Source organism: Mercurialis annua, linkage group LG5 (genome assembly GCF_937616625.2).
Source record: "Mercurialis annua linkage group LG5, ddMerAnnu1.2, whole genome shotgun sequence".
Taxonomy (NCBI): Eukaryota; Viridiplantae; Streptophyta; class Magnoliopsida; order Malpighiales; family Euphorbiaceae; genus Mercurialis; species Mercurialis annua.
In genome coordinates, this window is record NC_065574.1 from 18,895,317 (window position 1) to 18,967,405 (window position 72,089).

The 72,089-nt window shown below is 36.1% G+C and overlaps 4 protein-coding genes, 1 long non-coding RNA gene and 1 other non-coding gene across 8 annotated transcripts; 4 read left to right on the forward strand and 2 right to left on the reverse strand.

Annotated features, from left to right (window-relative positions):
* The first annotated feature begins 6,962 nt into the window (after positions 1 to 6,962).
* LOC126685218 (small nucleolar RNA R71) lies at positions 6,963 to 7,069 on the forward strand. Its single transcript, XR_007643329.1, has one exon. It is a non-coding gene; the product is annotated as a small nucleolar RNA R71 (small nucleolar RNA).
* Positions 7,070 to 12,101: 5,032 nt separating this feature from the next.
* Positions 12,102 to 13,379, forward strand: LOC126681646 (uncharacterized). The gene has a single exon (XM_050377192.1). The coding sequence runs from the start codon at positions 12,102 to 12,104 to the stop codon at positions 13,377 to 13,379; it is 1,278 nt and encodes a 425-aa protein (XP_050233149.1).
* An 8,583-nt stretch (positions 13,380 to 21,962) lies between these two features.
* LOC126680580 (uncharacterized) lies at positions 21,963 to 25,430 on the forward strand. Of its 2 annotated transcripts, XR_007641235.2 has the most exons (3): positions 22,065 to 22,431; positions 22,688 to 23,888; positions 24,850 to 25,430. It is a non-coding gene; the product is annotated as an uncharacterized LOC126680580 (long non-coding RNA). The 2 variants fall into 2 exon arrangements; XR_007641234.2 differs by having other exon boundaries at positions 21,963 to 23,888.
* Positions 25,431 to 48,162: 22,732 nt separating this feature from the next.
* Positions 48,163 to 49,962, forward strand: LOC126683047 (probable E3 ubiquitin-protein ligase RHC1A). The gene is made up of 2 exons (XM_050378865.2): positions 48,163 to 48,275; positions 48,687 to 49,962. The coding sequence occupies exon 2, from the start codon at positions 48,784 to 48,786 to the stop codon at positions 49,702 to 49,704; it is 921 nt and encodes a 306-aa protein (XP_050234822.1). The 5' UTR covers positions 48,163 to 48,275; positions 48,687 to 48,783; the 3' UTR covers positions 49,705 to 49,962.
* Positions 49,963 to 51,694: 1,732 nt separating this feature from the next.
* Positions 51,695 to 53,928, reverse strand: LOC126680097 (phosphatidylinositol 4-kinase gamma 1). 2 transcript variants are annotated; one of them, XM_050375145.1, is made up of 4 exons: positions 53,812 to 53,928; positions 53,694 to 53,736; positions 53,568 to 53,608; positions 51,695 to 53,369 (listed from the first exon to the last, which is right to left on the reverse strand). In XM_050375145.1, exon 4 carries the CDS (start codon positions 53,274 to 53,276, stop codon positions 51,891 to 51,893), a length of 1,386 nt encoding a protein of 461 aa, XP_050231102.1. In that variant the 5' UTR covers positions 53,277 to 53,369; positions 53,568 to 53,608; positions 53,694 to 53,736; positions 53,812 to 53,928; the 3' UTR covers positions 51,695 to 51,890. The 2 variants fall into 2 exon arrangements, with proteins under 2 accessions (XP_050231102.1, XP_050231101.1); XM_050375144.1 differs by having other exon boundaries at positions 51,695 to 53,372.
* A 5,102-nt stretch (positions 53,929 to 59,030) lies between these two features.
* LOC126681647 (uncharacterized) lies at positions 59,031 to 60,613 on the reverse strand. The gene is made up of 3 exons (XM_050377193.1): positions 59,989 to 60,613; positions 59,255 to 59,809; positions 59,031 to 59,143 (listed from the first exon to the last, which is right to left on the reverse strand). The coding sequence occupies exons 1-3, from the start codon at positions 60,611 to 60,613 to the stop codon at positions 59,031 to 59,033; spliced, it is 1,293 nt and encodes a 430-aa protein (XP_050233150.1).
* Between the last annotated feature and the right edge of the window lie 11,476 nt (positions 60,614 to 72,089).

Below are 72,089 nucleotides of genomic sequence, written 5' to 3' on the forward strand. Positions count from 1 at the left end.
ATCCTCCATAAATTGAGTTTGCGTCGCCATGAATTGGCGTTGTTCTTCATAGAACCCCATTGGTGGACCGTGACCCATTTGTGCATCCGCCGGAACCCCTTCGCCTTGGTTGCTTGATTCGACCGGTTCTTTCCCCGCTCTTCTCGATCTCGGAGGTGGTTGTGGTGGCTCCGGTGGTGCCTCTCCCGGATATTCCGCTTCTTCCCCAAATTCCGCTTTGTAAGCCGCCACAACTCCATGCTCCTTTATCCATTTCTTTCTTTGATAGTAAGGCAACATGTTATCTTCCTTTGCATAACCGGCTTTCTCCATGTGATCGGAGTCGAGCTTCCTAGCCGGAATCGGAGTGAAGTTCGCAAAGGCTTCATCGGAAACACCCAACATTAAAGCAATCCGAGTTACCAACCATCCAAAACCAAGTTTGGTATCATCATTCGGTACATCCCTCAAATTCATGATCAACCGACACGCCATATTCAACTTGTAGGCCTCCACTTCCGGATGCATAATCGAATTCATCATAAGAACTTCGGTTTCTCCGATCTTGTTGTACTCATGCCTTCCGCCGAAAGTGTGCCCCACCCATTTCAAAATAATCACAAGGATGGAATCCTTCACATCGACCATTTTGGCCGTTTTGGCCTTGTAGCCCTCCATTCCCGACGCTTCCAACCAAACATCTTCATAGCTAAATTCCTTGGGATTGTCTTTGAGTCCCGTAATTGGTAACCCAAACTCCGCTTGTAGCATCTCCATTGTCAACACATGCTCCACACCTAGGAGCCGAAAATGGAGTGTCAAATTGACTTCACCTTGAGCTCGAAGCGTGGTGAAGAATTCCCATGTTAACTCTTCGTATCCGGTGGTTGTGCATTCCGACAATTTATACAATCCAAGAATTTCAAAATATTGTTTAACCCGAGTGCGTACCCCTAACACAAGCATGGAATGCCAATCAAGGATGAACGGAATGGCAAAAACCCGCTCCTTGATTTTCTTGAATCGCTCTCCTTCCTCCACCGAATGGATTTGGAATGGAGTATCATATTGTCTTGTGAGGGCCGCCGGAGTGGTAGTACTGACAACTCTTGACCCGGAGGCGGTTGTCTTCTTCCTTGAACGGATTGGTTGATGGCGTGGTGGTGGTGGTGGTTCAAGTTCCTTGGTGGGGAGTTTAGCGGAGCTCTTTTTCGACGTTCCGGATTTTCCCATGTTGATTTGTTGCACAAAGGGTGTTTGAATATGTTTTTACTTTGATTTTTGGTGGTGGTTTGAGTGGTGTTCTTATGGTGGCCGGATTTCTCAAGAGAGGAAGAATGGTGGATATGGTTTTTTTTTTTTTTTGCTAAAAGAGGAAGGCTTTTTAAAGAAGATGGAGAGGTGGGTGTGTATTTATGGCAAAGTCATTTGTTTGAAATGGATGTGTGGGATTTTGACAACTCAGCAATCCATGTACTTTGTGCTTCTTGTGAATGGTCGAGATCATGCCACCTCAGCAATCCATGTGCTTCTCTTTTGTGTCTCTTGGAAATTGCAAACTTTGACTGAAGTCAGAGGGCTTCTCGATCGAGACCTACCTGGGAAAGAAGTCTCGATCGAGACCCTATTTTTGGCATGCTCTCGGCTTCTCAAGGGAAGTAAGGTCTCGATCGAGAAGCCTAATCCCATGAGCTTCTCGATCGAGACCAGGGCAAAATCTGGGCCATGGTTTCTCAATTCAATCCTACACACCACAACGAAAAACAAATACCCCGGCATTATCTGGAATACAAAACGATAACTGACGAAGAAATTAACAAAACAAAATTAAATTTAATTTAAACAAGGGAAATGAATAAACACAAATAAAACTAACCTCTCGGGAATGCCTCCCGAGTGCGCTTTTTAAGGTCGAAAGCTTGACCGTCAAACAATGAACTCAAGTAGGAGTAGTGAAAGATATCTCATCTTCCACTCGGTTCGTTAAGGGCCCGAGATACGGCTTACACCGGTGCCCGTTAACTTTGAAGGTCTCGCCTTTAGAGTTCTCCAATTCGACCGCTCCATGACTCGCCACATGCTTGATTTTGAATGGACCACTCCATCGGGATTTGAGCTTACCCGGAAATAACCTCAACCGTGAATTGTAAAGCAGCACAAAGGATCCCGCTTCCAATATCTTAGGAGCGATATGGGCGTCATGCCACTTCTTCGTTCTCTCCTTATATAGCTTTGTGTTCTCATAAGCCATAAACCGTATCTCATCTAATTCGTTGAGTTGAAGCAATCGTTTCTCCCCCGCCGCTTTAAAATCGAAGTTCAACTTCTTTATAGCCCAATATGCTCTATGCTCAAGTTCCAAGGGAAGATGGCACGCCTTCCCATAGACAATACGAAACGGAGACATCCCAAGTGGAGTTTTGTAGGCCGTTCTATAAGCCCACAATGCATCATCCAATTTCAATGACCAATCTTTTCGGGATCCATTCACCGTCTTCTCGAGATTTCTTTTCAATTCACGGTTCGAAACCTCAACTTGGCCACTAGTTTGGGGATGGTAAGGAGTAGCAACTCGATGGTGCACATTATACTTCCTCATAAGAGCTCCGAATTGCCGGTTGCAAAAATGTGAGCCACCGTCACTAATAATCACTCTAGGAGTCCCGAAACGGTTCACTAACCCCTTTAAGAAGTTCACTACCACCTTAGCATCGTTAGTGGGTAAAGCCTCCGCTTCCACCCATTTCGAAACATAATCGACACATACCAAGATGTATTGGTTCTTGAATGAAAGCGGAAAGGGCCCCATAAAGTCGATTCCCCACACATCGAATATCTCCACTTCTTGAATCGACGTCAAGGGCATCTCATCACGTTTGGAGATGTTGCCTACTCGTTGGCAACGATCACAATGGTCAACAAACTCTTTGGCATCACGAAATAAAGTTGGCCAAAAGAACCCGCTTTCAAGCACTCTAGCGGCGGTTCTTGCCGAACCATAATGTCCGGTCTCATGACATGAACTCAAAATGGGCATCATTTCTCCCAAAGCCACACATCGTCTCAACATCCCGTCCCCACAAATTTTAAACAAGTAGGGTTCATTCCATAAATACCTCTTAACATCGGATAAAAACTTCTTCCGTTGATGCGATGTCAAGTCCGGAGGCATGACTTCCGATGAGAGATAATTGGCGAAATCGGCATACCACGGCGTTTCTACTTCCCGAATCATCATAAGTGTTTCATCCGGAAACCGCTCATTAATCTTCATACCGATAGGAATCGGCTCCGGGTTTTCAAATCTTGATAAGTGGTCCGCTACCACGTTCTCCGTGCCCTTTTTATCCCGGATTTCGATGTCAAACTCTTGCATCAAAAGTATCCAGCGAATAAGTCTTGGCTTGGCGTCTTGCTTAGTAAAAAGGTATCTCAAAGCGGCATGGTCGGTGTAAATGATGGACTTTGATCCGAGCAAGTATTGCCGAAATTTATCCAAGGCAAACACTACCGCTAACATCTCTTTTTCGGTAGTAGTGTAGTTGAGTTGTGCCCCCGCCATCGTCCGGCTAGCGTAGTAAATCACATGCACCCGCTTGTCCTTTCTTTGCCCCAACACACAACCCAATGCTTGGTCACTAGCATCACACATTAGCTCAAAAGGCAAACTCCAATCCGGAGATGAAATAATGGGGGCGGTCACAAGTGCCGACTTTAGCTTCTCAAAAGCATCTTGACAATCCCTTGTGAAGTCAAACGACGCATCTTTTACTAGCAAACTTGTCAAAGGTCGAGCAATCGACGAAAAATCTTTAATGAAGCGCCGGTAAAAACCCGCGTGGCCCAAAAATGCCCGAACTCCTTTGACCGTAGTCGGAGCGACTAATTTTTCAATAACCGCTGTTTTTGCCCTATCCACTTCAATTCCCGCCTCCGATATCCTATGCCCGAGTACAATGCCTTCATCCACCATGAAGTGGCACTTTTCCCAATTTAGCACTAAATTTGTCTCCACACATCGTGCTAAAACCCGCCTTAGATTCGCTAAACAACCATCGAACGAATCACCAAACACGGAGAAGTCATCCATGAACACCTCCATAATATCTTCAATCATATCGTTGAAGATTGAGGTCATACATCTTTGAAATGTGGCGGGTGCGTTGCATAGTCCGAAGGGCATTCGCCGGTATGCAAAGGTACCGTAGGGGCATGTGAAGGTCGTCTTCTCTTGATCTTCCGGGAGGATTAAGATTTGATTGTAACCCGAGTACCCATCAAGGAAACAATAAAACTTGTGTCCCGCTACCCTTTCCAACATTTGATCGATAAATGGTAGCGGAAAATGATCTTTTCGGGTTACCTCATTGAGCTTCCGATAATCGATGCATACACGCCAACCGGTTACCGTCCTTGTGGAGATTTGCTCTCCTTTTTCACTTTCCACCATCGTCATACCGCCCTTTTTAGGAACACATTGAATGGGACTAACCCACTCACTATCCGAAATTGGGTAGATTATTCCGGCGTCGAGGAGCTTGACGATCTCTTTGTGCACTACCTCCTTCATATTCGGATTCAATCTTCGTTGCCTTTGAGCCGACTTCTTTGACTCGTCTTCGAGATTAATCTTATGCATCACAATTTGAGGACTTATTCCTCGAATGTCGGAGATTTGCCAACCCATTGCTAACATGTGCTCTTTCACCACTTGCACAACCTTCCTTTCTTGATCCTTAGAGAGCTTGTTCGAGATGATTATCGGCAAGGTCTCGTTCTCCCCAATAAAAGTATACCGGAGGTGCGGCGGTAGCGGCTTCATTTCAACTTTCGGGGGCAACTCCGAGGATGGTGGAGTCACACCATTCTTTTTGTTCAAATTTTCCGGCTTAGGTTCCTCTTCCTCGGTGTATTCATCATCCACAACCCCGGAATGAAACGTGACACTAGCAACACTTGGAAGTTCTGCTTTCATAATCTCAGAGGAGGTCTTGATCGAGACACAGGAGTCTCTATCGAGACCAGGCATAATTTTGCCTTGTCTCGATAGAGAAGCCTCAGTCTCGATCGAGACCAGTGGTCCTCTGAGATACCGAGAGCAGCTCTTTTTTGGGTCTTGATCGAGAAGCATAGATGGTGGGGCTTCTCGATCGAGACCTGCCTCTGAATACCCAAAATCATCGAATTTCCTTGTAACTCCCCGGTTTAATGAATCCATATTTTCCTTCAACTGATCCTCAACAATTTCATCAACCAAATCAATCCTCATGCAATCTTCCTCCTCGATAGCATTCCGCATCACTCTCTTCATATCAAACTCCACACTTTCCTCATCAATTCTTAAGGTGAGCTTGCCGGCATGAACATCGATGAGAGCACGCCCGGTGTTCATGAAAGGGCGACCAAGGATCATAGGGCACTCTTTATCTACCGCATAGTCTAGGATCACAAAATCCACCGGAAAGATGAATTTGTCCACTTTGACGAGTACGTCTTCCACTATCCCATACGGCTTCTTGAGAGAGTGATCGGCAAGTTGCAATACCATCGAGGTGTGTTTTACCGGTTGATCACCAAACAAGGACCTAAAAAGAAACAATGGCATCAAATTAATACTTGCCCCAAGATCACACAAACAATTTATAGCATTCATATTTCCTATGGTACAAGGTATAGAAAAACTCCCTGGATCCTTAAGCTTTGTTGGTAGGTTGCTTTGGATTATAGAACTACAATTTTCCGTGAGCGGTATTGTCCCACCTTGCTCCCAACTACGCTTGTTCATAATTATGTCTTTCAAGAATTTTGCATATTGGGGCATCTCCCTTAGTGCGTCCGCCAAGCTTAGATTAATTTGCAACTTCTTGAAAATCTCAAGGAACTTATGAAACTTTTCGTTCCCTTGAGCTTTCCTTAACCGGCTTGGAAACGGAACCGGTGGTACAAACGGTGGCGGCGGCGGTGGCCTCACATAAGGCTCTTCCACCTCGATAACCACCTCCTCACATTCCTTTGGCAACTCTTGACTTGAACTTGCTATGTCAATCACAACTTGAGGCTCATCCTCCTCAACAACTTGTCTCTTTCCATTGGCTTTCTCAAGGTTTCTCCCGCTTCGGAGCTCTACCGCCTTAACATGCTCTCTAGGGTTGTTCTCCGTAGTAGACGGCAATCCCCCTTGTTGTCTACCTTGAAGCGAAATCGCCATTTGAGAAATTTGAGTTTCCAAATGATGGATAGTAGAAGCTTGATTCTTCTCCCTTTGCTCCATTTTCTCTAGCTTCTCTAGCACCTTGGAAAGCACATTTCCCTCATCCGTATTCTTTTGTGGTTGGAATCCGGGAGGGTGTTGAGGTCTACCACCATAGTTGTTTCCTTGCCCTTGATGGTTAGGATAAGGGCCTTGATAAGGACCTTGTTGTTGGGGCCTATTTCCTCCTTGGAAACTAGGACCCGCTTGTTGATTTGCTTGCACATTGCCTTGGCCCTCTTGATTCCTCCATCCGAAGTTAGGATGGTTTCTCCACCCCGGATTATAGGTGTTCGAGTAAGGATCATTCCCTTGGCGTTGACCTCCCACATAATTCACTTGTTCGCTCCAAGTTTGACCCGTGGCATAGCACTCATTACTTCCATGATTGAAATCTCCACAATGCTCACAACCTACTTGAACATATGCAACCGGAGCATTCCGTGGACCCACTTGCTTCTTCAAAACATCAACTTGACTTTGTAAAGAGGCATTCATGGCTTTCATTGCTTCAAACTCCTTGGATTGGTCAAGTGTCATTAATGCCTTTTGAGCCGGTGGTCTTCTCCTTTCCGAGGACCAAGTGCTACTCACCATAGCCAATTTTTCAATCAACTCATTAGCCTCATCAAGCGTCTTTTGCATCAAAGATCCTCCCGCGGCCGAATCAATAGTAGATCTTGTGATCTCACCCAAACCATTATAGAATATTTGAAGCACATGTTCCCTTACAAGCCGATGATGAGGTACGTGCCTTTGGAGATCCTTGAACCTCTCCCAAGTTTCATAGAGAGATTCCCCCTCATATTGGTAATAATCAATGATGTCCTTTGTCAACTTCGCGGTTCTCCCCATCGGAAAGTACTTGTGAAGGAAAGCTTGAGCAAGATCCCGCCAATTGTGGATTGATGCATTAGGTAGTGATCGAAGCCACAAGCTAGCCTTGTCTCTTAGTGAGAACGGAAACATCCGAAGCTTGATTTGATCGGAGGTGACATTATGGAGCTTGAATGTGTCCAACACTCCCAAGAACTTGGCTATGTGTTCATTCGGATCTTCACTTGGTAACCCATAGAATTGGCACCGATTCTCTAGGAGTTGAATCGTGCTAGGCTTGATCTCAAAAGTAGCCGCGGTGACCGGTCTTGCAAAACACCCATAGGTAGCATTATCCACATCCGGGAGGAAGAAATCCCCCAAAGTTTGTCTTTGTGCTTGATGGCCTTGAACTTGAGGGTGATTGTCCCCTTGTTGCTCTTGCCGATTCCTCTCAACGAGTGGAGGAGGTGGATGTTGCCTCACTCCATCATTTTGAGGGTGATAATGCTCCTCCTCATAGTTATCATCCCCATGTTCCATGATAACGGGTATACGATTTTCCCTTCTCACACTTCTTTCAAATCTCCCGAGGTTGTCTTGAAACGGTTCTAGCGGAAGATTGGCCCTTCGTGTATTGTGCATACACTATAGTTGATCTCCTACACAAACAACAACAAGCAAACCACGCGTAAATCCGGAAAGAAGCAAAAACAATCAAAAGTGATAAAAACAGAAAATAAAGCTAACTCGACCGAACAATAACTAATTTCAATCAATCAATAAACACTCGTCACTCCCCGGCAACGGCGCCAAAAACTTGTTGAGAAAAAACCCCAACTTGTAATAGAGTGGACCTAAGTCCGAGTTATCGATCCCACAAGGAGTGAATTCAAGAGTGATTATCGATGAGAATGAACTTAGTTGCGATTCAATTCGTTTAGCAAGAGAATAAGTGTTTTTCTTAATGAACCAAACAACCAACTACTAAAAACTTATGCTAATCTAGGAATTAACAAATTACTAATTTAAAGAAACGAGTGAACACTATAATAATTAACGAAATTCAAGTGATAAAGAGGTTTGGGAGCTAATAATCCTCCTAGGTCATGTAATCAAGGGTATCGGGCTTAGGGTTCTAAACGAGGACCGAGTGTTCTAGACCGCAACTCCCGCTCTCTCGAGCCTCAAAGAGCTACAAAACCGCGACTAAACGAGCTTAACCTACTCTCGTAGCACTAAACGCAAATAGAGGCAATTAACAAATAATTCACAACTCATAGGCCACCTAATTACTAACCCACTCTCATGGTGTTACTAATTAAGTCTCTAATTAATCAAATCCAACTAATAAACCCTCTCTCAAGGTGAGAATTAATTTAAGAACAATACTTAGGTAGCTAATCTAAGCAAGCTTTAGGCTCCTTAATTAGAACAATCAACACAACCCCAAAACCCTAACCCAATCATACACAACTAAGATTCAAATTAACCCCCAAACATGGGGTTTAGCCAACCATGGTGAAGATAACAAGAATTACTAATTTATCAACAAACATTAAACATCTATTGCTATTCATAATGAGTAAAAGACAATTACCTTAAGTAGAGCTTGTGTGTAAATAAGAGTATTCACTAGATAATGAAGCTTGAAATAATAATAAGACTTGTAGTAGAAGAAAAATCATAAAGAAAACTAAAATCTGGAAAATTACTTCTCAAGAACAATAAGAACAATTGTAGATCTCTACAAAAGGAAATAAAAAGTACTATATTAGGATTGAGGCTAAAAGTGTAGCATGTTTTACCCTAAAAACATAAAAGGCCTTATATAGCCAAGCCAAAAGAGGCTAAATGACAAATCCACTAGTACAAAGGTTTGGCCAAAAGGGGAAAATGGGCCCACTAGCACACTGACCCAAAAAGATTTTACTCCAGGTTTCCTTCATGTCTCGATCGAGAAGCCTTTGTAAGGATGCTTCTCGATCGAGACCCTATTTTTAGGTAGCTCTCGGCTTCTATTGGAGACCCTGGTCTCGATCGAGAAGCTTAGAACAGGAGCCTTCTCGATCGAGACCTGCCTAAAAGGTGGCTTCTCGATTTGAAAACCTTTGTCTCGATAGAGACCTTGGTAAACCTTGGGTCTCTTTCCATCTTGCGTCCTAGCTTCCGTCTTCTAGATTTCTTTGATACTTCGCCCTTTATTGATCAAAAACCTTCATAATCGCTCCGATTACCTGAAATTGCACATACACGTAATAAGGCATACAATTGCTTTAAAAACGCATATAAAACGTTCGAAGCGATGCTAAAAAGACTCGAACCGATAGGAGTATTCCACTCCTATCAGGAACCAGGCACAGGTTGAGGGCCATTTGTGCCCTAAACCATCAATGATCTAGCAGCACCAGCAGGAACAGGACTGGAAACAACATTGTTTTCAGTCCCAACTTCATGAACCATGGGCATATGCGAAGAACAAGAAAACACAGTTAGTATCTAAAATGAAAGACAATTATACAACATTTGAAACTTAAAAAAAATACAAACTACACATAATTAAGCTTACCGTTGAATTTGTTTCCATTAAGAGGATGCAGATCAACAAGAAATGGATCAAATTTCAGAGATAGAGAGCTTTTGGGTCCAACAGAAACAAAGGGATCAATTTTTGCTTCTACGAGAAAGCATTCAATCAGACAATGGATTTCCAATTCCTCTAGACAAAACGAGATAAACGCTTCCATCACTTGTCTTCTCAAAAAATCAGAAAAGAAATATGAATCAGAAACAATCAAGTAGAGAAATCATCGAATAATTAATTATACAGACACTCACTTTTTTAAATCTGAAGTCAAATGAATTGTTGCTCAAAGTTAGATCCATGAGAAACAGATCCAGGACCAAACATAAATGAAACAAAAAGAACAAATTAGTCACAACCCAGAAGAGATCACATGCATGAACAATTTAGTCACAACCCAAAGAATGAAACACTCATCGATTAGTCTGGTGTTCATAAAAGAAAGGAATCGCCAGTCAAAAATTAGATCCATGTTGCGTAAGCACAAAATATGTCAAGAAGAATTAAACAGAAATAACAAGAAGCATGAACTTAACCCAAATAGAAATCAAAAAATGGTAAAACACTCACCGATGATGTTATACACCTAACCTTATTTTTTTATTAACTGAGTGTTAATAAAAAATGGATGCATGTTCCTTTAAGGGAGATAAAAGGTTGAATGATATGAAATATAACATCAATCAAGAAACAAACATGGTGGAATCTGTCTGAATTAAACCTCAAAACAATAGTTTAATCGTAGTTTAAAGGAGAAACCATTGTTTTCTTTGTCAAGAAGGAGAAACAATTGTTAATTACATAATAACTGGGGTTAAAATGATTGTGTTATGAAAATCGAAGAGGAAGAAGAGAATGGAGTTTGGAATTTTCAGAGAAAAAAATAGTCTCGAAGATGAAGAGAGAAGGGAGTCGGTCAGCAGATGAATTTAGATTAAAGTTTTTTTAACACGCATATAAATACCCTACATAAAACGCACCTGTTTGTGTAGGGTATCTGAGAGCTTCACACGTGCTGGAAGCCAGACCTACGTGCGTCGCCCTATCAAAATGATGCTGTTTTGCTTGATCGAGTTTTTGGTTAAATCAGTTGCTTTCTATCCAAAACCGAATCGATTATTAAAAACAAAAAAATTCACCCATATCAACCCAAACGGTACCGTTTTGCTTGGGACTACCCGCAGACACCTATTTTTTGGATAAGTAAAAGTGATAAGGAACTGAAGCGTATAATGATGATTTCCAAAGAAATCCGTCCGGGTAACGAGCTTTCGATTTTCTTGTTTGAATCTAAGCGGCGTATTCTGTGCACAATTGCAAACTTGGAGGATTAAAACGCAATTAGGCATAAATAGCCCATAAAAATCCAAGGAGATTGTAGTATAAGCCTAGAAATTGGACTATTGCAATGTCTTAGAAGTTTATGAGCCAATTTGCAAGTTTTACGGACTGGAATTGACAATAACCAAACCTATAGGATTTTAGTAGCCTTTTTTTTAACACTTTTAGGCACCAAAATAGACTTTTAGCACCTTTTTAATTAGCTAGCAAGTCCAAATCCGAAAATTAAAAAGGAAATTAAATAAATAGGGTTTAAAGCTAATCTTAACACCTAATGGCTTATCACTTAACAATTTAAACGATAGAAAACTCTAATCTAACCCTAGGTCACATATTCCCCTATAAATACAGCCTTAAGCCAGCCTGGCTAAAGGTGGCACATAAACCATAGAGGTGGAACGCAAACCCTAGAAATCAATAAGCAAAATTCGGCCACCACCCTAGACTAGCCAAATCCGAAAATCAGAACACAAACACACACACACACAGACACATACACACAGACACACACACACACACATAGAAGAATCCAGTCCTGAAACACTAAGAACGCTTTGATTCTCCAAGAACGCAGGCCTGTACGGACTCGAAGCTGCATTCCGCATCCAATTCGCCAGCAAACGATTCAAGGACTCAGATCGGTAAATATGAGGACCCTCAATATCGTTCTTTTGATTAAGATATAAATTTACATGTATAATTGCCATAATTGTTATTGTGTGCTTAGAGCATCTCCAATAGCCTCTATAAATTTGGAGAGCATCTTTACATAAATAGAGAGAATCTTTAATAATAAAGAGTTCAAATTTAAACTAAATTCAATAGGCTCTTCAAAATCATTCTGTTTTTTATTATTTCACTTTCCCTCTTTTTTTATCTTTGCTATTTTCACTTTCCCTCTCATTTTTCACGATGTCTTCACTTCCAGTTTCTTATTCCACAACAAAACCTGCACAAATATAACAAAAATTAGAATCAAATTAAATATCTTGTGATTAAAAGTAGCAAGAAAGTTTGTTGTGGAGGAAAACTGCATCAACATCTTTAAGTATCATGCCATAAATCTCCATTTGCAGCAGTTGGTGTTCCGATAGAGATGCTAAGTGAGTTTCACTTTCTTCTTGCAACAACATGCTCTCTACAAATTTAATTAATTTTTGTCTTGATGATTTTCATTCTGATGATGAATTAGAATTGATAGTATCTACAATAGGAGAGTCACTCAATAAAAAAAGGACGTTGTATCGCATGTTAGTTCACAGTCGTACCTATATATGGCGTAATAGAATACATGGCCATTTTAAACTTTATCATAATTATTTTGGAGATAATCCTGTTTATTCCCCAAGTGCATTTCGTAGGAGATTTCGAATCAGTCGATCTCTTTTTATTCGTATACAATCAGCCGTTGAATCTTGTGACCCATATTTTGTTCAAAAAAGAAATGATGCCGGTTTATTGGGGTTGTATTCTCTCCAAAAAATAACTGCTGCATTAAGGATGCTTGCGTATGGAGTTGTAGCTGATTATGTCGATGAATATGTTAGAATAGGTGAAAGCACTGCAATTGAAAGTGTCAAAAAATTTGTTGAGGCAATAGTTTCAATTTTTTCAGAAAAATACATGAGATCTCCTACAAAAGTTGATACTGATAGATTGTTAAAAGAAGGGGATAGTCGTGGGTTTCCTGGAATGTTAGGAAGTATTGATTGTATGCATTGGAAATGGAAAAATTGTCCAAATGTTTGGAAAGGGATGTATGTTGGTCATGTTCGTGAACCAATGTTAGTTCTTGAAGCTATCGCTTCATATGATCTTTGGATATGGCATGCATTTTTCGGACTACTAGGATCGCACAATGATATTAATATCTTGGAGCGGTCTTTCTTATTTACAGAACTTGCCGAAGGACGAGCTCCGCCGGCTAACTATTCAGTTAATGATCATGAATATAACATGGGATACTACCTTGCAGATGGTATTTATCCTTCATGGTCAACATTTATAAAAACAATTCCATCGCCACAATCTAATAAGCACAAACAATTTGCTATAGCTCAAGAGTCAGCCATAAAAGACGTTGAACGCGCATTTGGAGAGTTGCAAGCACGATTTTCGATCATTCGTGGGCCAGCCCGTTTTTGGCATCGTGAAACTCTCAAAAGCATTATGAAAGCTTTCATTATATTACACAATATGATTGTGGAAGACGAAAGACATGTTAAAAATCAAGATTATAATTATGATTCATTTGATGTCAATCCTGATATATCAGTCTCGCGAGAGCGTTCAGCGGATTTTTTGGAATTTGTTCAATGTCATCGTCGGATTAGGGATAGAGATACTCACTTTCAACTGCAACAAGATCTAATAGAGCATATATGGAATAATCACGGAAGTCATAACTGAATTTCAACATTCTGAAAATTTCTTTAGATGAACTTGCAAGTAAGTATATTAATACCTTTATTCTATTTTAAGGGCAAGTAGTAACTTCTGAAGTTTTAATGGTATAGATAGTATGTTTTGATATTACTGTTTTATTGATTATAATTCTAGCTTATTAGTGTTTCCTTGATAGTATTAACAATTTAGAAACATGCTCCCAATCTCTGCCTATTTCTAGAATCGTAGCTTGTTAGTGTTTCTTAGATTTTGCTTTTTATTTTTATTTTTCATACTGGATATATAAAATCAGTAAATTATGTATCCTGCTAGTGTTTGAAGGTGCCCTTCTCATTACTAAAACTTCATTTATATAATGGTCATGCATTTCACATGAAGTATCGGCATTGTTTGTGTCATTATGAAAGGACTTCTTTAATTAATTCAAGAATTTAGAAATTATTATTGTGTTTATTTGTTCGTAATGGTTTTTGGCTGTGCCATTGTGTTTTTGGTGAATATTTTATCTGCATATTTTTTCCTAACACACAAAAAACATTAAACATTGTGGAAAATCTTTATTTGTAGTTTTTGAAATAATTTTCTGTTTTCTTTTTTCGGTCAGATTTTTCAGTGTCTGCTATTGTTTCTAAGTTCAAGGGCCGAAGTACTTTTATCATAATTCGGTTTGTTCAAGTGAATATGGGATTAGCAAGGACTGAAGCAAACTTTCGTGGATTATTACCTGAAAAAAATGGTTGGTCCATCAATGAAGGTCCATCTTTGCTTAGATTGATATATCATGGAGCCTCTTAAACTCTTTTTTTTTTGTTTTATTTATGTTCTGCTTTTACTTCACTACAATTCTGCTTTCTTGTTGCTTTGTACTAATTAGTATACTGATTTTTTGACATTTGAAACATGTTTGTTCTTTTATTTTATCTGTTCTTGGGTTTTTAAAATTACTCAGTTGTTTTGTTTTAAAATTTTGATGCTTGCTAATTAATGCAGGCTTACCAACTCTGAATATTGCAGATTATTATTCTTTTTTGAAGAGCAATCAACACCAATTAGAGATTCTGCTGTTCATTTATTAACCTCATTTTGGAGTTGATTTTAGATTACATCAATCTGAGGCTTTTCAAGATAGAGATTAGCTTGAAACAAATTATCAATCTGTCAATGACACTTCTAGCATAGGGGTACTCTTGATTTTTTCAGTTGGTTGCATTAAGAATCTTTGGAAAGTACATGTTCAATTATTCATTTTTCTCATAGTCTGAATTATATGATCACTCAATTTAAAATGTCAATACACCAGCTGTGATCAAGTTTACAAGCTTTGTGTCACTTGGATTTCTGATTCCATCTCCATATGCCATAAGTTTGTAAGGGACAACATAAGGCAGCAAGTTGACAGCAGCACTGAAAACATCAATGCAGTAATTAAACACTAAAATTGGTTTTCTGGTTTAACCCGATATTGATAGTAAAAACATTTCGGTTATATTTTAGTATAAACCAAATCGAACTGTAAAAAAATCAACTGAACAAACTAGTTCGATTATTTCAAAAACTTTATAACCTCATAAATTCAATTCATTTCGGTTTTAAGAAAAAAAATCTCAATTTGGTTTGGTTAGAACTGAACAGCTGACATAGCATCAGAATGGATTTTCAACATATTAAATCAGTCCAATATAAAGCACTTATAATTTGTAAATCAATAAGTCAATAAATTGATGTTCAGATACTGTTTCTACTATAAGTATATCTCTTGCAAATTCATAAGCCCAAAATTCAAAGTTCTCAAAAGTAACAAACTTGAAGTTTCAGTATAATTACATTTTTGTATTTGAACATCAGACAAGAGAGCCACTACCTTGTTTTTTCAAATTTTTTTCAAACTCAGCTGGGTATTAATCATATTGGGTTTAATATAAATTTAGTGTCTGAACTTTTTTAAAAATGACAATTTGGTGTTTGAACAAAATTTTATATCGATCCCATAGGTGAACTTGTTTATAAATTACAAGTTGATTTGTCCAGCAGGTTTCTTTCGAAAATGGTGACATGGACTGTGATATGGCTGAAAGATACAGGGTGGTATTAATGACTTGGAATTAATTTCTAATGGAAATTAAAATGGAACATGTGACATTCATGTGACAAGCAAAATGACATTCTTTGCCCCTCCATCTATCAAAACTGGACCGAGTTTCTGATGTTAGAAAATTAGGTTAAATTTAGGGAAATAATTACTGCAATTTGTGCGAAGGAGAAGACACAAATCAACTACAACGCCTGATCAAGACTGGAAAAGGGAATTTAAGAACTCGATTTTGCTTAATTTGCGTACATGCGAGAAAATTTGTGAAGCATTTGCATACAATGACAAGGTATGTAACTTTTATAATCCCTAAAACTTACCTTCTTTGACCTAATTTTTTCCTTTAATCTTTGAATATTCTTCAAACCCAATTTTTAATAGTATTTTAAAGTATTTGTTTATGATTAACAGTGGCAGGCCTGTTATTGATTTGTATTGGGGGGTGCGTTTTTTGGAGATTTACGAGGGACCCAAAAGGTTTATAATGGGGGAATGCTATGGCATGTGGAGGTTGATATTGCTAATTTTACTTTGTCGTATTTTACCAACATCATACAGAATTTGCTAGGAAACAAACAAATTAGCAAGATTCACTTTAGATATCCAGGTAAGTCTTTAGCACATGGCTTGAGGCTGCTGGCTGAGTGGTCAATTTCAGACTTATTAAAGTTATTACTAGAGCATAAATTGATAGAAGTGTACACTGAGCACCATGTGGTTTCTGTTGAGGGCAGTTTTGGTAATGTCCCTATAAGTGAGGGTATAACTGACATTAACACTGAGTCAATAGATGAAGATGAGATAAGGTTTACAGATGTGGGGGTTGGACCTAATAATGACAGTTTTAATGAGCAAATTCAAGGTAATGGAGTGGGTGAAGAAATTGCAGCCAGTGAAGATGTAATTGCAGCACAAAGAGTTGCAGCTAATGAAGCTACTCAGTTGAATGTTGACCATGGTCAAGCTAGTGAAGATGAAGAGCCTTCTGATGAAGAAATTGTGGACTGCCCTTATATGTCATCTGATGAAGAGTTGGTACAATCTAGATCTATTTTGAGGGATTTCAAGGAGAAAAAGAAGCAGTTAGCAGATAAAATTAGAGCATACAAAAATGCAGAAAATGAAGAGGTAGAACCTTCAGTTCAAGCAACTGAGGAACAACAAACTGGCAAAGGTGTAGAGGAAGAGGGAAGTGGCACTGATTATTGGGATTCAGATGAAGAGGATGAATGCTATAGCCCAGTGACAACAGATGATGAGGATGATGGTGATCATGCCCAGAGGAGAAGGTCTAGCCATCCTTTGTTCAAAAGCAAGGCAGACAAGCTGTCTTTTGCTCTTGGTATGAAAGTGACTGGAGGAGCACAACAGTTTAAAGAAGTGCTTATTAGATTTGCTATTCAAGAAAGAAGGGAGATTAAACTGGTTAGAAACACACAGAAAGAAGTAAGAGCTAGGTGTGTTAAGGCTTCATGCCCATTTCATATTTATGCCTCAGAGGAAACAGAAAGCAAGGCTTTTTTCATAAAGACTTACAATCCAGAGCATACTTGCCTGGTTACATTCAAGAATAGAAGAGTGACTACAAAGTGGTTGGCTAAGAATTACTTGTGCAAATACAAGTGTCTCTCTCGAATGAGGTTGGTTGATTTGAAGTCTTTAATGAAGACTGACTTAAGGCTGGACATGAGTTTAACAAAGGTGAAAAGGGCTGTGTATGAAGCAAATTTGATTCTTGAAGGTGAGGTTAAGGTAGAGTTTGCTTTATTATGGGATTAACTTGAGGAGATTAGGAGATCCAATGTTGGCAGCAGAGCTATTATGAAAGTGGAAAGGCCTTTGCCAGAGTCTATGCCTATGTTTCAGAGATTGTACATTAACTTTGACTGTTTAAAGAAAGGACTACTGAATGGTTGTAGAAGGGTGATTGGGCTAGACGGTTGCTTTTTGAAAGGAAATGTCAAAGGAGAAATATTAGCAGCTGTTGGGAGGGATGGAAACAATCAAATGTTTCCTGTGGCCTGGGCTTTAGTTGACACAGAAAGGAGGGAAACATGGGATTGGTTCATCCAACTGCTTGCAAAGGATCTTGAAATGGGGCAAGGGGCAGGATGGTGCATTATAACTGACCAACAAAAGGTATATCTCAACTCTGTATTTATATGGTAGTTATGAATTGTTAGTAGTTATGAATTGTTAGTTAGGTTGTTAGTGAGCAAATGTTAGTTAGGTTGTTAGTGAGCAAATGTTAGTTAGGTTGTTAGTTAGCAAATGTACTGTTGTTTTTTGGGTGTATTGTTGTTTATATGCATTATAATTTGCAGGGCTTGTTGGATTCAGTAGCTAATTTGCTACCTAGAGCTGAACAGAGGTGTTGTGCAAGGCACCTTTATGCTAATTGGAGAAAAAAAAATGGAAGGAGAGAGGATTTGCAGAAGCAATGGTGGAAATGTGCTAAGTCTTCGAATATGCCTGATTTTGAAAAAATATGGAGGCAATGAGACAACTCACACAGAAAGGCTTTGATGACATGTTGGTTACCCACCCTAGACACTGGTGCAGAGCATACTTTACAACTGAGGTAAAGTGTGATATAGTTGATAATAATTTAATTGAGGCTTTTAATGGGAAAATTGTAGAAGCTAGAACTAAGAATGTTATTTCCATGTTAGAAGACATAAGGTGTTTAGTTATGAATAGGCTGCATACTAATATGGACCTTGCATCTAACTGGATAGGTGATTTTGGTAATAGAATAAGAAAAAAACTCCATGAGAGTAAGGTACAAAGTGGTAACTGTGAAGTGTTATGGAATGGGGATGATGGATTTGAAATAGGGCAGGGTGGAGATAGCTATGTAGTCAGTCTGAAAAACAGAACTTGCCCTTGTAGACAATTTGACTTAACAGGCATTCCTTGCCCCCATGCATTTTGTGCTATCTCATACTTAGATGATGAACCAGAAGATTACATTTCCCATTGGTTTAGGAAAGAAACCTATTTACAGGCATACATGCACATGATGCAACCAATGAATGGGAGGAAATTTTGGAAAAAAACCCCATATGACCCACCTCAGCCCCCTCCATTCAAAAGGATGCCTGGCAGACCTGCAAAAAACAGAAGAAAAGAAGAAGGAGAAGCTTCCAGTGGGTATAAGTTATCTAGAAAGGGCAGAGTCATGACTTGCCAAGTCTGTTTTGAGAAGGGTCACAATAGAAAAAAGTGCCCTAAAGCTCCACCAAAAGATGGTAATAGGACTGGGAATCAAGAAGTGACAAGGGAGCAACCTGCCAGGATATCAAAATTGCCTGTAAGTTATGTTAGTCAATTAGTATAAAGTTTATGTAACAACTTCTATAATGCAAGTGTTTGTTTCAACTTGTTTTCAGTTTGTGAGAGCATCACATGACACACAAAAAGGAAAGGAGAGTGAAACATCACACTCAAATACAGCAACTGCATCAACTACTGGAGTCACCAATCCAGTAATCATTCCAAGAAATTTTGGGAGCAATGTGAAAGCTTTTGAGAGAAGAAATCCTGCAGCAACTGCATCAACTACTGGAGTCACCAATCCAGTAATCATTCCAAGAAATTTTGGGAGCAATGTGAAAGCTTATGAGAGAAGAAATCCAGCTGCAAAAAGTAATCCAACTTACATTCCAGGATTGCATAGCCAGCCTGTTAGAGGATATGGTGTATACAATGATTATATGACAAACACTTACGTGACAAATGTAAGATTTTTGGTTTTTATTTTGATTATTTGGCTGTTAATTGTGTTTTTTTATATGTAGTAGCTAGTGCATCATAATTAAATGGCTTTTTATTCGTAGCCAAAAACCACAAGTCAAAGGGTCATTCACAGTGAAGGTGTTAGAAGAGTTGGTAATGAACCTGAACCATCATTTATGACTGGAAGAGGAGTGGGTTTAAAGAGATGGGGAAAACAATGTGCGACTACATCTCAACCACAAGTATCTGCCTTGTATTTTGATTATTTGGCTACAAATGGTTATTTTCTTTGAGTTTCTGTCATATATATATGACTTATAAGAGTTGCATTTCATATATTTTTTCTCACAGACGACAGCAAGAACTAGAGCCAGCAAGAAGGTTAAAAGGACTACAAGAGCTGAGACTTCAGATCCAATTATCACTACCCAAGACTCTGTCAGATCAAAACCAGCTCCAGACACTTTGCCCGAGCACTCTACAGCATAATTGAAGGAGCTTATGTAAAGATTTTGTGTTTTGGACAGCTTAGGTTGTTACCAAGCTTTTTGCTTACCTTAGGTGGTGATCGAACTCAAGTCAATCTAGTTTCTGTATTAGATTTTTGTAGCAATGATTGAACTGAAGTCGATCTATATCCTAGGTGCTTTTGTTTGTGTTGAGACTGATTAAAACCGACACAGTGACGTAATATTTTATATCAAACATGTTGGCTATTTTGTATCAAACATGATTTTGTATTTTAACTTTTTTTCTTAGTTTATGATCAAGAATTTTGAAATTGCAGTTGTGCATTGCCTATAAATTATGTAGCTTCTTTCAGGCATTTCATCGAACACATTCAGTGACTTGTTATGTAGCTTAATTCACTTAGCCATTTCATCAAACACATTCTTTCAGACAATTCATCAAACACCTTCCCATCATTTAATTCACACATTCACCCAAACACTAACAATGCAGCAAATTCAACTCAAAGTTTCAATTTTCATTAATATCCATAAATTTAACAAACAAACACAATATTTTCAGTTTTACAAACATCACAAACTACAAAACACCATACAGATCGTACATCAGATTGCAACATACATTTCACTTAAATATAAGAACTAAAACAGAAAATATTGCCCATGCCCATAAGAACTTTCCCCTTCGCCAGCTTCTTGCTGCTTCAGCTTCTAATCTTCCAATCTTTCTTAATAAACCAGGTATAATTCGACTGGCTCTCTCGCACAATTCGTCACCTGTCCATTTGAAATAGCTGCAATCTCCCATCTCGCATGTCACGAACTTTCGCCCAGGATTTCGGTCTGTCCATGAAGTTTTCTCTACGCATCTCCTGTCACAATAGCAAAATTCCATTTCAATGTTAAAGAAAGAGTTAGAGAAAGAAGTTCAGAAATACACAGTGAAGAAGAGAAAGAAGAAGGCTTTAGTTGTGCTTCTAGGGGATTCTTTTTACCGTTGAAAAGGGCTCTTTTGTCCATTTGAAATAAGCCAACCCCTAAATTCCACGTCATTTGCGTTTTAATAAGTATTTGTCTATGTGGAAATTGATCCCTTCCACATTAACTGCGTTTTTAATGGCTACCGGAAAGAAACCTGCTGGACACATCAACTTGTAATTTATAAACAAGTTCACCTATGGGATCGATATAAAATTTTCTTCAAACACCAAATTGTCATTTTTAAAAAAGTTCAGACACTAAATTTATATTAAACCCAATCATATTTTATAGTACATATATAATTTTTTCAAATTTAAGATAAATATGAGATGATCCTAATGTAACATAGTTCAATCAAGGCATAAACAAATATCAATTAAGATAAATGCAAAAGTAATATGTAAAACATAAAGCAGAACAAAATCCAAGAAAATAAAATATATCCTAGAAAATTACAAACATATTATCTTCGACCATTAAATACACACTAAAATTGGTTTCATCCCCATCAAGATTACCCACATGAACAATTGATTCAAACCAATTTGGAATTCCTGAAATTATACTGTACTTGAAAGTTTCATATCTGATCTTGCACAGTTGCAATCATTTTTTATATTCATCTTCCATTGTTTTCCGGTTTGAGTTTATTAAAAAAATATGAAACTTAGTCTGTATTTCATATGCAGTTTCTTTGAATAACAAGATTCACCAAAAGGAGAGCATACATAAAACGCATGGAAGTAGACAGTGTCAATAATTTCATTAAAATATATAGAAAACTTACAAACAATCATAATAAAAATTCAAATTCCAAAATATTGAAAAAAAAAAATGAGAACAGAATTCTAAATTCTATACAAAAATTAAAACTCTAACAATTTGTAAATTTTCTTTCAATGATCTCACTTTGACATCGAACATAAAAATTCGCGACCACTTCAGACATTCCGGTTGTATCTATTGTCATTATTCTTTCTTCTTCTTTTAATTGTTCTAATCGAAGCTTTTTTTGCTCATAAATAAGTCTTTTCTGTCCTTGAACATACACTTTTTCAACTCTCTCATTTCCTGCAATATATTTATATATGAATCGGACGATTCATTTTTCATCTCTCTATGCTTTCTTTTCCTTTTTTTCTTTTCAGCTTTTCTTCCCGGAGGTCTCTCTAAATCGATAAAGTTTGTACCCGTGATATTGCCATATCCTAAATTTAATCCTGTTTCTGCAGGATTATTAATATGAATCTTGTCTTTCTTTTTCACTGGTTTTTTCTTTTCACAATCTTCTAACTATTTTGGCTGAAATCTTAATATATTCCAACAATGCTCAAATTGAAATTTTCCTTTGTTTAGTTCTCGAAACAAAATTTTTTGCATTAACAATCTGGAAAAAAACAAGAAATTAACAATATGCAACCAAAACCAAATCTATACAATACTATAATTCTGAACTCTCAAACAATTTCGACAAGTGGAGTCCCCTAATTCAGACATGTGGACTCCTAAAACTCTTCAATTTTAAAACGTTCCCTCATTCATCCGAAAAGAAACGCTTGATCCTTCATTTCCTTTGGCTCCTTCTGGAAAGAAACGTCTCAGACGTTACATGCCCAAGCTGTATCACTGAAATTGCGGAAGTATTTATACCATCTTCAATCAGATTCAGCTTCAGCATCCAATAATAATCCCATCTTCTAAAGCTTCTCCATCTTCAGCCTCCGGAATGTTAAAACAGCTGACATGTTTACAGAAACTCTGTATCTCGGAAACTCAGGTCAGTCTATTTATTTTTTAATCTTTAAGATTTATGCTGTGTTTATGTTCCAGTGTGCCTGAATTACTATATATGCACATAAGTTGTTCGATTAAATGACGTTAGAGGATTTTTACAAAAGTATAATTCACCTCTTGTCCTGAATTTTATCACTAAATTCCAATGGGAAAATGGACTAAATTTGTGCCAATTCAAGAATAAAGGTCCTGCACAAAATAAAGCTTTTTATATGTGATTCATTTGGTTATCTGGTTAGGGGACCCCAAGAAGATGGACTTTTATGCTTGGTTGCCGATGACTTGGTTACCTTTACATAGTCTTCAAGATTTAGATTGCTGCTCTTAGATCAGATTCTACCCTTGCAAGATAAGTAAATCAGAGTAGGATATTCTATTGCTTTTAAGCTTGTTGTTCATATAGTGTACCACATTTCACTGCAACCAATTAAAAGGTACACAAAGAAAAGTATGCCCATTTGGTTGCCCTGTTGTATTTCTTAGCATAGTTTTTATCATTTTCTGTAATTTATAGTAGATGAGGAGAAATATTTAGAAACAGTTTTGCAGGAATAATCTGTGTAGCTTGTTAGGAAGGTTAAATACTGCAACTTGTAAAAGTTCCTTTATATTTATCTTCTACACTTGGAATTGTTGGGATCTCAGTATTAACAAGTTATCAAATGCTGATTGTTTGTGCTGATTTAAATGTATCCATGGAATTAATTAACTTGCTAAACTTATCTATATGTAAGATATTTTTTGTTTTTTGCATTTTCTTGGTATCTATTGCCAGAAATCAAGTGACACATGGCTGTCGGAATATTGTTTATCTTGAGACATGCATGTAGCCTCCAAATGATATGGCATATGTTTTATGGTTTGGGTTTCTCTAATGTTGGCTGTAGTATATGCTTATTGATCTAAGCACTGCAAATGTTGCATGGGAAGATATTTGTGACGGTAATTATTGGAGTCTCATACCATGTTTTAGCTGTTTGCATTTACCCATGTGAACCATAAGTGCACAGTTCAATCTTGAAGGAGAGATGCTGACGCATACAATTCGGTAACTCCCCATAGGACCCTTCTTTGCAGGAGCATTTCTATCAAATATCCATCATCGTGGCTGTGAGTAGCTCAACCTAATAGCGAAAATGTGGAGTATTATATTTTGTCCGTCATCTGTAGGACTTAACTGGGAACAGATTTTTTGGGTGTCTTAATCAGAGTTTAATTGTAAGCTAATGCGAAAAATAGAATCTTCAACGCTAAATATAGCTAATATGTTCATCCCTCTTTTTTGTGAAATAATCATTGAGAATTCAAAATATATGTATCCTGACTTCAAAGGCTGCACAGATTTTCCTTATTGAAGAGTAGCTGCTGTCATCCTTTTTAAGCAGATTATGTTGTGGAAATGTTCTGGATGACCTTTCATTTCATGTCGAGGTTGGTCAGGTACGTTTTCTAAGTTCTGGAAATGTATTTAATGAGATCTCCTTTCTTTTTTCTCTGTTTCTTTCATTTCCATTTTTACGGTAGAAAAATGGTAACTCTTTAGAATTAACTCTGATATTTCAAAATGTATACAAACAGCCATAATACATGTATTTAGGAATTCCAATGAGACTCGAGAAAAATATATTGTATCGGGAACTAAATAACATAAGAGAAAGATGATATTTCTTTAAATTACGGACAACTGAACAAAATATTTTATCTCTTAGGATATGGATTTTGCACTTATATTTGTTGGTTGATGCAATGGAGTGAGTATGATAAATATTTTATTGCTACCGATAAAATCACATCTCAAAGGAACTGAGATGTCTTGGGCTATGGATGATGGTTTCCACTAAGAGAGGTTGCCAATACAGTTGGTCTTGTGAGTGTCTTTGAAATACTTATTCCTTACATTGAAAAAGCTCTTTTTTTATCTTCTTTTTCTGATCTTTTGAGAATTTTAAAAATTCATTTTAGCGTCTATTAAGCTGGAAAATGTACAATCATGTCCATGAAAAAGATTAAAATCATGTATTTGAGAAAGTTGAAACATCATTGTGTTGTTGTAATGTATGCTTGCAGGTCGTTAAAAACATTATGAAAATACTTGAGTTTTCAGAGTTGACAACAACACTTGACAGTTTCCTTACATGTATAACTGCTCAGTAGCTTGGAACTTAGATTTTCCTATTATATTCTACTAACTCTGTAATTTCTAAATATAAGTTCCCTGTTCGGTGCTTATCGAGTCAAATAATTATGTAAGTGTCGACTTGGTACAAAAAAAGAAATGGTAGTATAATTTTTCCAACAAAAAGTCATTTTAATACATTTTCGAGATATATTTACTATTATGAAGTTTGTTGGTCTTACATGTAATTAACGAAGCTGAAAATGTCTTAATCTCTGGTAATAGACTAGTAGGAGCGGTTGTTGATATTGACAGAGCAGAAGGGCAGTCAAATGGTGTTGGGACTAGCAGCTAAGGATGGTGGCTTCTCTCATGTTATTTTGGAAAGCGATTCTCTGCAAATGATTAATGCAATCCGAAATAATTCTCAATGCATATCGGAGATGAAGGAAGTCATTGTCAGAAATTTTGAAAAGGATTTCCGGGACCTTAGATGACATCATGCCCTTATAAATGGGAATCGAGTAGCTCATGAAACTGCTATTAGAGCATTGAGTGAAGACACTTTCATGTGGAGAGAAACTGTACCTGAGTTGTTGGATTTTGTTAGGCAGGTTATGCATGTGATGAATGGTTGCTGCTGCAGAATGAGAGGCAACAGTGGTAATAGGAGCTGCAATTTTTGAATGGGTCTTCGGTATGTTGTCTATTAATAAAAAACCATTATCAGCATTAAATATACAATCAATTTATGTCAATTGCATAAATTATATAAATAAACTACAGTCAGTATCTTGACATTTCAAGAATGCAGCCATGTAATGTATTACTATATCTTATGAAATGTAGTTTTCTTTTAAGTTTAATTTCATATATTAATTTTCAAACTTAGATTTTAATTTTTTTAATGATCATGGATATTTTGACAAGTGGTTTTACCACAAATTTCCAAATGGTAATCTTTTTTTAAGTTGATTTATGGTTTTATAAAATATATTTTTAATTCATATTAGTGTTTATAAATTATGAAATAGAAATAAATTTTGATAAGTTCTAATGTACAATAAATATTTATAAGTAATTTCATATAAAGAGATTCTAACTATTGAATCAATAATATTTTTGAAATGCCAAATGACGAAAAAAGGTCAAACGTTTATCGAAAGTTTCACTTATGTCCAAACTTTTCAAAAGTGTCTATATCGTCCTGAAATATGAGTTTTTATTTCAAAAATGTCCATCCACTTAAAGGCACACGTGACAGAATTCGTCACCTAGATGAACAAATGGACATCTTTGGAAAAAAAACTGTGTTTCGGATAATATGGACGCTTTTGAAAGTTTTGGACATAAATGAAACTTCATATAAACGTTTGGCTTTTTTTGAGTAATTTGGCCTTTTAAATATATATGGTTATTAATAATTAGAAGTTTTAATATATAATAACGCTTATAGGATATTATCTATGCAAAGTTTTTATAAAGTTTAATCTATAAATTATTGGATTAGATTATACAGGAAATTATTAATTTTACTTGATATTAATAATTTCATTTATCCTAAGTTATAGAAATAATTTTCAAAAATCAATCAATTATAAAATTATATTAATTGATAAATGATTTAAGAGTATATATCTTATTTAACATTATATATATTTAGTTTTTTTAGAATATGTATATTTAAAATAACACTATACAAATTAGAACATACAATTATGATATATATATATATATATATATATATATATATATATATATATATATATAACTTAAATAATTAAAGGGTCAATCACATATAAATCCCGACCTTTACACTGATTCACAAAAAAAAACATGATTTTTAAAACGTGGCAATCAAAGGCACAATCTTTTGTTTATTTTCCAGATCATCATTAGGGGAGTTTTTGCTGATATAGCATGACACGTGGCAAACTCATCGGGGGTCTAAGTCAGCAAGTTTTCACCGAAAAATGTGTTAATGATGAATTTGAAAAGAAATAAAAGGTTGTGCCTTCGATTTCCACATTTTAAAAGTCATTTGTGGATCAATATATGATTTTATATATAATTAATCCTTAATTAAAATGTAAACTTATAAAAGTTTAGAAATTTGATAGTAATTAAGAAATTTAGAGTTTTATTTATGTTTATATATTATTAAATTTCAAGATTTTTGATATATTATTAATATATACAAGTTATGAAACAATACTTATTTTAAACTTTAAAATTAAATTTAGTTGATAAATTTTTAATTAATATAAAAAAATATGGCTATAAAATTTAAAGAGTTACAATGTATTAATAATAATTATAAGCCATTATATATATATTAAAAAATTAATCACTAAATTTAACTGTACTATATATATTAATAAATTATAAAGTTTAATTTATATTAAAAATTTGGAAAACTTTATAAATTTAATTATATTAAACTTAAAAATTAATTTAAATATGCATATTTAATCAAAACATTAAATTTGAAAAATTAAAAAATTATTTAATCGAACCCGCGCAAAGCGCGGGCATCGACCTAGTTCATAATATAAAACGATGCGTACCTTGTCTTGCTCATTAATTCCACTTTGATTTCTTGATTCGATTTGAGCATAACATCCACAAAATTTATTTGTAGCTAATTGAATTGTTGACCAACGATTCATCAAAGAAATTTGTGTACATTGCGATTCAAAAATTTTGTATCTATGGAAGTATTCCCATAATCGTGTCCAATACGTTCGATGCTTTTGTTCATTTCCTTGTAAAGCATCAATGCTAATATTAAGCCACGATGACATAATATGGAGATCCTCTTCTACACTAAAATTACTGCTACGTGATCTTTTAGAATTAGTTTCCGGCGGAACAGAAAAAACAAAGTCTGAGTTATTGGTAGACATAGAAATATCATCAGAATTTTAAGGTTAAGTTGAAAAATCAGGAATTGGGTTGGAATTGATATCAATAATTCCATCTCCAGTGACTTGCCAATTCATGTTCATAAATAAAAAAATGGCTGAACAGGTAGTAAAGAAAAAATAGCGAATATGATATGTTTTTGACAGGCACGTCTAGAGCTAGCAGATTGAGGGAATTGTTGTTCTAAAATTAAGGAAAGAATTGAGGAAGTGATAATTGATATTTGCACGTTGTGTTTTTTAAAATAAAGAGTCTATTGGAATAGCTTTTTTGCAATTTAACTCTTTATAATAAAGATTTTGGACTTATAAAGAGTTTACTGTGGATGCTCTTAGGATGCATATTTAGCTCTTAATTGCTTGTTTTCCATCATAATTTCTATGTTAATTAATTTGTTTCTTTCAATAAATTGCCGTGAAATTCGATGATTGACATGTTAAATTGCTGTAATTAATCATGTTTAAGCTCAAACATATAAATCCAGTTAATCTATAGCTCTTAAAATACATATTTGTAGGAGAATTTATCTCTTTTTGCCATTAAATCTCAATTTTCGTGCTGCCCAGAAAATAATTTCGCTTAAATGAGCTTGTTCGATTTTATGCGGTTTTGACTACTTTTGCAAGAGAAACAGAGTTAAAACGAGTGAGAACGAAGCAAAACAAAACGATCTCTGAATCTGTCGACGAACCACTGCCGCTTTTACCGGCGCCGCCCCCCCTTGCCCTACTGGCGCCGTAAGCTTAAGCTGGCACCATGTTCTTCGTTCCCCCAGCCTCCTAGACTCGCTTCCCAGATCTTTCAGAGATCGATCCACACTTCCAGACGCGTTTTCGGGCTCATCCGGACTCTGAATTAGGCTCAGTTTTATTCCAAAAATATTGTTTTAGTGTAGGACATGTTTGTAATAGTAAATGGGCTTAACCCGATATTTTTAGGGTCTCGAAGCCCGCTATTGTAATCTGCCCAGTCAACCGGGCCCTGCGAACTAGATCCGATCTGATCAACAACTTACAAACCAGTTTTCGGGTTCAATCGGACTCCGAATAAACTCCGGTTTGAACTAGTGGATTCGTATCGACGAGCCAGTCAATTCTCATTTTTAACTGAGATCCAGATCCGACCGGACCGACGCTCAAATCGAGCCGAGTGCCAGTCAATAAAAAGTAACGAGGTTAAAAAGTATTCCTAACCTTGTATGTATATCCAACTGCCCTTGTGTCTGTTGATATTGTTTACTGCTTTCCAAAAGCATTTCAAATTAAATAATAACCGGTTAAAGGACTAATCACCTAAAATTAGCCCATTAATGCAATTCCAGCTTATCACTTAGACATCGTAGGACTACCATGAAAATGTAGTAACGGTTGTATAGGTTTTTCAAGACTCACCTAATAAAATCAATCGACTCATGTTTATACATCCGGTTTTACGCTTTGTGCATGTAATTATTCCAGACCAGCCAGACTTATGACTATTTGTTAGAAACCTCTATGGTTAGATGAATGTTTAGGAGTACCTGTTACTTGCCTTAAATGCCAGTCCAGATCGAGTCATATGCTCGTCAAACGTGTTTACTGCTTTCATACATGTTTATTTACAGCTTTCATATCCTGTGAACTGAATATAATGTTGAGATGAGATATAAAACAAATATGTCTAGTAGATAAAGCCGGTAACATAGAAGCCAACCACAAGAGTCTTGGGGAGGTCCACGAACCCTAGTCTTTGGTCTGATGCATAATAGTCTTACCGGAGGCGAGTAAGGCTATCTAGTCGGTTAAAAGGCATTTCTTAGTTGAACTAGGTGGCGAATCAATTTTTCAAACCATTTCCAGATCGAAAAGTCAGCCATAAGCCTTGGGCCAGCGGCCTCCGAACCCCGCTCCGCTCACAGTGGCGACTCCATTGGGAAGTAAAAAAACTGTTTTTAAAACATAAACATAAAAACGTTTTCATAATTGTTTTCAAAAACGGTTGCAATGGACCTAAACCGCACGGCTTGCGCCTTATCAATCACCGGCTTTATTTTCCAGATATATTCGCACCTGTTGCATTGCATTAGAAATTTCTCTTCTCACCTACTCTCTAGGAGTCACTATCCAGCCCCGATACTCATAGTCGCTCTCACGCTCTGGCTCTACACTCCATTGCCTAGAATGTCTTATGCAGAGCAATATGACTCACAGCCCAGTACCTCGGTCGTTTGTACTCATGATTGAGGAGACCTATCAAAGGTATATCTATCTGTGGGAGCCTTAAGCCAGTTACTACCAAAACCCAATGACTTAGCCCACATGCATTCCAGCTTAAACACTATTCCCTAGGAAAATACCCAACATAATATTTGTATTTGAGGTATGTTTTCAATGTAATGATTCTAAATCCAGTGTTTCAAAAAACTACCATTTCAATCTTAGTCTTAGATTTGGCCTAACAAATTTTCCAGTTTCAAAACCATATTGTCAAAACATCTTGTTAGGCCAAACCTAAAAGAACAAATTCGATCAAGTGAAACTCCTTCACTTAATCAAACCTCCAATAACCAGTCTAGTGATAACTCCTTTCATTAGATACAGCCGCAAAGCTAAATCAAATTCCAGATTTCAAAACGAACTTCCACGTTCACCCTACATGTTTTCAACTCCTTCAAGAAAGGGATTTAGAGTCATTATGTAATACCCCAAAATATTTAATTATCTAATTGGACCACGTGTCCAGTTTTGAGTCGCCAGAGTGGCGATATCGGAAAGCCTTCCGATAAAAGTAAGATAAATAAGTTTTAGTAGATCGGTATTAAAAGAGATTATAGCAAAGAATTTAACGTTATATTTCAATTCTAGAGTTGGAATTGGAATTAGAAAGGAAGTATGTTAAGAAAGTTGCAAAATAAAGTACAGGGACTAAAGTGGTAATTTAGCCACTATGACTCAAAATGGAAATTATTTCGCCAAGGTCCGCGAAACGTTTTATAGTATATGTGGTAAAAGTTTCGGGTCAATCGGAGACCTTTTAAAATTTGGACGCGGATACGTTTTGGGCTAAATTGTAACTTTTGAAAAGTTCAAGGGCCAAAACGTAAATTAGCCAAGTAAGTCTCGAGAATAGCAATTCAAAGAGTATTGACGGAAAATAATAATTTCGGGCCAAGTATTATTTAATTTGATATAAATAATACGTATAAAAGAATAATTTAACCGTTTAGTTAAATTAGAAAGTTTAAAAGGGAATTGGTTTATGTTAAAGAAATGGAGGATCAAAATGGCACATTAGCCAAGATATATATATGTTTCGTAAGAAGGAAAGAAAGAAGGATCAGATGATCCAGAGAAAGAGAGAAGGAAGATGACGATGGATTCGATCCGCCGCGGTTTCGCCGTTTCTCTTCCGAATCGAGTGATTCTCGCGCCGATGGATTAAGAATTCAATTCCCTATCATCTTTAAGCTTCAAATCGAGGTAAGCTTGACGTTTTGGTTTAGGGTTTTGAGCGGTTTTACCGTTTTAATGATTTTGAGTTTGAATTCGACGTTTTAAGCTTAAATCTTGTGTTTTGATGTTATTAAACGTTGCGGGATCGAGTTAGGACATTAGGCACGTCGGAAATGGCCCGGGGAACGAACCCCGTGGCTGCACATCGTGCAGCCAGCAGGCGTACGAACGTGCAGCAGACTGCACATTCGTGCAGACTGCTGCACGAACGTGCAGCAAGTGCTGCACGATCGTGCAGCACAGCAACTGCACGATCGTGCAGCGTACTGCACGAACGTGCAGCGTACTGCACGAACGTGCAGTCCCTCGTTAGTAGGAATCAATGATTTTGGCTTCCAGAGCCCTGACACGACGCGGAAACTTGATTACAGACAGTTTCAAGTCGCATAATCAATCACGATTTGATTAAGTATCAAAACATAAACTAGGACGTTTAAAAGAGAAGTGTGAATAAGAGATTATCAAAGTTAAGAATCGTATTAGAGATACGATTATGTTAACCTAAGTTTATAACTTAGGAGTTTGAATACTAAGCCTACGTTTATGAATTTAACGTATAGGTTACCCGAATAAGTAACTGGCGTATCGGTGAAATACCAGATCGACGAGCCAGAATAGCTAAGGGATAGAACGACGCATGGAGCTTACGCTTGCGGGATTATAATAATGCAGTTTTGGATAGCGGTCACTGTGAGTGGAAAATTTACTTTCGCGTATTATCAGTATAAAAGTTATTTTCTTATATTACGAGTATTGTTATTAAATATCTCGTATCTATATGATTTGCTCATATAAGCTGTTTTGTTTGATAGATTTGATTATATGAATGTTGTTGTATTCATTGTTTTGGAGATAAGTGTCTAATATGCGGTCCGAAGAGACCAACTACCTATTGGGTGTCAATAGGCTACATGATCATTGGTGAGTCAGTCTAGAGTACGTACCTGACTTTATGATTAAGAATTAATATATGTTTATGCATAATATGTTATGAATTCGATACGAGTGAGCACTCGGCTACGGTGTAGTCTGGAAGTCCCCGTATCTAGTGAGTTGGACTCACACTTTTGAAATTAATAATGTTTGCTTATATTATACGTATTAAACGTGTAGCGCTATATTTTGATAATACCATAAGTAACTTGCAAACTCACTCAGTATTTTCCCAAATACTGACCCCTCACTCTGATGTTTGCAGGTAAACGGAGTCAGATCAGACAAACCATCTCCATTGTGCCAGAAGTCATTGGACTTGCACAAGCATGAGTTCCTAGAGCTGCAGTAGTCAGTAGATGTCAGTATTAGATAGACATTTGGATTTCAAATAGTTAGTTTTGAATGTAAACTCTATTATGATATTTTAATATCTACAAGTATCTTATTTAAAAGAGTTTTTTGAAAATGTTTATATATGATATTATACTTTTAAATGCGAAAAATTATTAGTGGTTTTAGGCTTGCTACGGGTTTCGGAGCTACCACTCCCATTCCCTAGCGCCGGTCTCGGCTCAATAATTTGGGTCGTGACAATTGTGGTATCAGAGCAGTTGGTCCAGTTACCTCTGCTATGATTTGTTTGTCAGTTAAGTAATCTAGGAACTACTGCAGCTATAGAGTTGAGCTTTGTCTGATCCCAATCGTTTATGTTAAGTGTTCTGTGATAAGTATAATAGATTGACTTGTGAAATGTTTGGTTGATTTTCGTGACACGTATATACGAGATAAATATACGTATAATTTTGTTTTCAATAAGGTGTGCTTGCATGATATGAGATTGATTTGTATGAATTGAATCGGATACATCGGTTGGCTTTGCTATCGATGTCAGACATATCCGATACATCGGTTGGCTTTGCTATCGATGTCAGACATATCTGATACATCGGTTGGCTTTGCTATCAATGTCAGACATATAGGATACATCGGTTGGCTTTGCTATCGATGTCAGGCAGATAGGATACATCGGTTGGCTTTTCTATCGATGTCAGGCAGATAGGATACATCGGTTGGCTTCGCTATCGGTGTCAGGCAGATAGGGTACATCGGTTGGCTTTGCTATCGATGTCAGACAAAGGAGATTAAGAATAATATGCTTTTTGAAAGGAAGTTTCTAGGAGAGGTATTGCCTCCTATGAATAGAATATAATTGAAGTGAATGTGATTTGATATGGGTATTTAGCATCAGATAGCAGGAGAGATGTTATTGAATTCGATCGATAGAAATTTCAGAAAGAGTGAGAAGAAGGAATATAAAGTTATAGAAGTTGAGGAACTTTCCAGAAGCAGAGTTTAAAGGTCTAGAGAACTTACAAAACTCGAAGTTTATAACTTTTAAAAGTTATTTGTTTAACGATTCTAAAAGCATAATTGTGCCTAGACCCGTAATAGCCATTGATAATTGCCACGACATTGATAGGAATGCATTACTACATACATCAATTCATGCATTAATAGAACATGCATCATATGCATTATGTTCAGACGAAGAGGTGAGATGTGGCAACTCTTTGGGGATGAGAGACGTCATCACCCTAGTGCACAATTTTGCTAAGATTTAAATGAAATTTTTAAATGAGTCGTTTTATTTGAAAGAGTTTTCAAAGAGTTTTGTTTTTAATGTGAGTATACCTAGACCAGAACTCTGTAAAGGAAGTAGAGTGCTCGCGAGCAAGCTGTGATCTAGGTTATGAGACGAATGATTACGTATAATTGTGAGAACATAGGAGTTGTGTCTCTAGTTATTGAACTTAGCCTTGATTGAACAAACTAGTACACAATTAGAATATTATATGTGTTCGGATAATGATTTATATCCGATTAATAATGTTTAGAATATGTATGATATGTTTTGATACTTATGATGTTTGATTAAGTCTATGTGAGTGGAATGCTCGCAAGACTTAAGACGCGATACGTAATCAAGAAAATCTAGGGGACACTGATTTTCTTGAATCCGGTCAATATAGATGCTTATAGTTACGATAGTAATATGCGTTTAACATATACAACGCGAGTATATGTTTTAGTAAATTGCTAAGTCTACAATGAGTTAGAACACTCAGAAGACTAGCAATAAACGACGTAATCATAAAAGGTAAAAAGGAAGGAGATGTTCCTAAAGTCCAACGTACGTGGACAGCGATTAGTTGTGATGATTAGTAAGTGTTATAGTTAAGGAGTTTGTCAGTATTCCTTTATATAATCGCTATACTATGAACAAAGAACTGCGTGAACGCGTGCTATTGCACAGAAAGTATACGAGACGCGAGAAGAAGATAGAAGTAACAAAAGCAAACGCAACCAGTCCATGTGGCTAGTAGGGGCCAGGAATAAAATGAAGGTCAGTGGGAATCCAGCAAGACAAAATAGGAATGTAGAGACATTGGGAATACGATAACCACCCAAAGTCAATATGAATCAGTTAGCAGTAAAGGCAACTGATAAAAGAAATTGTGTACCACTGATAGGACGATGGATACAAAGACAATATCAACGTGAGAAAAAGGACACCTATAGAAGTTTGATAGTGGTATGCATAAGTTAAGACTAAAAGAGTTTAACGGATCAAGCGGTATGCTAGATCCTCTAGGAAAAGTAAAGTAAAATGCTCGTGCACATCGAGCGGATGAAGGGTAAACCGTATTGTCGATCGAGATGTCGATGGAAGGTTCAACCCATGAATAGTTGTAACGAGCAAGTAAAGCAATGATAGGTCAAATAATATGAACTAAGTTTGTGACCCGATTTGGGAAATTCTTTTGACTATTAGCTCCGATTAAGGATAATCGGGAAAGATCAGAAGCTACGATGAAAAATGAATAATTGAAGTATATGATAAGAAAGATCGAAACATAAATAATAAGTACAACAATAAGTGAATTAAGAGTTGAAACTTCCACTTCAAGATTTTGATTGTGAAACGGATTAGTAAAGCGTGAAAGGTTCAAATGTAATGGATGCCTATGAAGCGTCAACCCTTAAAGTTTAAATTAGATATATGAGAAGATATGATCAAGAGATTTAATATCGGAGTTGAACCACACTAAAGAAAGTGGTATCAGATAGATCAAGATAAAAGATAAGAAATGAAAGTACGACATGTCAAAGGAGTATGACATGTATGATAAAGTATAAGAATTCTAAGACAGACTAAGGACACTATGAAATTGATTAAAATAATAAGAGTTAAGAAAGTATGAACAACCTGTGGATGTCGCAATGGACTTGATAAGCGTTATTGAGAAGCGAAAAAGAGAAAGTCACGTAGAAGGATGACGAGAGGATCAGATGGAGTAAATTCTATGTGGTCATAAAACATATAGAAATAGGAAAAGATAAAGGTGACAGAGACATAGGATTGGATCCACTGACAGTTAAGACGTCAGTAAAGGTACAACAGTACAATATATAAGTAATTAAGAACGCACTACGTCGATAATTCAGGCAAAAGATTTGCGACCCATTATTTAGTTGGTGATCGACGTTTAGGGTGCTGAAATGAGAAATATCAGGAATACGAGATGCGATAGAGGTGATACCCGCATATGATTGGCTTTACAGACGGCCATGATGATAGTACAAATACGATAAAATGATATATATACAATTGAAACGCACTACATCGAAAAGTTTAGACGAGGAAAGCCACAACTCTCTATTAGTGATCGATGTTGTGGATATTAAAAGTAAGTGATAAGCGATATATAAGATACGATGAAGAGGAAAGCAAGGAATACAATAGAAGATGATTAAGAAACACGATTAGAGCGTGAATAAGGAACACAAAAAGGAATACCATAGGATCATAGCATTTAGACTATTTATCCTATTGGTTAACTAAGAACAAGGAATCAAAGAAAGATTACAAAGGAGTACATCTACGATATGGACAAAAATGGGAATAACAAGCGGAATACCAAGATAGTGGATAGTAATGAGAAGTAAGCTTAACGCTACATGATAGTATAAAGGAAAAGATTTGGAAGGTGTTGCGAAGACTGAATGTAAGAATTGACATAGATTTCGCATTAAGGATTAAGAAGTGTTAAAAGAGTATGATAATTGGGCCTGATATTAGTTGTGCTGACAGAATAAATGTCCGTGTGGGAATACATTCCTTAAGGAATTCCATAAGTATTAGTGAACGTTAGTACATTGGATACTGAAGTAATCCAATGTAAACAACGCTTAAGATTATCGACGATAATTAGAGATGTGACGATTGGAGATGCGGCAATAAAGAATGATATGTAAGACGACGACAAGAATAAGTCGTGAATAAAAGTACTCATAAGGAGTGTGATGACAAGGAACTAGGAGGAAAGGAATAAAGAGTTATTATAGAAATCTAAAGACATTACCTCAATAACTCCAAGTATAAGTTATCTACGGGTTTATAGACCAACGTAGAACGAGTTGTTAAGGATATGAAAGGATAACGATACATCAAAAGACGTATCGAAGTAGTATAGATAACACTTGTAGCTATTGATAAGGATATACTACGAAAGTGACTTACAACTTGAAAGTAAGGCAATTACTTAGAACAAGTAATTCAAGTAATGTAAATTTAAGAAACTCTGCTAACAATAAGTGAGTAGAGAAGACCGTCAAGGGATGACGATAACAAGTGACTTCTAGAGACACTATGGATTAGAAATACGATATCAAGAAAGGTCTGACATTTGTAGTAATGTCATTGCACCAGAGGTACAAGGATTGGAATAACGATTCCACATACCAACAAATACCGTAAGACAAGTATGGTGTAACCATTAAGGAGAATGGACAAGATATTATTAAGATAAGCTATCATTGAACATCAGTAAGGAACTGAAAGTTCAATTACGACTATAAGAGTTTATAGTAACAAATGTCAAACACATGAATTGTGTTGTAAAATAAAGAGAAGAGATCGAAGATAGATTGTCAATAATAATTGACATCAAAGTGCAAGAAGTACAGAAAATAGGATAACGATTCCTTGCGCTAACTAGTGTCATAAGACGAACACGGTATTCCTACTATGAATAAGAATTCTAGATATAAATGAGATTAAGGTAAGAAGAGTATATGAAAATTCGAGGACGAATTTTTATAAGGGGGGAAGAATGTAATACCCCAAAATATTTAATTATCTAATTGGACCACGTGTCCAGTTTTGAGTCGCCAGAGTGGCGATATCGGAAAGCCTTCCGATAAAAGTAAGATAAATAAGTTTTAGTAGATCGGTATTAAAAGAGATTATAGCAAAGAATTTAACGTTATATTTCAATTCTAGAGTTGGAATTGGAATTAGAAAGGAAGTATGTTAAGAAAGTTGCAAAATAAAGTACAGGGACTAAAGTGGTAATTTAGCCACTATGACTCAAAATGGAAATTATTTCGCCAAGGTCCGCGAAACGTTTTATAGTATATGTGGTAAAAGTTTCGGGTCAATCGGAGACCTTTTAAAATTTGGACGCGGATACATTTTGGGCTAAATTGTAACTTTTGAAAAGTTCAAGGGCCAAAACGTAAATTAGCCAAGTAAGTCTCGAGAATAGCAATTCAAAGAGTATTGACGGAAAATAATAATTTCGGGCCAAGTATTATTTAATTGGATATAAATAATACGTATAAAAGAATAATTTAACCGTTTAGTTAAATTAGAAAGTTTAAAAGGGAATTGGTTTATGTTAAAGAAATGGAGGATCAAAATGGCACATTAGCCAAGATATATATATGTTTCTTAAGAAGGAAAGAAAGAAGGATCAGACGATCCAGAGAAAGAGAGAAGGAAGATGACGATGGATTCGATCCGCCGCGGTTTCGCCGTTTCTCGTCCGAATCGAGTGATTCTCGCGCCGATGGATTAAGAATTCAATTCCCTATCATCTTTAAGCTTCAAATCGAGGTAAGCTTGACGTTTTGGTTTAGGGTTTTGAGCGGTTTTACCGTTTTAATGATTTTGAGTTTGAATTCGACGTTTTAAGCTTAAATCTTGAGTTTTGATGTTATTAAACGTTGCGGGATCGAGTTAGGAAATTAGGCACGTCAGAAATGGCCCGGGGAACGAACCCCGTGGCTGCACATCGTGCAGCCAGCAGGCTGCACGAACGTGCAGCAAGTGCTGCACGATCGTGCAACACAGCAACTGCACGATCGTGCAGCGTACTGCACGAACGTGCAGTACCCTACTGCACGAACGTGCAGTACCTCGTTAGTAGGAATCGATGATTTTGGCTTCCAGAGCCCTGACGCGATGCGGAAACTTGATTACAGACAGTTTCAAGTCGCATAATCAATCACGATTTGATTAAGTATCAAAACATAAACTAGGACGTTTAAAAGAGAAGTGTGAATAAGAGATTATCAAAGTTAAAAATCGTATTAGAGATACGATTGTGTTAACCTAAGTTTATAACTTAGGAGTTTGAATACTAAGCCTACGTTTATGAATTTAACGTATAGGTTACCCGAATAAGTAACTGGCGTATCGGTGAAATACCAGATCGACGAGCCAGAATAGCTAAGGGATAGAACGACGCATGGAGCTTACGCTTGCGGGATTATAATAATGCAGTTTTGGATAGCGGTCACTGTGAGTGGAAAATTTACTTTCGCGTATTATCAGTATAAAAGTTATTTTCTTATATTACGAGTATTGTTATTAAATATCTCGTATCTATATGATTTGCTCATATAAGCTGTTTTGTTTGATAGATTTGATTATATGAATGTTGTTGTATTCATTGTTTTGGAGATAAGTGTCTAATATGCGGTCCGAAGAGACCAACTACCTATTGGGTGTCAATAGGCTACATGATCATTGGTGAGTCAGTCTAGAGTACGTACCTGACTTTATGATTAAGAATTAATATATGTTTATGCATAATATGTTATGAATTCGATACGAGTGAGCACTCAGCTACGGTGTAGTCTGGAAGTCCCCGTATCTAGTGAGTTGGACTCACACTTTTGAAATTAATAATGTTTGCTTATATTATACGTATTAAACGTGTAGCGCTATATTTTGATAATACCATAAGTAACTTGCAAACTCACTCAGTATTTTCCCAAATACTGACCCCTCACTCTGATGTTTGCAGGTAAACGGAGTCAGATCAGACAAACCATCTCCATTGTGCCAGAAGTCATTGGACTTGCACAAGCATGAGTTCCTAGAGTTGCAGTACTCAGTAGATGTCAGTATTAGATAGACATTTGGATTTTAAATAGTTAGTTTTGAATGTAAACTCTATTATGATATTTTAATATCTACAAGTATCTTATCTAAAAGAGTTTTCTGAAAATGTTTATATATGATATTATACTTTTAAATGCGAAAAATTATTAGTGGTTTTAGGCTTGCTACGGGTTTCGGAGCTACCACTCCCATTCCCTAGCGCCGGTCTCTGCTCAATAATTTGGGTCGTGACACATTACATCGACAAATGCAGCTGATGAAAGAAGGTCGGAGTCGTGAACAGGAAAAGCGAAGACCGGTTATGCCGAGAGGACAGGGAAAGAAGCTGGTCTTTTTCGCTATGATCCGGATGAGGCAGAATTAGAGATTGAATGACTTGCCTGGCGAAAGCATTCCGTAAACAAAGGGTGATAACAGTAGCCTAAGTAACCAATGAACGGGTTTAGATCAGGAAAGAGAGAAGACCGGATAGAAAACAATAAGTATGCTTTGCGAAAGAGAGAGCTATTAGACTCGCTGTAAAAGCACTACGTCTTGCTTTTTGCTGTTCCCGAGGCACGGCTTGTCTAACTGTTTTAGAATTGCTAGAAGAGAGCTTTGCAAGAACGCCGACTCTTGCATTGCGATGCGAGGGTCCAGACCAAAACACCTAAGAATAAACCTCGCCTAGAACACGTGTGTGGGAGAAATAAGGTTGGAAGGAACAACGTGTCTTTGTGATATCAAACTGTTCTATGTGCCAAACTTGCTATGTGCTACGTGTTAAAAACTAACCCCTGCATAGCATCTGCATATCATGCATCATATCATACTAACCCCTTGTGGATGCAGCAACATGCTTCATGCACTGATGATCGGTAGAAAGACACCCATGATCGGTAGAAAGACACCGACGCTACGGTAGAAAGACACCGACGATCGGTAGAAAGACACCGAGAATGGAAGAAAGACGCCAAAGCCTGATAGAAAGACACCAACATCCGTTAAGAGTGGAATAATTAACGGAATCCAGATACCTATTCAATAGGGTGGCCGAGGGGATGTTATCCCTTCTACAAATCTAAGAAGGTCCGGACAGGATAATTACCGGGGTCCGAGCCATCAGATCACTCTCAAGACGGCTGGGAGTTTATAGCTCCATCCCACGGGGTACACACTCAGGCAGCCCGGGTTCAACCGCAGCTAAGAAGACTACTCCTAGCCAGGTGAGGAGTAGACCAGAACTAGAGGTGCATAAGGCCAGAGTCATGCACCACGACGGGTAATGCTCAGGTTAGGGCATTACCACACCACCGGGTGAGCGAGCGCCTCCGATGGTGGGCAGTAACCTTTTCGCTTATCTAATAGCAAATCTCTTCTTTAACAAAAATTGAACTACTTCGTCAATTCTCGTTGAAGATGGGGAAAACTATAGACACCTATTTTTCGGACAGGTAAAAGAGATAACGAACTGAAGCATCCAATGACGATTTCCAGAAAAATCCGTATGGATGACGATCTTTCAATTTGGTTGTTGGAATCTAAGCATGCTTAATCTGTGCACAATTGCAAACTTGGAGGATTAAATCGCAATTAGGCATAAATAGCACATAAAAATCCAACGAGATTGTAGTATAAGCCCATAAATTGGACTAATTGCAATGTCTTAGAAGTTTATGGGCCAATTTGCAAGTTTTACGGACTTGAATTGACTATAACCTAACCTATAGGACTTTAGTAGCCTTTTTAACACTTTTAGGCACCAAAAAATAGACTTTTAGCACCTTTTTAATTAGCTAGCAAGTCCAAATCCGAAAATTAGAAGGAAATTAAATATTTAGAGTTTAAAGCTAATCTTAACACCTAATGACTTATCACTTAACAGTTTAAACCCTAGAAGACTCTAATCTAGCCCTAGGTCACCTATTCTCCCATAAATACAGCCTTAAACCAGGCTGGCTAAAGGTAGCACACGAACCCTAGAGATGGCACGCAAACCCTAGAAATCAAAGCGAAATTCGACCACCACCATAGACTAGTCAAATTCAAAAATCATAACACACACACACAAGAATCTAGTTCTGAAACACTAAAACACTTTGATTCTCAAAGAACGCAAGCCTGAATGGATTCGAAGCTAGATTCCGCATCCACTTCGCCAGCAAACGAGCCAAGTAGAGGTGGCCATGGGACGGGTCAGCCCGTGAACCGGCCCGGAACCGGCCCGGTCAAACCCGTCCCGGAACCGGTCAAACCCGTAACCGGACTAAAACCGACCCGGAACCGTACAAAGGGCGGTTCCGGGCCGGTTCCAGATTTATTGAACCGTAAACCGGCGGTTTCGGGTCGGAACCGGCGGTTCAAGGGTCACCCGTTGATAAAAAATATATATTATATAATTAAAATACATATAATATCTTTATTTTCACAATAAAATATATGTTATATTTATTTTAGTTAAATTTTTTGTTAATATTTTAATTTTGTTTTTCAAATTCTTTATTTTCTTATAATACTATCTTAGTGAGTTATTTTATTGTTAAATTATATTTTTTAGTAATTAAAATTTAATTTAATTTTTAATTGTTTTTGTAAACCGTCTTAAACCGGAACCGGAACCGGAACCGTCCGGTCCCGAACCGTCATGGAACCGTCTCTTAGGCGGTTTCGGGCCGGTTCCATTTTTTCTTGAACCGTGACCCGGCGGTTCCAAACCGGAACCGCCGGGTTATGAACCGTGGCCACCTCTAGAGCCAAGGATTCAGATCGGTAATTCTGAGGACCCTCAATATCGTTCTTTTAATTTTGCTACAAATTTACATGTATAATTTCCATAATTGCTATTGTGTGTTTAGGATTCATGTTTAGCTCTTAATTGTTTGTTTTCCATCATAATTGCTATGTTAATTAATTCAATGCTTTCAATAAATTTCCGTGAAATTCGATGATAGACATGTTAAATTTCTGTAGTTAATCATGTTTAAGCTCAAATATATAAATCCAGTTAATCTATAGCTCTTAGAATGCATGTTTCTAGGAGATTTGAACTCTTTTTGCCATGAAAACTCAATTTTTGTACTTGCTGCCAAGAAAATAATTTCGTTTAAATGAGCTTTAAACACTCTGATTATGCCATATTTGGATTTTTTGTTCGATTTTATGCGGCTTTGACTACTTTTGCATGAGAAACGAAGTTAAAACGAGTGAGAACGAAGCAAAATAAAACAACCTCTGAATTTGCCGACGAACCGCCGCCGCCGCCACTGTAATAGGCGGCGCCGGCAGCATATGCTGGTGCCATGTTCTTTGTTCCCCAACCTCCCAGACTCGCTTCCCAGATCTTCCAAACTTCGATCCAGACTTCCAGACGCGTTTTCGGGCCCATCCGAACTCCGAATTAGGCTCAGTTTGATTCCAGAAATACTGTTTTAGGTGTAGGAACTGTTTGTAACAGTAAATAGGCTTAACCCGATATTTTTAGGGCCTCCAAGCCCGCTATTATAATCTGTCCAGTCAACCGGGCTCAGGTTTGAACCAGCTGGTCAAGTTTCGTGTTTTGACCGAAATCCAGATCCGACCGGACCGACAGTCAAATCGATCCGAGTGCCAGGCACTCAAAATTCAACGAGGTTAAAAGTATTTCTAACCTTATATATATCCAACTTCCCTTGTGTATGCTGATATTGTTTACTACTTTCCAAAAGCATTCCAAATCAAATAATAGCCGGTTAAAGGACTAATCACCTAAAATTGGCATATTAATACAATTCCAGCCCATCACTTAGACATCGTAGGACTACCATGAAAATGTAGTAACGGTTGTATAGGTTTATCAAGACTCACCTAATAAAATCAATCGAATCACGCTTATACATCCGGTTTTAGGCTTTGTGTATGTAATTAATCCAGACCAGTCAGACTTATGACTATTTGTTAGAAACCTCTAAAGGTTAGATGAATGTTTAGGAGTACCTGCTACTTGCCTCAAATGCTAGTCCAGATCGAGTCATATGCGCGTTAAAAGTGTTTACTGCTTTCATACATGTTTATTTACATCTTTCATATCCTGTGAACTGAATATAATGTTGAGATGAGATATACAACGAATATTTCCAGTAAATAAAGCCGGTAAGATGTAAGTCAAGCACAAGAGTCTCGGGGAGGTCCATGAACCCTAGTCTTTGATCCGATGTATGATAGTCTTACCAGAGGCGAGTAAGGCTATCTAGTCGGTTAAAAGGCATTTTCTAGTTGAACTAGGTGACGACTCCATTTTTGAAACCATTTCCAGATCGAGAAGTCAGCCATAACCCTTGGGCGAGCGGCCCCCAAACCCCGCTCTGCTCACACAAATTGGATTCAATATTTTGGTTTGATTCGATTTGATTTTCAGTTCAATTCGATTTATGCATACTCCTAATGGAGTTTATGTAAGAATTTATTTAACAATTAGCTACATTAGATTATATGTGAAAATAATATAGATTGTTAGATATTATTATTTTGAATTAAATAAAATCTCTAATATAATTTCTCCATAACTTTATTAGCGTGTATAGTCTGTTTTAGATAATCATTAAATATATTTTCCATCTATCACAATATTGATTTTAGTCTGTATTAATTTTGAAGTAAGAGTATCCACAATGCAGTGACATTTTTTATGCTAAATTTAGCATGAAAAATTGACAAAATGCTACATTTAGCATAACTTTCTAAATTCATCTCCAATGTAAAATGTTAAAAAAAGTGTTATAATTACTTTATATGATAATTATTTATTAACTTTTTTTATTATATTATAAAAAAGTTCAATCATATTTTTTATAATTTTTTTTAAATATACTACAATCATGTACGGAAGTGTTGCCCCTCAGCAATATGGAATAATAATTTTTGTTTTTTATTTGATAAAATAATGAGTTCTTTTAAATAGAATTATTAAGTGAATTGATGAATTATAAAAAAATAAAATGTTTTATATATTATTTTAATGTGCGGACGGGTGTCCTATAATTAAAAGTTTAATCAATTGAGATCGTAAAAAAACATAACATTTAAAATGAAAAGAAAAAAATAAATAATAAAAAGAAAGTAATAATAAAACCATAAATAAAAGTGAATTTTGATTGATTGTTGAAATTTAGCATATGCTATAGTGCATGCTAAATTTAACATAGAATATAGCATATGCTAAATTTAGCACGAAATATAGCACTGCATTGGAGATGGATTTAATCACTCAGTGCTAAATTATAGCATTAGCATGTCAATTTAGCATTGTATTGTGGATGCTAGCTTTGTATAACTTTTTTTATACTTCTTTTAAGTTTAAATTTATAATTTTGAATCGTACGACTTCTTTTGTAAGATTTGTATATTAGTCTTTTATACTTCTTTTAAGTTTGAATTTTATAGTTTGAAGGTCAAAATTTTCTTATATCAATTTACTATTAACTTAAAAAAAAACTATTAAGATGCAGTTTTAGATTATTATTTTTAAGAATATTGGTATTGCTTAATATGTTTTGCACGTTGCTCATAATATGACTAATCAATATATTTTAATAATATTTTATTTAATTTTTTATTTTAAACTTCAATAACGAGTAATAATAAATACTTCTAATTTTTGAAAAATATATTTAAAACTAAAACATAGCACTAAAATTATTAAAAATTATTTTAAATACATAGAAAATAACAATCTATTTCATTGTCATTTTATTTATATTTATTTATCTAGGCATAACAATTTCCGGGTCCTTGTATTTTTAATTTTATACACATAAGGCCCTTGCAATATAAAACTCATTTATTAAATTCCTACTTTTATTTTCATTACCCGCCATCCTTATATTAACATAAGTGTTGACGTCGTTATACTCTCTTCATTTTCTATGAGCATAGTCCATTCTCAGATCCAACAGTTATATTTGAATACCCCCTATGGAAGGATACCATGTGTCAAGTGACCGTTGAATAATTTATAGAATTGTTAGGTCACGGGCGTGGCATAGCTTTTTCCTGCACCAATTTTGTCATCTTCTTTGATGATTGAAGAAAAGTTGTTGGGGGTTATAAATACCCCTCAACCACTACATTGATGTGGTTACACACTCTTACAACAACATTCAATATTTTATGTACTTTTTTTAATTGTGCATCATGTTACATTGATCTTTTCTTTGTTGTTGGTAATCATTTATTGATTCACCATTAGTATAGATTCTTGATTAGCCTTAAAAAATCAATTGATGTGAGTTTGAGTTTAATTTTAGAAAGATATTTTTATAAAAAACCACTTTAAATATTGTGTTTATCTCTCTAAACTCAAACCTCTATCACCTCAACAGTTAACCAAAGTTTGAATTTCATAAACAACCTATATTCAACTCTCTCTCCAAGGTTGCATTTGAAATTTTAACCTTGAACTCCTATTATTGTCATGAAAACTGTTGTTTGTAGTTGTATAGGGATTCAAGATGATGAATAATTACATGTGATCTCATTTTTATATCAAGTATAGCTTTTGTACATGCAAATGACATAAAATCAATCTCTATTTGTTATTTGCTACAAATCACAGGATCAAATACTTGCCTAGAAATACATGTTTCATTCTTGCCATGCCAGTCAAATCGAATCAGATGCCAATTTATAGTTTAATGCATGCATATATTATATCCAACTATTCATTTTCAACATTTTCAGTTATTTTTATGTATGTTTATGGAATGAGACGATTGTTTGTTATTGCATGTATAACAAGATTGTAAAAATGAATGATTAGGCGAAATGGGCACCCCTATTGCTCTTCCCGCTTTTAACATACTTATATTAATATCATGTCCATAAATGCGATTTTTATTAAAATAGGCTTAATACATCCGCGTATCCCTGCACTTTTCTGTTTTTGCATATAAAGTCCCTGCACTAAAGTATCCCATTGTTACATCCCTACACTTTAACTTCCATCATCTCAAGGTCCCTCTGTTAAGGTTCTGTTAGCGCGTGCAGTACACGCGCCGTTAATGAGACTAGTATTCAGTTTTGTAGTTTAATATATACAAATAAGGTCCCTGCACTTTTAGTTTATACAAATAAGGTCCCTACACTTTAATTTTATATAAACAAAGTCCTTGTAATTGTTTTCATATAAAAATTTATTTTAATATATATATTTTAAAAAATATATAATTTTAATTAATAATATAAGATGTTAATGCAATTTAGTTAACTTTTTATAATGTTTAAATTAACAATAAAGATATTTTTAAATTAATAAAAATATTATTATTTTCTTATTTTTTTTATTAGAAATGGAGCAGTCAGTTTTGTCTTCTAAGTTTATATAACATACTCAAATTCGAAATTGACATTTATAAGGATCGACATCTGTTTACTTTTTTTTTTTTCAAAATACGTCAGTTTACTTCTGTAAATGCGATGTTGTTATGTATTATTTTAAAAAAAATCATTGGTATAAAATATCATTTTAATAATTTAATAAAAAATATTAAAATTAGTTTTATTTATGTTAGTTAATATTTACTTTTAAAAATAAAAAATCTAATTCACTTTTATTTTTTAATATAATTAAAAATTAATTAATTTTATTTTTTATTTAAAGCTAAGTAATTTATAATTTAAAGATTATTAAAATTATATTAACGATCATTTTATCAAAATAAATATGATTTAAGTATTAGAGTACATTTCGTGAATGAGGCCCTTACTCAAGAAATATTCAAAGTTAGTTTAAAAAAAATTAAAGGTAACATAAAAAATTATTAAGAAATTAGAAATTCATTCAGACTTTCGCTTGATATATCTACTTTAAAAATGGAAGTAGACAGCTCGAACTTGTAAGCTTATATAACATACTCAATTATGAAATTGACATATATCAAGATCAACGTCCGTTTACACCTTTAAGTGCAATGTTATCATATTATTTAAAAAATAAAATTTATCGGTATAGAATATTATTTTAATTATTTAATAAAAAATATTAAAATTCGTTTTATTTCTCTAAGTTAATGTTTATTTGTTAAAATAAAAATTAAATTCACTTTTATTTTCAACGTAATAAAATAAATAAATAAATTATATTTTTTTTTATTTATAGATGAATAATAATACATTAAACATTCAGTAAGAATGAATAAAATTTTCAATAAAATAATAGCTAAAAGATATAATTTTTGACATTATTATTATTTAAATATGTTAAATTCATACCCTTTAAAAATATTAGTTTTAATATTTTATACTTAAATTTAGTTTTATTAAACTAAAAATTAATGCATATTTATACATAATCTCAACATTTAAAAGTGCAGGGGCGTAACATTAAAAAATTAAAAGTGCAGGGATCTAAAATTAAGAAAACTGAAAATGCATTAACGGCGTTAACACTCGCGTTAACAGAGGGACCACGGGATGATGAAAGTTAAAGTGCAGGGATTTAATGATGGATATTTTAGTGCAGGGACCTTATATGCAAAAATAGAAAAATGCAGGGACACATAGATGTATTAAGCCATTAAAATATATTGATTTAAATATTTATATTTTTTTCTTTACAAATTTAATAAATTAAATTTTTTTAATTCACTATATATATTAATTATTAAAGAGCACATTGTATAATTCTAATTTGAGAAAATAATAATAAGTAAAGGGTTAATTCAGTCCCTCATCTTACATCTCAAGATTAAATAAGTCACTTTTAACTCTAATGATCGATTAAGGACAATAATTTTTTATTTTTGAAACAATTAGAAATATAATTATATAATATGAACAAGTTTAAAGACTAAAATGATCCAATTTTATCCATAATTGATGTTAGAATAGAAACTATTGTCTTAAAAATAATTTGAAAATATAAAATAATATCGTTAATCGACTAAAATGATTAAAAATGGATAATTTACTCTATCTAGAGTCATAAGTTTAGGAAGCGGGTTGACTCCCGTAATAATTACAGGTGGCGCTTTAAACACCAAGTGTAATTTAGTCTCTTTGAAAGCTCACATGATGTGGTGATTGGTGTCTAGGTCTTCACTACAGTTTTGGTGTCTCACTGTCAGATCTACTCTCTTCCCCATCCATCCCTTCAGGTAACAACTAATCTGAATTCTTTGTTTTTTGATCTTACAGTTTTGAGTTTGATTCAATTGTTTTTCTAGCTGATCATCAAATCGAATAAATTTAGGGTTTCAATCCCAACATTTTTATTAAAACTATTCTGTTCTAATATGTATTTGGGCACACTGTTCTAATTAACTGCCTTTAGATTCACTATTACGTTTATTTTTATTATAATTGCATTTTGTATCTAGGTTAAGACCAATTCTTGCTTATAAGTTGCAAATTATGAGTGAATAATTAGCTGGAATTTTATTGTTTTTTTCTTTTAATTTGATCTATGAAAATGAATGATAGACATAACATTGTTTCTAATTCTTTTTCTTTGTTTGAATAGTATTGTTAATGACAAATAGTGTATATATTAATGTGGTATTTTGCAGATGGTTTTCGTTCATTGTTTCGTTGATGGATTTTAGAACCTGGGTGTTGTAACAAGGTTTTGTATTTTGGGACTTTGTGAAGGAAGGGGAAGGAATAATGTCTAGTATAAGAAATACCCATTGGTGTCACAGGTGCAGGCGATCAGTTCGTCTGGGAGCGCGAGATGCGGTTTGCCCCTACTGTAGTGGAGGATTTGTTCAAGAACTCGATGATATGGTGCAGTATAGCACGTCGGACATCTTTGGATTTGAAAATGAAAATGAACGCGGCCAAAGATTCGGGCTCATGGAAGCTTTCTCGGCTTTTATGAGGCATAGGTTGGCAGATAGAAGCCATGACACCAGAACGAGATTCGATTCGACTACTGAACCAAGTCAAGGGTTTGGTCCACTTTTGATTTTTGGTGGCCAAATTCCTTATAGGTTATCTGGGAATGGTGGATTTGAAGCTCTCTTTCCGGGGGCTCCTGGAATTGGATTTACAAGAGGTAATGCTGGTGATTATTTTATTGGACCGGGATTGGAAGAATTATTCGAGCAGCTTTCTGCTAATGATCGGCGGGGTCCTGCTCCAGCATCCAGATCATCAATTGATGCAATGCCCGTCATCAAGATCACTCAAAGGCATCTACGATCGGATGCACACTGTCCAGTCTGCAAAGACAAATTTGAGTTGGGAAGTGAAGCGAGGCAGATGCCATGTAACCACATGTACCACACAGACTGCATTGTCCCCTGGTTAGTCCAGCATAACTCATGCCCTGTTTGTCGTCAGGAAATGCCCCCGCAACAATCAAGTGGTAGCAGCCGTTACCATAGCTCAAGTTCTAGAAGTGGTAACAACCATTACAATGGAAGAGAAAATGCGAGGGAAGGACGGCGGAATCCATTTTCTTTTTTGTGGCCATTCCGTTCATCCGGTTCCAGCTCTAACCATGATGGTTCAACCGGAAGCAGTTCTGCCTCTGTACATGAAAATAACCATCATATGGGTTATTCGGGGTGGCCTTTCGACTAAGATTCAAAATTTAACAATTATCTCATCTTAAAGTTGGCACCTTGTTTGCTTGAGCAAATTGCTCGGAGTGGCTGGTTTGAGAACTTCAAGTCTATAAGCCTTGAGTCTCTTGTTTGAAGTATCGAGTCTTTTTGGTGTTAATATTTTGCAACTTTATAGTGTAAAATGATTTTTCTTTGCCCAAACGTTTCTGTTGTCAATACATAATAGGTTTTGTGGTTGTCGATTTGGATATTGATTATGGTTTTCATTTGGCTACACTTGCATTAAACTATAGGAAAATTGCACAAACATCTAGATGCTTGAACATCTTGCTATTTGGTTAAATTTCACATGGGCAAATAAGGCAATATTATCCATGAAATATACATCAATTTTTGGTTGATTTAGGTTTGATATTGTATTGATTTTGTATTAATTTTCAGTTGATATTTGGTTGATTTTAATATTAGCGAAAAGATAATATTATATATGAAATAAACTAAAAATAATTAAAACTAAATTGGGATAAAAAAAATGATGTTAAATTATTGTAATATTATATTGATTTTGTATTAATTTTCGGTTGACATATTGTTCATTTTAGCATTGGTGAAAAAGATAATAATAATGTTAAATTATTGTAACATTACAGTGTTGATTTTGTGTTGATTTTCGATTGATTTTTTTTTTTTATAATTTTAGCATTGGTGAAAAAGATAATAATAATGTTAAATTATTGTAACATTACATTGTTGATATTGTGTTAACATTTTGTTGATTTTGTGTTGATGTTCGGTTGATATTTGGATTATTTTAACATTAGTAAAAAATAATATTGTACGTTAAATAAAATAAAATTAAAAATTAAATTGAAATAAAATAATATTGGAAAAATAAAAATTAGTGTTAAAAAAATTAAGGGTTTAAATTCGTTAATTCATTACATGTTGATTTTTGATTGATTTTATATTCATATATAAAAATCTAAAATTTAATATATCATGAATAATAAATGCTGATTAATTATGATTAAAAAATAAAAATATAAAATTAGTATTTAAAAGAAGAGTTAATTTCAAATAAAATACCAATTTTTTGCGGGTTTTGTCAGTTATAATCAAACCTTTTAAAATCGGTTAGTTTAGCTCATTTTAGAATATTTGAAACTTTTTCTATAGCCATTCGTGAAACAAATCGAAAAAATTTGTCATTTGTGAATGAGCTAAACTAACCGATTTTGAATGATATGGGATATTTGAAACATTTTCTAGCGAAAGCAATCAAAATCGCATAGTTTAGCGCATTCACAAATGACAAATTTTCCAGTTTGATTCACAAATGGCAATAAAAATTTTAAAATATCCCAAAATGGGCTAAACTAGCCGATTTTAAAAGGTTTGGTTATAACTGACAAAACTCGCGAACATTTGATATTTTATTGAGATTAACCCTTAAAAAATCTAAAAATGTTGTTGATATTGTTGACGAAAACATGTATACAAAAAAAAAAATTTGTTCTAAAAATCAACCAAAAATCGATATAAGATTAACACAAAATCAACATTATAACATTATCATTATTAAAAATTATTAATAAATCCATTTAAAATGAGTTAATGTTGACAAATTCAAGCATCAATACAAAAAAAAAACTATTCAATTTTATAAAGATAGTTACATTTGTCTAGACATTAAAGATAAACAAATTGAAGCAGTTTTCTTACCAGATGATGAATCAATATTGAGCAGCTCCCGTGCAGTTTCATACAACATTATCATTTTTATTGGATTAGGATTCCCTCATGTTCATTTGAACATGATGGATCATGTTCATTAAATCTACACCATTCATTGGTGTAGATAAAAAAAAAATCTAAATTTAATTAAATTAATGTACACCATTCATTACAAAATAAATGGTGTGAATTAGTGAACATGACCCATCATATTCATTTGAACATGAGAAAATCTCAATCCATTCAGCTTATTCAGAGGGAGGAAAGAAGGATAAGACATAAAAAGTGATTTAGTAATTACCATATGTACCACTCACATTATTCTAAAACATTACAAATAGCATTATTGTACAGAGTAGGTTGGATTGGATATGAAACTGAAGTAATCATTATTTACAAATATACAAAAAAACAAAGAACAAAAGCAAGGGAAAGGATGGCAAGCTGCCAATCCCTTTTCCCTGCTATCTACAATGCATAACTAAAACTGGCAACAAGTGAGCAATTTGTGGCTTGAAAACCCTGCACCAGAAGCTTCTCAAACCACTCCAAAAACAAATCCCATTCCCCATCACTCATCTCTCCAAGAGATATACCTGAACACCTAATGCTCCTTTTAGATTGATCATCCATATTAACGAGTCGTTCCGAAAGTTGAGGTGGATCCGTAACCTCACCACAATCATCTTCATTCTCAATACTTGCCTTTGCTTTTGCGCAAATACTCTCCAGCAGACTCCTGTTTTCCTCTCCACCACAACACTCCCTGGACATCATTTCCCCTATGTCACCAAGGCATAGTCCGGCCGCAGCAGCTTGCTTCAACAACATTGTGCAGACGACAAGCCCTCGAATAGATGATTCCCTTAAAGATGGTAGCTCCCTTCGTAAGAGGTTTGCATCGTTGAAAGGATCGAGTTTGGATATATAATCTAATTCAGTTTCTGAAAAGGGAACTGAGGCTTGAGGCCAATGTAGCCATTCGAAATAAGGATTATCAAGAAACTCGGGCAGGCAGAGTCCGTGGTCTATAGGCACAAGCTTCGCGCCTCCAACTGCGTAATTTTCATGTATATCATTCTTCTTCACAAGTATGTTTCCAGCATGCCTATCGAGATTGAGGATTCTTACATCAAGAATTCCAATCCGGTGAACAGAATCAACCAAAAATCCAGAAGGACCTAGCTCCCCTGCATCAAAATTATGATCCACAAATTGTTGGAGTGAGGCAATTTTACAGTGTGCTGGCGATGCCCCATCATTAAAAGGAAATCCAGCATGAGTTATTTTGACCAAGACTGTAGGAGGAACACCAGCAAAACCACCATGATCAAGTAGATAAGCAGCTAATTCTCGAATTCCAGTGCCGCCAACTTGAACTGAACGTTTCCTACCAGGTTGGCCTAGCATCAATCCACCAAAGCCTTTAGGCTCTTCATCAATTGGCTTTGCAACAGCTATTTTATCGCCATTTCTGGCGCGCAAGAAGCAGGCACCACCTGATCCACTCGACACTGGCAGGGGATTAACACCAAGAGCCATAGCAATGGCAACCTCAACAACAAGGGCATGGACTCTAGGGGCTCCGTGACCGCTGACAATTTCAACTCTTGGATTGACATCAAACTCATCTTCATATGCAGTGGCGAGGGAAAAGCACGGAGTGGAGAAGCTTCGGTGAATATTAACAAGTTGAAATGCTTGTTTGAAGGAGGGGGTAAGATTGGTTTGGGTAAATTCGTGAACATTGTAGTCGAAGTGAGTCAAGGATTGGAGTCTGCACCGGGGAGATCTGTTAAATGGCTTAAATCCATGATGTTGATCAATAGCTACTGCCATTTCGAAGAATTTCATGCATAAGAAAATGGCAGTAGAGCATAATAAAAGGGTACTTCTTGTTAGAGGATACCCTGAGGCTTGTTTTTCCACAGGAGATTAGCTATTGCACTTCTAGAAAACAAAAATCCGGTACGACAAATTAACAACAAAACGTTACAAATTTATCATGATATGTACCACAAATCTTGCATGCACGTCGTAGTATAATATTCAATATGATTGTAAATTTGCATGCACATCGTAGTATAATAATATTCAATATATATGATTATAAATATGCATGCTGCAAAATAGAAAAATAGATACCGTGGGATTCATTTGCTTTGAAGTTTGAAACCCATTGTGACCTGCAAAATACATAAAATGTCATCATCCGAAAACGGTTTCGGTTTCGGTTTCGAAAATGATCAAGGGATAGGAGAAATAAGTGACCTAATAATCCCTCGCTCTTCCGCACATAAATCGCCAAAAGTTTCTGCAAAGAGCCAATGAAAATTATGAACATGAAAACACAAGAATGCAAAGAAGATTAGAGCAATGAGATGCTTACCCTGAACGGTGGTGGCATTCAGGGAAGAAGACGAAAAGCCACGAAAGCGCGAGAGCATGAAAATAATTTATTTATTATTTTCGAAAACGCCTCTCACCCTCGCTCCTTCCATTTCCTTTTCCTTTCAACTTATAACTAAATCTCTCCTATTTTCATGCCTATTTTCTCTTCTTGTTTCTCATTCAAATTCCCCTGCCCAATCACTCATTGCCACATGACCGCAACTGAATCTCTCACGTTAACTCAAAAGCCTTCTAATGCCTCAATGCCTTCAATTCAAGAAATATACTAAGGTTGCAGGAACTCCTGCTATAGCATACGTGTTAGTTGTAGAGGCTATCTACGGTTAAATAAAATGGGGCTTTTCACACAAACTAAATCGCTAATTATTTACTTTTATACATGTCATATTTTCCACTTACTAAACTACCACACACGGGGCTGATTATAACTTTTATACGGATTTTATATATTCAACTCTAAAAGCACATTCATCATAATTTTATTTATTTTCTCTATCTTCATCATTCAATTCTCTCTTCCTCTCATGTCATATTTCTCTCTTTTTTTCTCAGCTCATCTTCCTCTCTTTTTTACAGTTCTCCATTTCTCTGTTCCATCGTCGTCCGTTGCGCCGTTCTCCGCTCAGTCCACTACTAAAATGCTGGCTTTTCCGTCGCTAAAAGCATGAAATCCGTCGGAAAAACGTTTGCCGACGGATTCAATCCTTCGGCAAAATCCTCGTCGCTAATTTTTTGGCGACGGATTTTTCAAAAATTGCCGACGGATTTTAATCTGTCGCTAATTGAAAAATTAAATCGTAAAAATAAATTATTATTATTTAATCGGTCACACACCCGTCACCCTTCGTCACCCGACGCCCTCTGTTACCCATCCGTTGCCTCCATCACCCACTCGCAATTTTCACAAACTTCCCAGTAGGTCACCCATCCTTCCCATTGCTCCCACTCATTGCTCTTAGCTTTGAAGTTCTTCCGCGCGTAACTCCACCTGAACCAGCTCAGCTTCTTGTTATGTATATATGTATATTTATATTTAAATGTAACTAAAAAATAACAAATACTTCCCCCCACATTTTAAGATAATTATTTTTTATAATAAATAGTTATTTTAAATAATTATTAATGAATAAATAAATAACAATATTTTTAATATATTTTATAAATAATTATGTTATATTTAAATAATATTATATTTAACTAAAAAAATAATTATTTTCCTAAATAACGTTTTGATAAAAAATTTATTTTTACGATTTTTTTTAAATTAGCGACGTCCGTCGCTAAAATCCGTCGGTAATTAGCGACGGATATGAAATCTGTCGCTAAATCCATCAAAAATAATTGGCGGGAGTGTTCCCGCCAACTTTAGCGACGGATTTTTCCGTCGCTAAAATTGGCGGGAACACTCCCGCCAATTTAAATGACAATTTAGCGATGGATTTCATATCCGTCGCTAAATCCGTCGGTAAAAAAAAATTAGCGACAGATTTTGAATCCGTCGCTAAAATCCGTCGGTAAAACACAGTTTTTTAGTAGTGTTCGCTCCTTCGTCATCGTTCTCATCATCGTCTTTGTTGTCATCTTCGCCAACGCCATCATCTTCTCTGCTCGCCGTCGTCATCTATTTGATTACAGATCTACAATGTATCATTCTTCTTCTTCTTCTTCTTTTTTATTTTCAGATCTACAATTTCTTACTGTTTTTTCATCATTAAATATGTATAGAGATTATATTTCGAGAATATAATGCTAATTTCATGTCATGTAATATAAATTTATGGTTATATGGAATAATTTTTGTTATTTCTGCATTTTTTTGTGTTTGGTTGTATTTTTGTGTTTTTTTATTCTGCAACTCGATTTGTTGATGATGGTTGATTGCTGAAATATTATAATGTTACGGTGTTGTTGATTTTGTGTTGATAATCAGTTGGTATTTCCTTGATTTTAACATTGGAAAATTTTATTCTAAAAAAAAAACATTGGCAAATTAGATAATTTTGTGCGTGAAATAAACTAAAAAAAACAATATTTAACTGAGATTAGATAAAGATATTTTAGCATTATCATGTTGACTTGTTGTTATTTCTTGTTGATATTTTATTGGTTGTCACAGTTTTTCAAAAATATACTCCCTCCGTCCCGTAAAGATAGAAAAAGCACCCATTTTACAAGAATTAAGAAAGTAGTTATTATAGGTAACTTGTGATAATTTGTCTAAATTATCCTTTGTAATCAATTAGTTATGTACATTTCTCAAAGCCACTTTACTAATTATAGCATAGCACTTACAACTCATTTATTTATCTTTTCAAAATATGCATTTAATGTTTTATGATAAGCATGTAGGGGTATTTTGATAATTTTTAACTTAACTAACTCCACTTTTTCTATTTTTATGGGACAAAAAAAGGTGGTACTTTTTCTATCTTTACGGGACGGAGGGAGTATGTTTTATTTTATTTTTTATGTTGATTCGTTGTTGATTTATTGTTGACATTATGTTGATAAGTATTTCAACTCTTTTTCATATTCAATTTTATGTTGACATATTGTTGACATAATGTTGATAACATGTTGATTTTTCAATCATTAAAAGAAAAATAAAGTTAATCTTAATTTGCTGTATTGATGAGATGTTAACATGCTTTAATAATATGTTAATTGTTTTTAACTTAAATCGATCAATGTTCTCATTTTACAAACATCTTAACTAAATTAGCATTAATTGTTGATATCGTGTTGACATTATGTTGATAACTTGTTAATATGATAGTAGTAATTCTACTAAAAAACAAAAAAGGTACAAAATGTTTAAAATAAATGAATCAGATAAAGAAATTATCAGAGTAAGTAATCAAAACAATATGAAAAAACAACAACAATAATTCAAATGAAAAAATAAAATTATTCTTACATATAAAAATAAAAATATATTAAATATACACCAACACAATAGTTCACAAATTAAAGAAAACTATTTCAAATTTTTTTTCGGATTTTTGACGGATCTGTGCCTACGGGCTTTTTAAAATTCCATTTTCGTGCCTGTTTGGTAATTAATTCCAAATTTGTGCCTGGGACCACCTAATCCGCGATTTAATATCGCGGATTAGGTGGCAATCCGCGACATTAATTCGCGGATGGTGTTAATGGCAGTAATTGGGGTAATTAACCCAAATTAATGCCATCCGCGAAATTAAAGCAATCCGCGACATTAATTTCGCGGATGGCATTAATTTTATTACCGTTGGAAGCTCAGCTTCCAACGGTAATAATCACTGCAATCCGCGATTCAATTTCGCAGATTGCAGTGTATATAATGGGGGCACACAGCCCCCATTTTCAACACAGCTCACTCACAAATTAATTTTTCTCTCAATATATAGTGTAGTTTATTTCTCAAGCGGATTTTGGAGGGGATTTTATTGTGGAGCGGATTTTATTGTGGAGCGGACTACATTATTTTTTTTAGCTCTATTTAAGGATTGCTTTAATTTCGCGGATGGCATTAATTTGGGTTAATTACCCCAATTACTGCCATTAACACCATCCGCGATTTAATATCGCGGATTGCCACCTAATCCGCGATATTAAATCGCGGATTAAGTGGTCCCAAGCACAAATTTGGAATTAATTTCCAAACAGGCACGAAAATGGAATTTTAAAAAGCCGGTAGGCACAGATCCGTCAAAACCCCATATTTTTCTTCCTCAATTCTTTTCGCAGCTGCACAGTTTCTTCAACATCACTTGTATAATTGTTTTCCGTTTTCCACCTCTCATACCTAACTAAATTTCGACAAAGCCGGCTATGATACAGTTTCTTTTCATCCAACGAAAGTTTATTTCACAGACAATATTATCTTATTTGTCAATGTTAAAATAAAAAGAACCAGTTGATATCAACATAATATCAACATAAAATATATAACACTGTAACATTACAATAATTCAGCAATCAATCATCATCAACAAATCGTTCTGCAGAATAAAAAAAATACAAAAATACAACAAAACACAAAAAAATGCATAAATAACAGAATTTTATTATATAAAATCACAAAATTATTCTGTATAACATGAAATAAGTATTAGATTCTTTAAAGATACTCTTTATACATGTTTAATGGTGAATAAACAGTAAAAGATAAACAAATTACAGATCTGAAAATGAAAAAAAAAGAACAAAAAATTTCAGATCTAAAGTTAAAAAGATAAAAGAAAGATGGAGCGGCTAGACAAAGGCGGAACGGCGGAGGCGGAACGGCGGAGGCGGAACGACGGAGGCGGAACGACGGAGGCGGAACGACGGAAGCGGAACTGCGAAGGCGGACGGCGGAACGCCGGAACGGCGGAGGCGAAACGGCGGAAGCGAAGGAGCAAAAATCGTGAAAATTTTCTTTCACAGCTCAAAAGAAATCATGGAGAAGAACAATGATTGAGAGAAATAAGAAAAATCGTATAAAAGAAAGAAATTTGAAGTACAACTTATCAAAATAAGAAAATGAGGTAGGTAAAGTAAAGATTTGGGTTGCGCCGTGTAAAAGAAAATAGTGGCTGATTTCCTGTATTCTATATAAAAAGCCCAACAAAATTTGATTATAAAATATAACTTCCATCCTCATAATTTAATGCAAAATCTATTTTAATTATTTAAACAATATTTATTAATTTTTATTATTGATATGATTTAAGTTTTATCAATTCAATTCTTTTTTCATAAGAAAGTATTAATATACTATATCATTTAAAAGGTAAAAACTATCAAAATAATTAAAGTAGAACTTGCACTAAACTATGAGGACGGAAATTATATCTTATAATCAAATTTTGTTTAACCCGTAGATAGCCTATACAACTAACACTTATGTTATAGGTTTCAGGAAAATTTTGTTCTCAATTTAATACCCTCATTATCTATCTACCCTTTAACTCTCATTCAATGGGTGCTTGAATGACATTAAAAATCTAAGAGTTTAAGATTCAACCGGAGTTAACCGAAGTTAAACCCGTATTATAAAAATATATAGATTAAATGAAATTACAACCTGAAGCTAGCGCAGTCAAATTGCTTCCCGTTGTCTGTGACTAAGGCATGTGGAGTGCCGAACCTGTTGCATGTTAGTGTGCTGTTTTTGCCGTTTAACCAAATTTAACATGAAAACAAAAAAAAAAATACCTGCTCATGACTTCATTAGATAACCATTTCTGGATTTTCCGACTCGTTATGGTGCTCATGGGCTGTACCCTTTATCCATTTGGTGAAATGATCAATTGCTACCACTATGAACTTCACTTGTCCTCTGGCTGGGACAAAAGATCCCAATATGTCTACTCCCCATATCATAAAAGGCCAAGGGCTTCCGATAGTTGACTGGTGGACGGTTGGGGTTCTGATGAGTGACCCAAACCTCTAACACTTGTCGCATTTCTTGACCATTTCTTCTGCATCTTTCTTCATGGTGGGCCAATAGAATCCTTGTAGCATTGCTTTTCTATACAGAGTGATTGCGCCTTCATGAGCTCCGCATTCTCCTTCATGGATCTCTCTAAGGACGTAGCTTCCTTCTTCTAGTGATATGCATTTGGACCATGGGTGTGTGACTGAGGTCCGGTACATCACCCCCTCTATCAAAGAGTATACAGAGGAAATTCGAACCAGTTTAGCAGCCTCAGTGCGTCCCTCAGGTAATAATCCGTCTGCCAAGTATGCTACTATAGGTTGCATCCATGGATCGAGTACTGTGACAGGTAACATCTGCTTCTCTTCAACGGTTGGTGTCATCCTGTCCTCTTTCATCTGGAGCGACACATATAGCTGGCTTTTCAGTGTGGCGGCTTTAGCTATTGCGTCTGCTCTCGTGTTCTCTTCCCTATGGATGGGGACTATCTCCCATTGTCCTCCATTCTTTTCTATCTTTTGAGCTGCTCTTTTTCTTTCGCCATGTATTTCGCCATGTTCTTCTCTTTTGTCTGGAATTTTCCCAGAACTTGACTAGTAACTAGTTAGGAATCGCTGTGAATTCTCAACTTTTCCAACTTTCACTTCCGTCACTATTTCCATTCCTGTTAAGAGGGCCTCATATTATGCTACATTGTTAGGACATAATAGTGATTTTTGTTTGAAAAAATGAACAAGAACGTGTTTGTACCTGCTACATTGTTGGTAGCCTTGAAACTCAGGTGCACTGCGTATTCTATGGTGATTTTGTTGGGTCCCAATAGGACTATGCCTGCTCCTTGCTCACTGGAGACTCTGTCTACGAACAGGTTACATATCAACTCTTCGGTGACTAAGTCGCATGGCTTCTCCGTCATCTCCTCCACGAAGTCAGCAAGTGCTTGAGCCTTCAAGGTGGTTCTTGGTTTGTATCTAATATCATGTTCTCCCAACTGTACTGACCAGCTAACTAACCGTCCGGAGGTCTTCGGTCGATGGAGTGCTTTCTTCAAGGGCTGATTTGTGCGTACTATGACTGTGTGTCCTTGGAAATATGGCTTGAGCTTTTTGGTAGTCACTACTATGGCGAGTGCAAGTTTGTCGCTGGTTAGGTAGTTAAGCTTCGCCCCTTTCAGCGTCCTGCTTATGTAATAGATTGGCCTTTTCTCCTCTTCTTCTTGTACAAGTACTGAGGCGATAGTCTCTCTCCCTACTGATAAGTACAGGTACAACGTCTCTCCGGCTATGGGTCTACTCAGAAAGGGCGGATTAGTCAAGAATGACTTCAATTCCTCAAATGCGTTTTGACAATCTCCGTCCCATTTGAATTTCTTCATGTTCCTGAGTTGCTTGAGGAAAGGTAGGCATTTTTTGGCTGAGGACGAAATGAAGCGTCCCAGTGCAGTGACTCTGCCATTCAATTTTTGCACGTCCCTCACACTCTATAGAGCTTTCATGTTTATTACTGCTTGGATCTTTTCCGGGTTTGCTTCTATTCCTCGTTGGCTAATCAGATAGCCTAGGAATTTTTCTGCTTTTACTCCAAAAGCGCATTTTGCTGGGTTGAGCTTCATTCCAAATTTATTCAAAACGTTGAAAGTTTCTTCTAAGTCTCGTGCGTGTTCCTCCGCTGTTAAACTCTTCATGATTATGTCGTCAACATAAGCTTCTACGTTCCTCCCCAGCTGGTCTTGAAACATGAAGTTAACTAGGCGTTGTTAGGTAGCCCCTGCATTCTTCAGTCCGAATGGCATGACTTTGTAACAATATGTGCCTCAGTCTGTGACAAATGAAGTATTCTCTTGGTCTTTTCCATCCATTGGTATTTGGTGATACCCTTGCGCCGCGTCTATGAAGCTGTACAGGAGGTAGCAGGCTGTTGAGTCTACCAACTGGTCTATGTTGAGGAGCGGGCATCTATCTTTTAGGCAGGCCTTGTTCAAATCCGTGAAGTCCACACACAACCTGTACTTCCCGTTTGCCTTCTTTACTAGGACCACATTTGCCACCCATTCTGGGTAAAAAACTTCTCGGATGAACCCCGCTGCTTCTAATACATTTACCTCTTCTGCGATTATCTTCTTTCTCTCTTCTGTGAATCTTCTCTTCTTCTGGACTTTGGGTGTGCTCCCTGGAATTACGTTCAGCTTGTGTGACTCTATTTTATGATCAATCCCCACGATTTCCGCTGGTTCTGTGGCAAAAGACTCTACGTTCTTCTTCAATATCTTTGTTATCTCCTAGACTACCTCTTCTGGTATGTCCGTGCCTACTTTGACTGTCTTAGTCTCAGTCAAACGAAGTTCCTGCATAACTCCCACTGGTTCTGCTCCCTGTGACTCTTCCTCCTCCACTGCGTTCCCAGGGAATGCCTCAATGGTCAAACTTTGATCTTCTTTTGTCGTTACCATGCAATATTCTTTAGCCATTTCCTGGTTTCCTCTGACGACTACTGTTCCTTCTGATGTTGGCATCTTTAGGGTCAGTAGTCTGATACTGGTCACTGCTCCGGACTAGTACAAAAATGGTCTGTCTAATATGTTGTTGTACGCTAAAGGAAGGTCCACTACGTTGAACTGAGCATGCATCTTCTTAACTGGCCCTTCATTTTTGTCTCCCAGCTCTAAGTATAAACTTACAGTCCCCTCCGGTCGTATCGGTGTTCCTCCAAGTCCCACAAGTGGGACCGAGGACTTCCGTAGGTCTGTTGCTGAGCCTTTCATTTCTTTGAACGCTTCCAAGGTCAATAGATTCACGGAACTTCCCTCATCTACCAGTATTTATTTTACAAGGTGATTTATAATCACGGTCTCTATCACCAGCGCGTCATTGTGCGGTCCATTTACGTGTTGTCCATCGTCTGATCCGAATGACACCTCCGGAACGTCTGATCAGAATGACACCTCCGGAATTATCTCTCTTTCGATTGCGAACACGGTGGCTGATCCTCTTCTATTCCTTTTCTTTTTCTGGGTGTTGCTGTAGGGCTCCCTTCCTTCTATTACGTGCACTACGCCTGTGACTTCTTTTTGTTTCTTATTTTGATCTTCTTTTTCCATTGGCTCCCCTTTCCTTTTCTCTCATGTCTATCATTGACAAACTTCTTCAGAAGTCCGGATTGGATCAGCTGCTCTATCTCTCTCTTCAGGTCCCAGCATCTATCTGTGTCATGGCCATAGCCTTCATGGTAGCGACAGTATCTGCTTTTGTCTCTCTGGATGTCGGGATCCATCTTCCGGGGTGTGTTGAATATCACTCTATTCTGCTTCATCCAGCTGAGTATGTAGACTGGTGCTTTATTCAATTGAGTAAAATCATAAGGTCTGTGACCTGCGCCATATCGCTGAGTCCTCGGCCTATCTTCTTCTTTCTTCCCTCGGTACCTGGAGCTATCTTGCTTGGTATGTTCATGTTGCTTCGTCAGAGTCCTTCGAGCTTCGTCTAGCTCCACATATTTATGAGCAATCAGCATTAAGTCTTGGAAAAGTGGTTGGTTTTTTCATCAAAATTTGGTCCCGGAGTTCTTCAAACTTCGTTCCCATTTTCATTGCTTCAATGGTTGTATCTTGATTCAAGTTTTCGATCTGTACTGCTTTTTTATTGCATCTTTCGACAAAATTCTTGAGGGTCTCATGCTCTCCTTGCTTGCACTTCCTCAAGTCGTTGGAGCTCTTCTGCATGGGGATATTGGTCCTGAACCTTGCCTTGAATGATGATGCCAGGTCAGAGAAGGAACTTATCGACCCCGCTTTGAGATATGAGTACCATTTCTGTGCTGATCCTTTGAGTGTCGCAGGGAACACTCTGCAGAGCATGGGGTCTGTCACATCTTGCAGCATCATGATCGTTTTGAACTTCAAGATGTGGCTCTTCGGGTCTCCTGTTCCATCAAAAGGTTCACAGGTTGGCAATTTAAACCTTGAAGGAAATCTTACCAACTGTATCTCTGAGTTGAGTGGGGTGGGGAATCTTCGTCTTCCCGCTCGTCATCTGCTCCTTTGTCTTCTCTCTGGTATTTCTTCATGGCATTCTTGATCTTTTCGTCGATATTGTTCCTTTCTTTTGCTCCTTTCCTCCTATTGGATGAATGACTTTCGGCGTCTTTATTGTGCTTTCTAGATATCTTCATTCCTTTGGATTTATCGTCGTCAATCATATGGATTCGGCCACTATTCTGCGCTGCTATGTCTGCGAATTTCTCTGGGGTTGTTTTATTCCCAAGGAGTGGGGCAGTCCCTGTTCCTTTGTTCAGAGCGTCACTTTTCCTCTGAGGTACCGGCTCAGATTGTCCCCTTCTGGGTGCGTCTCCTCCTCCTTTCTCTTTCGTGACTGGGGGGTTCCGCCTACGTCTGGTCTCTGCGTCAACTCCCTCGTTCTGTTTTCCTGCATATTTTGTCCTGATCTCTGGCTAATCCTACCAGGTGGTCCTGGAATTCATTGATGCTCTTCATCACCACTTCATGATAGAGAGGTGGCATAGGCACCCCCTGGGGCACATACGGAGGTATATGCGTTGTAGACGTCAATGTTCCTTCCGTATCTAGAGAAGGAAAAGGAATGGGTTGGACGGGCCGCGGATACCCTGGCTGGTTAGGCTGACTCCATGGATAGTAACCCGAATACCATCCTCCTGCTGGTTGTTGATAAGTCATAGGCGGCTGATACTGCGGAGTATAATATCCCCACGGCGAGGTTGTGTTCCTCGGCGGGTGTGTTCCATAAGTGCTTCTCACCATAGGCGGTGGTGTGATGTCGTACGCGACTCCAGTAGTTGCTGGTACGGTTCCATTAGAGACCGAAACGGTTACCCTTATCCCTCTGTCGGGTGGGAGGATTGGACCGCAGCTTGCTGGTAGGCTTGCCGTTGTCACGACCACTCCCGGCGGTGGTGGATCTTCCCTTTCACTCATCCTGTCTTCAAAACCAAGATTAAAACTTATATTAGAAACGAATATCGTTCCCACAGACGGCGTCAAATGATGGTTTTGATGATCGTCTTTGTCACTGTTGCCGCTGAGCTCCCACCTGTTAAGATCAACAAGTTAGAAGGATTCGAGCCGGTGTTGGCTCGAACACCCTCCGATGCCTAAGTCAGTCTCTGATGGGGTCTCAGTGAGAGTAATAATAAGAAGTGAATATGAGAGTTATACCTGACCTAGGCAATTATATATATATATATATATATATATATATATATATATATATCGTAGTCTTTGAGTTGTAATGTGATTGTTCCTTGTTGATTTCAGTTATCTCTTTGTAGGGATTTGCCTCTACCCCTAATTTCCAGGGATCTCGGTGTTATCTTGATATATGAGCAGTTACAGCTACGCACTGGGTCAGGGACTTGGTCAGACTGGTCTCTGGGTCTGTGACCAGAGTCATTATGGTGATTCTTGTGCGTTGTTCTGGTCCTTTATCCATGTATATATATATATATATATATATATATATATATATATATATATATATATATAGAGAGAGAGAGAGAGAGAGAGAGAGAGAGAAATTTAGATTAATTACAAATGCGGTAGATCTTTACTCAAATATCTACTTGCGTCAATATTTTCTTTTTTATAACAAAATTTGTTTCACAATAAATAACTGAACATGTACATTTATTATATTTTATATCCATTTTTATTTTCAACACGTATTTTCCTCCATTACTTATCTGCTCCATAAAATTCCAACTCCGAACAGCAAATTTGTTGTACTGAATCCGATGTTAGGTCGTTATTATCATCGATCAGTGGTAAAGGCGGCAGCGGAGATGGTAGAAGCGACGATGATGGTGTTGGTGAAAGAGAATAAGAAGCATTTACCTTTAAAAAACGCCATCCTCAGCAACTCTCATCTAGTTTTCATTTAGATTATTATCTTTTTCCCTTTCAAATCTCATAAATTATTGATATTGGATCAAAAAGTCTTAATTTTCTAATTGGGTCTTTTAAAATTTCAATTAAGATTCTTTCTTTTTACTAGTTTGGTATTTCAAACCAATTTTTTAATATCATAGTCTTATTTTCTGATTTGGGTTGCTGAACTTTTTGGTGTTAAAGTAGAAAAATTAAGAAATGGGTTTTTGTTTAAGGAAAAAAAAGGACATTAGCAATATCAATATAATGTGTTGGTCGTGTTTGCAAGATCATCATCATCAAAAGGAACTCATGGCTTACCTATCCAAATCCCCTCTTAGGAAATTGAATAGATTAGGAAAATGAATATGAAGGGGTTAAGAGATTGAGTAAGAAGAAAGAGAAAAAAAACAGTGAATGATATGTAGGGGTGTGCAAAAACTGACCGAAACCGAATAATCGAACTGAACCGACAAATTCGGTTCGGTTTGGAAAAGTAGATTAATTTCGGTTGGTCGGTTCGGTTTTTAGAGTAAAAAATATTTCAGTCACTTTCACACGTAAACCGAACCAAAAAACCGAACCGAAATAATCGACCGAACTGACATGTTCGGTTCAGTTTGGTTTGAAAAAATAAATTTTCCCAGAATTTCGGTTCGGTTCGGTTTCTAAAAAACCAAAAAATTTTGTTCGGTCGGTTCGGTTTAACCGAATGCACACCCTAATGATATGTATTTGAATATCAAAGTTGTATATTTTGCATTTGTCATTCTTTAATAAATTTGATAACATGTATCATACATATTTCATAAATGTACTTTTATATTCTAAAACAAGTCAACTGATAGAGATGTATCTGAAATGTTTTTAAAAATGTATATAACTTGTTTCTGAAATGTATCTTAATTGTTTTTGAGATTTGAAAATTATAAATATTTATATTTTTGAGACTTATATGAAATGTTTTTATATATATACATATCGGATATATCAACATACATCGTATATACACCGTCTATACATTGTAGATAAATCAACGATATATTGTATATAGACGATTGATACATTGTAGATACATATTCTTTTATTTTTAACATGGCTGATTAAATATCTTTGTTGCATCACTATATATAACATTGTATATACACAATAGTCAATGAATTAATATTTTATTTGTTTCAGTTCTTTTGTGTATATATATCATGTATATACATACAGTATAGATTAACAATATATTGTAGATACATTATAGATATACTATTGATAAATTATAGAATGCATCATTGATACATTGTAGATACACCAGTGATACAACTATAATATATCGTAGATACGCCACTGATACATTTTCTCTAGTTCGAATCATTCAAGTATAGTAATTTGAAGAACCCATTGTGATAAAACACATCCTCGACTAATCCAAATTTTTGGGTTATTGGAGACATGCAACAGATTCATCCAAGAGTAAAAATTAAGTACAATTATCTAATTAATGAAATTGGTTAATTAATTAACCAACTAAAATCATCAAAACTGAAATTGAGTTAAACTTACGTTCTGATACACTTTTGATACATAAAAGATACATACATAATACATGTTTAAATATTTCTAAAATGCTGACTCGTGCTGATGTGTGACTGACACGCTTTTCTTGACGCACGCGTCAGACGCGTTTTGACGGCTGTTTGACAACTGTTTGACTTTTTTTTAGTGTGACATGTGTCTCTTATTTAGTGGTTGGGTAGAAAATGTAAATTTTTTTCTTATTTTGTCATAAATATAAATTTTTAGCCTTCTATGTATTTGAGTATAAACTCTTATTTAAATAGGAATATTCGTGTTCTTTTCCCTAATATATAAGAAGAAATAACACAAGATTATAATTTAGTTGGTGGTTTAGTGTGCAACCTTTACATGAAGATATGCTAGGCTCGAATCCTAACATTCTCATTTAAATTTCTTTCCTTTTTAATAAGGATATAGTGGTGGTTCTTTTATTATTAATCGAACCGGATCCGAGTATTCCAGTTAATGGCTTCAGCTGGACGGTTACCCGGCTGATTTGATATAAAACCGACGGGTTTCTAATTATAAGAGTTTTAGGTGCAATCCGAACCGTTGATCTGATCAGTTCGAAGATTTTTTCGGTGGAAGCGGTCGGTCCGCTTTGGATTTAATAACCATGCTCTCATTATAATCTACTTATTACAAGAAGTAGCATAAAGCTTATGAAACCGTCATCCAAAAAACACATTTTTTATTTCCGAAAAATAACTAAATTACATCATGGATAATTAGTAACCCCATCAATCAGAAATAAAAAGTCTGAGAATTAATATTTCATAATTTATGTGTAAGCTTTTATATTTAACTATCGCCATAATCTATCATGTTTAATCATACATGACATGTAATTTGAAGGTTATAAATCGTATAATCATACAATTTGCATAGCAAAATACTCATATAAATATACATTTATCTATGTGTTTTAATTAAATTTTTTTATTATTTATTTTAGGCTAAATCTCATTAAATATAATTCTCAGGTATGACATAGGGTTTAAAAAAATTTCTGATATAAGTGTCGTATTATATATGGTAAGACCTTGAGTAATATGATTGGTATAATGTACATATTGTTGTATATGTTGGGTTTTCTAGATTTATAACGCAGCGGAATTTCAAAATATTTATCAAAAACCCAAACCAAGATCCATGTAATTCGAATAAATAGATTAATAACATAATTAATACTTACTTGTATGTCGAATTCAAACAGCAATGTAGGAAGGAAGAAGGTGGTTCACTTTGCTGATACCTGGCCTCGGATCAGAAACGCCTTCAAAAGAATGCGTCCTCTACGAGTATCCACACGGACAGACCTTAGTCAAAACTAGTGCTTGTGTGCTAGCATTATTGCCTCACAAAGCAATTTCGAATTTAGTGATTGTGTCTTGTGTTTATTTCGAAAAACACATAACTCAAAACCCTAGCATTAAGAGTCTATTTATAGGAAAATAAGACATCTAGGATTTACTCAAATGTTTTGCAATCATATGCAAACACTATGTTTTTGATAACTCTTTTGAGTTATTGTCTATCAAAAACTCTTTTTGATAATTACACATATATATTAATTATTATTATTATTATCTTCAAAAGATAATACCTTAAGGAAAACACTTATCCTTAAATTTCGAATTTCAATTAATATATATTTATTAATATATATATATATATATATATATATATATATATATATATATAATAATCTATTAATCACTTAATTTCATTGGGCTTGTACAACCCATAACTGTTTTGGGCTTGTTCTTAGTGTGCGACCCTGTAGGTTCATATAACGTTGTCAGTAGGCCATAAATCCTTATTTTTGCCCACAAGTCATAAGTGGCCTCTAGCAAGACAGTATGACTACCCAAGTTATACGAATATCGATAATCCGATTTAACCATTTACAATAATATTTTAATCCCTTTATCTCTCGATATCCAGATTGAATATAAGGCATAGTCATGTTATCCTTATAATATTCAATCATTAGTTTCCTGATTCTAAGTAAACTGAAAATGATAAATCTTTATCAATTCATTTAGCATGGTCATGCATTTCCTTCAGTCTGTCTTCTTCAAGAGGCCCATAGATATCTTACTCAAATAAATGAGGGACAAATTCCTTTTCAGTCACTCACATTTCTCACATAGTTACTTTCATATCCAATGACAATCTATTCCACTATCCTGTTAAAGATAATGTAAGACTTTATCAAAACATGAAATAGCTATGTAGAAATCCATGATGATTTCAAGGTCAAAGGATTATACTAATAGAACTGTAATGAGTATTACTTATGACAGTTATCTATGTAGTATTCTCAAGGTGGGTCATCCAGTGCCTTATTTCTCAAATAGCACCTATGGTTTAACTTTATATCTCATTACATGATTAGTAAAGTATAATCATCAGTCAACATCATACTAGTCTCAATGTACTATTAAGACTAGGGATAGATGGAATCTAATTCTTTTATATAACCTAAGGGTTCTACTATCAAGTCACATACTTGATGACCTTAGAAAGAATTAGTCATTCAAGTATTTTAATCATAATATAAAATGATAAAAACTGCTAATTAATAAATAATAAAACGATAAAGTCAATACATGGTCAAACATGATTGACCTAGTGCATAACACTAACAGTATATGTATATGATAATTAGGGTATGAATATTGATGTAAAATAAACCACAAGCTTTTCGGTAAAAAAAAATGAAGATTTTAAGTGTTATAAGGGTGTGGACGATCGTCAAGAAGTTTAGACAGTCGTTGATAAAGAATAAATGGAAAGAGGTTTCGGATAATATGCTAGATAATCGTCAGCTTTTGGACGATCGTCAGTGATAAATAATAAAATTATCAGTGACGTGGGTCCGCTTGAGATCAAGAATAAACAAGCCAAAAGAACGCCAGAGAGGGTCTCCGGACGTTCACTCCGACGAGCAAGTCAGTATTTGTCTTTAAAAGAATATATTAAAAGTATTATTTAAAAGAGGTGGAAAATATACCCTTTTATGATGTGTTGTCTTGGCTTCTATAGACACATGTTTTGTTGGTTTCTTTGTAAACTAGCAATGTGGGATAGAAATAACATTTCTATGTATGTTTATATGGAGACTCATCTTGACATTTATGCTTATCTATGCTAGGTAGTCAGTGTTGCCCTTTAGTAAAATTGGTGTTTTATGTGATTTGCGGAAACACCGTCTATATTGTTATCACAAGTCCCCCGTCAAGTATATCGGATATTTATGTCCGAGTTCAATGGGTTAACTAGCCGATAAGCAATAGCTTATGTAAATAATTCTAAGTTCTACTTGGTCATAAGCAAGAGTTTATGAAAATTTTCGTGAGCAATTGCTCAGCTCGGCTATAAGCAAGAGCATATGAAAATTTTTGTGAGCTACTGCTCATCTCGGCCATAAGCTATGGCTTATGGAAGTTTTCGAGAGCAATTGCTCTGCTCGGCCATAAGCAAGAGCTTATGGAAATTTTCGTGAGCAATTGCTCAGCTCGGCCGAAAACAAGAGCTTATGGAAATTTTAGTGAGCAATTTCTCATCTCGGTTATAAGCAATGGCTTATGGAAATTTTCGTGAGTAATTGCTCATCTCGGCCATAAACAATGGCTTATGTAAATTTTATGATATATTGCTCCGTTCGGTCATAAGCGATTGCTTATGTAATTTTTCGTGAGAAATTGCTCATCTCGGCGGTAAGCAAGAGCTTATGTAAATTTTCGTGAGCAATTGCTCATCTCGGCCGTAAGCAGGAGCTTATGGAAATTTTCGTGAGCAATTGCTCATCTCGGCCGTAAGCAGGAGTTTATGGAAATTTTCGTGAGCAATTGCTCAGCTCGGCCGTAAGCAAGAGCTTATGGAAATTTTCGTGAGCAATTGCTCAGGTCGGCCGTAAGCAGGAGCTTATGGAAATTTTCGTGAGCAATTGCTCAGCTCGGCCGTAAGCAGGAGCTTATGGAAATTTTCGTGAGCAATTGCTCAGCTCGGCCGTAAGCAGGAGCTTATGGAAATTTTCGTGAGCAATTGCTCAGCTCGGCCGTAAGCAGGAGCTTATGGAAACTTTCATGAGCAATTTCTCAGCTCGGCCATAAGCAGGAGCTTATGGAAATTTGTGTGAGCAATTGCTCAGCTCGGCCATAAGCAAGAGCTTATGGAAATTTTCGTGTCCAATTGCTCAGGCCATAAGCAAGAGCTTATAGAAATTTCCGTGACCAGTTGCTCAGCTCGGCCATAAGCAAGAGCTTATATAAATTTTCGTGAACAATTGATCATCTCGGCCATATGCTAAATTTTTCGTGAGCAATTTCTCAGCTCGGCCATAAGCTATGGCTTATGGAAATTTTTGTGAGCAATTGCTCATCTCAGCCATAAGCTATGGCTTATGAAAATTATCATGAGCAATTGCTCATCTCGGCCATAAGCAATGGCTTATGGAAATTTTTGTGAGCAATTGCTCAGCTCGTCCATAAGAAGAGCACATGGAAATTTTTGTGAGCAATTGCTCAGCTAGGCCATAAGCAAGAGCTTATGCAAATTTTCATGAGCAATTGCTCAGCTCGGCCATAAGCTATGGCTTATGTAAAGTTTCGTGAGCAATTGGTCATCTCGGCCATAAGCAGGAGCTTATGAAATTTTCGTGAGCAATTGCTCAGCTCGGCTATAAACAATGGCTTATGGAAATTTTTGTGAGCAATTGCTCATCTCGGCCATACGCAATAGTTTATGGAAATTTTTGTGAGCAATTGCTCAGCTCGGCCATAAGCAAGAGCTTATGGAAAGTTTCGTGAGCAATTGCTCAGTTCGGCCATAAGCAAGAGCTTATAAAAAATTTCGCGAGCTACTACTCATCTCGACCATAGGCTATGGCTTAAGGAAGTTTTCGAGAGCAATTGCTCTACTCGGCCATAAGCAAGAGCTTATGGAAATTTTCGTGAGGAATTGCTCAGCTCGGCCATAAGCAAGAGCTTATGGAAATTTTCGGGAGCAATTCTCATCTCAGTAAGAGCATATGGAAGTTTTCAAGAGCTACTGCTCATCTCGGCCATAAGCAAGAGCTTATAGAAATTTTCGAGAGCAATTCCTCAGCTCGGCTAAAACCAAGAGGCTATGGAAATTTTCGTGAGCAATTGCTCAGCTCGGCCATAAGTAAGAGCTTATGGAAATTTTCGTGAGCAATTGCTCAGCTCCGCCATAAGCAATGAGCTTATGGAAATTGTCGTGAGCAATTGCTCAGCTCGGCCAGAAGCAATGAGATTATGGAAATTGTCGTGAGCAATTGCTCAGCTCGGCCATAAGTTATGGCTTATGGAAATTTTCGTGAGCAATTGCTCAGCTCGGCCATAAGCAAGAGCTTATG

Coding starts and splice junctions, on each gene's coding strand:
- LOC126683047 (XM_050378865.2), top strand. CDS start 48,784: ATGTCTAGTATAAGAAATACCCATTGGTGTCACAGGTGCAGGCGATCA.
- LOC126681647 (XM_050377193.1), bottom strand. CDS start 60,613: ATGAAGAAATTCAAATGGGACGGAGATTGTCAAAACGCATTTGAGGAA. Junction 59,810..59,988: donor GGCTACCAACAATGTAGCAG/GTACAAACACGT, acceptor GGAAAATTCCAG/ACAAAAGAGAAGAACATGGC. Junction 59,144..59,254: donor GGTCAAGAAATGCGACAAGT/GTTAGAGGTTTG, acceptor CTTTTGTCCCAG/CCAGAGGACAAGTGAAGTTC.
- LOC126681646 (XM_050377192.1), top strand. CDS start 12,102: ATGCTCTCTACAAATTTAATTAATTTTTGTCTTGATGATTTTCATTCT.
- LOC126680097 (XM_050375145.1), bottom strand. CDS start 53,276: ATGAAATTCTTCGAAATGGCAGTAGCTATTGATCAACATCATGGATTT.